The sequence below is a fragment of the Maylandia zebra genome, linkage group LG17 (genome assembly GCF_041146795.1).
Source record: "Maylandia zebra isolate NMK-2024a linkage group LG17, Mzebra_GT3a, whole genome shotgun sequence".
In the NCBI taxonomy this organism is placed as follows: Eukaryota; Metazoa; Chordata; class Actinopteri; order Cichliformes; family Cichlidae; genus Maylandia; species Maylandia zebra.
In genome coordinates this window covers 3,710,954-3,783,042 of record NC_135183.1, presented here as the reverse complement: position 1 = coordinate 3,783,042, position 72,089 = coordinate 3,710,954, and the positions used below count along the sequence as shown (strand labels likewise).

Below are 72,089 nucleotides of genomic sequence, written 5' to 3'. Positions count from 1 at the left end.
AGCTCAAACGGCTGCAAAACCTGTTTGCCCAGCACGGGGATATTGAGTTCTATAAGATAAAGCCATAAACATGTTTGTCTGAGTCTTCTATCAAAAGTTACAGCGATTTATATGAAGTTGTTCAAAAACGCTTTATTTCGCCAAGACAATGCGTTTCTCACTGTTACATGCATTTGAATGGGAAACTCGCCTGAAACAAAGTATAGGTTTTCATTATGTGAATAATTTTAAAATCTTAGCTCAAACGGCTGCAAAACCTGTTTGCCCAGCACGGGGATATTGAGTTCTATAAGATAAAGCCATAAACATGTTTGTCTGAGTCTTCTATCAAAAGTTACAGCGATTTATATGAAGTTGTTCAAAAACGCTTTATTTCGCCAAGACAATGCGTTTCTCACTGTTACATGCATTTGAATGGGAAACTCGCCTGAAACAAAGTATAGGTTTTCATTATGTGAATAATTTTAAAATCTTAGCTCAAACGGCTGCAAAACCTGTTTGCCCAGCACGGGGATATTGAGTTCTATAAGATAAAGCCATAAACATGTTTGTCTGAGTCTTCTATCAAAAGTTACAGCGATTTATATGAAGTTGTTCAAAAACGCTTTATTTCGCCAAGACAATGCGTTTCTCACTGTTACATGCATTTGAATGGGAAACTCGCCTGAAACAAAGTATAGGTTTTCATTATGTGAATAATTTTAAAATCTTAGCTCAAACGGCTGCAAAACCTGTTTGCCCAGCACGGGGATATTGAGTTCTATAAGATAAAGCCATAAACATGTTTGTCTGAGTCTTCTATCAAAAGTTACAGCGATTTATATGAAGTTGTTCAAAAACGCTTTATTTCGCCAAGACAATGCGTTTCTCACTGTTACATGCATTTGAATGGGAAACTCGCCTGAAACAAAGTATAGGTTTTCATTATGTGAATAATTTTAAAATCTTAGCTCAAACGGCTGCAAAACCTGTTTGCCCAGCACGGGGATATTGAGTTCTATAAGATAAAGCCATAAACATGTTTGTCTGAGTCTTCTATCAAAAGTTACAGCGATTTATATGAAGTTGTTCAAAAACGCTTTATTTCGCCAAGACAATGCGTTTCTCACTGTTACATGCATTTGAATGGGAAACTCGCCTGAAACAAAGTATAGGTTTTCATTATGTGAATAATTTTAAAATCTTAGCTCAAACGGCTGCAAAACCTGTTTGCCCAGCACGGGGATATTGAGTTCTATAAGATAAAGCCATAAACATGTTTGTCTGAGTCTTCTATCAAAAGTTACAGCGATTTATATGAAGTTGTTCAAAAACGCTTTATTTCGCCAAGACAATGCGTTTCTCACTGTTACATGCATTTGAATGGGAAACTCGCCTGAAACAAAGTATAGGTTTTCATTATGTGAATAATTTTAAAATCTTAGCTCAAACGGCTGCAAAACCTGTTTGCCCAGCACGGGGATATTGAGTTCTATAAGATAAAGCCATAAACATGTTTGTCTGAGTCTTCTATCAAAAGTTACAGCGATTTATATGAAGTTGTTCAAAAACGCTTTATTTCGCCAAGACAATGCGTTTCTCACTGTTACATGCATTTGAATGGGAAACTCGCCTGAAACAAAGTATAGGTTTTCATTATGTGAATAATTTTAAAATCTTAGCTCAAACGGCTGCAAAACCTGTTTGCCCAGCACGGGGATATTGAGTTCTATAAGATAAAGCCATAAACATGTTTGTCTGAGTCTTCTATCAAAAGTTACAGCGATTTATATGAAGTTGTTCAAAAACGCTTTATTTCGCCAAGACAATGCGTTTCTCACTGTTACATGCATTTGAATGGGAAACTCGCCTGAAACAAAGTATAGGTTTTCATTATGTGAATAATTTTAAAATCTTAGCTCAAACGGCTGCAAAACCTGTTTGCCCAGCACGGGGATATTGAGTTCTATAAGATAAAGCCATAAACATGTTTGTCTGAGTCTTCTATCAAAAGTTACAGCGATTTATATGAAGTTGTTCAAAAACGCTTTATTTCGCCAAGACAATGCGTTTCTCACTGTTACATGCATTTGAATGGGAAACTCGCCTGAAACAAAGTATAGGTTTTCATTATGTGAATAATTTTAAAATCTTAGCTCAAACGGCTGCAAAACCTGTTTGCCCAGCACGGGGATATTGAGTTCTATAAGATAAAGCCATAAACATGTTTGTCTGAGTCTTCTATCAAAAGTTACAGCGATTTATATGAAGTTGTTCAAAAACGCTTTATTTCGCCAAGGTTCATTATTATTTAAAATCTTAGCTCAAACGGCTGCAAAACCTGTTTGCCCAGCACGGGGATATTGCTCAAACGGCTGCAAAACCTGTTCTGTTTGCCCAGCACGGGGATATTGAGTTCTATAAGATAAAGCCATAAACATGTTTGTCTGAGTCTTCTATCAAAAGTTACAGCGATTTATATGAAGTTGTTCAAAAACGCTTTATTTCGCCAAGACAATGCGTTTCTCACTGTTACATGCATTTGAATGGGAAACTCGCCTGAAACAAAGTATAGGTTTTCATTATGTGAATAATTTTAAAATCTTAGCTCAAACGGCTGCAAAACCTGTTTGCCCAGCACGGGGATATTGAGTTCTATAAGATAAAGCCATAAACATGTTTGTCTGAGTCTTCTATCAAAAGTTACAGCGATTTATATGAAGTTGTTCAAAAACGCTTTATTTCGCCAAGACAATGCGTTTCTCACTGTTACATGCATTTGAATGGGAAACTCGCCTGAAACAAAGTATAGGTTTTCATTATGTGAATAATTTTAAAATCTTAGCTCAAACGGCTGCAAAACCTGTTTGCCCAGCACGGGGATATTGAGTTCTATAAGATAAAGCCATAAACATGTTTGTCTGAGTCTTCTATCAAAAGTTACAGCGATTTATATGAAGTTGTTCAAAAACGCTTTATTTCGCCAAGACAATGCGTTTCTCACTGTTACATGCATTTGAATGGGAAACTCGCCTGAAACAAAGTATAGGTTTTCATTATGTGAATAATTTTAAAATCTTAGCTCCAACAGCTGCAAATCCTGTTTTCTCAGCACGGGGATATTGAGTTCTATAAGATAAAGCCATAAACATGTTTGTCTGAGTCTTCTATCAAAAGTTACAGCGATTTATATGAAGTTGTTCAAAAACGCTTTATTTCGCCAAGACAATGCGTTTCTCACTGTTACATGCATTTGAATGGGAAACTCGCCTGAAACAAAGTATAGGTTTTCATTATGTGAATAATTTTAAAATCTTAGCTCAAACGGCTGCAAAACCTGTTCTGTTTGCCCAGCACGGGGATATTGAGTTCTATAAGATAAAGCCATAAACATGTTTGTCTGAGTCTTCTATCAAAAGTTACAGCGATTTATATGAAGTTGTTCAAAAACGCTTTATTTCGCCAAGACAATGCGTTTCTCACTGTTACATGCATTTGAATGGGAAACTCGCCTGAAACAAAGTATAGGTTTTCATTATGTGAATAATTTTAAAATCTTAGCTCAAACGGCTGCAAAACCTGTTCTGTTTGCCCAGCACGGGGATATTGAGTTCTATAAGATAAAGCCATAAACATGTTATATGAAGTTGTTCAAAAACGCTTTATTTCGCCAAGACAGTGTGTTTCTCACTGTTACATGCATTTGAATGGGAAACTCGCCTGAAACAAAGTATAGGTTTTCATTATGTGAATAATTTTAAAATCTTAGCTCAAACGGCTGCAAAACCTGTTTGCCCAGCACGGGGATATTGAGTTCTATAAGATAAAGCCATAAACATGTTTGTCTGAGTCTTCTATCAAAAGTTACAGCGATTTATATGAAGTTGTTCAAAAACGCTTTATTTCGCCAAGACAATGCGTTTCTCACTGTTACATGCATTTGAATGGGAAACTCGCCTGAAACAAAGTATAGGTTTTCATTATGTGAATAATTTTAAAATCTTAGCTCAAACGGCTGCAAAACCTGTTTGCCCAGCACGGGGATATTGAGTTCTATAAGATAAAGCCATATGTTTGTCTGAGTCTTCTATCAAAAGTTACAGCGATTTATATGAAGTTGTTCAAAAACACTTTATTTCGCCAAGACAATGCGTTTCTCACTGTTACATGCATTTGAATGGGAAACTCGCCTGAAACAAAGTATAGGTTTTCATTATGTGAATAATTTTAAAATCTTAGCTCAAACGGCTGCAAAACCTGTTTGCCCAGCACGGGGATATTGAGTTCTATAAGATAAAGCCATAAACATGTTTGTCTGAGTCTTCTATCAAAAGTTACAGCGATTTATATGAAGTTGTTCAAAAACGCTTTATTTCGCCAAGACAGTGTGTTTCTCACTGTTACATGCATTTGAATGGGAAACTCGCCTGAAACAAAGTATAGGTTTTCATTATGTGAATAATTTTAAAATCTTAGCTCAAACGGCTGCAAAACCTGTTTGCCCAGCACGGGGATATTGAGTTCTATAAGATAAAGCCATAAACATGTTTGTCTGAGTCTTCTATCAAAAGTTACAGCGATTTATATGAAGTTGTTCAAAAACGCTTTATTTCGCCAAGACAATGCGTTTCTCACTGTTACATGCATTTGAATGGGAAACTCGCCTGAAACAAAGTATAGGTTTTCATTATGTGAATAATTTTAAAATCTTAGCTCAAACGGCTGCAAAACCTGTTTGCCCAGCACGGGGATATTGAGTTCTATAAGATAAAGCCATATGTTTGTCTGAGTCTTCTATCAAAAGTTACAGCGATTTATATGAAGTTGTTCAAAAACGCTTTATTTCGCCAAGACAATGCGTTTCTCACTGTTACATGCATTTGAATGGGAAACTCGCCTGAAACAAAGTATAGGTTTTCATTATGTGAATAATTTTAAAATCTTAGCTCAAACGGCTGCAAAACCTGTTTGCCCAGCACGGGGATATTGAGTTCTATAAGATAAAGCCATAAACATGTTTGTCTGAGTCTTCTATCAAAAGTTACAGCGATTTATATGAAGTTGTTCAAAAACGCTTTATTTCGCCAAGACAATGCGTTTCTCACTGTTACATGCATTTGAATGGGAAACTCGCCTGAAACAAAGTATAGGTTTTCATTATGTGAATAATTTTAAAATCTTAGCTCAAACGGCTGCAAAACCTGTTTGCCCAGCACGGGGATATTGAGTTCTATAAGATAAAGCCATAAACATGTTTGTCTGAGTCTTCTATCAAAAGTTACAGCGATTTATATGAAGTTGTTCAAAAACGCTTTATTTCGCCAAGACAATGCGTTTCTCACTGTTACATGCATTTGAATGGGAAACTCGCCTGAAACAAAGTATAGGTTTTCATTATGTGAATAATTTTAAAATCTTAGCTCAAACGGCTGCAAAACCTGTTCTGTTTGCCCAGCACGGGGATATTGAGTTCTATAAGATAAAGCCATATGTTTGTCTGAGTCTTCTATCAAAAGTTACAGCGATTTATATGAAGTTGTTCAAAAACGCTTTATTTCGCCAAGACAATGCGTTTCTCACTGTTACATGCATTTGAATGGGAAACTCGCCTGAAACAAAGTATAGGTTTTCATTATGTGAATAATTTTAAAATCTTAGCTCAAACGGCTGCAAAACCTGTTTGCCCAGCACGGGGATATTGAGTTCTATAAGATAAAGCCATAAACATGTTTGTCTGAGTCTTCTATCAAAAGTTACAGCGATTTATATGAAGTTGTTCAAAAACGCTTTCTTTCGCCAAGACAGTGTGTTTCTCACTGTTACATGCATTTGAATGGGAAACTCGCCTGAAACAAAGTATAGGTTTTCATTATGTGAATAATTTTAAAATCTTAGCTCAAACGGCTGCAAAACCTGTTTTCCCAGCACGGGGACCTTGAGTTCTATAAGATAAAGCCATAAACATGTGTATCCGAGTCTTCTATCAAAAGTTACAGCTATTTATATGAAGTTGTACAAAAACGCTTTATTTCGCCAAGACAGTGCGTTTCTCACTGTTACATGCATTTGAATGGGGAACTCGACCGAAACAAAGTATAGGTTTTCATTATGTGTATAACTTGGAAATCTTAGCTCAAACAGCTGCAAAACCTGTTTTCCCAGCACGGGGACCTTGAGTTTAATAAGATAAAGCCATAAACATGTTTGTCTGAGTCTTCTATCAAAAGTTACAGCTATTTATATGAAGTTGTACAAAAACGCTTTATTTCGCCAAGACAGTGCGTTTCTCACTGTTACATGCATTTGAATGGGGAACTCGACCGAAACAAAGTATAGGTTTTCATTATGTGTATAACTTGGAAATCTTAGCTCAAACAGCTGCAAAACCTGTTTTCCCAGCACGGGGACCTTGAGTTTAATAAGATAAAGCCATAAACATGTTTGTCTGAGTCTTCTATCAAAAGTTACAGCGATTTATATGAAGTTGTACAAAAACGCTTTATTTCGCCAAGACAGTGCGTTTCTCACTGTTACATGCATTTGAATGGGGAACTCGACCGAAACAAAGTATAGGTTTTCATTATGTGTATAACTTGGAAATCTTAGCTCAAACAGCTGCAAAACCTGTTTTCCAGCACGGGATCCTTGAGTTCTATAAGATAAAGCCATAAACATGTTTGTCTGAGTCTTCTATCAAAAGTTACAGCTATTTATATGAAGTTGTACAAAAACGCTTTCTTTCGCCAAGACAGTGCGTTTCTCACTGTTACATGCATTTGAATGGGGAACTCGACCGAAACAAAGTATAGGTTTTCATTATGTGTATAACTTGGAAATCTTAGCTCAAACAGCTGCAAAACCTGTTTTCCCAGCACGGGGACCTTGAGTTTAATAAGATAAAGCCATAAACATGTTTGTCTGAGTCTTCTATCAAAAGTTACAGCGATTTATATGAAGTTGTACAAAAACGCTTTATTTCGCCAAGACAGTGCGTTTCTCACTGTTACATGCATTTGAATGGGGAACTCGACCGAAACAAAGTATAGGTTTTCATTATGTGTATAACTTGGAAATCTTAGCTCAAACAGCTGCAAAACCTGTTTTCCAGCACGGGATCCTTGAGTTCTATAAGATAAAGCCATAAACATGTTTGTCTGAGTCTTCTATCAAAAGTTACAGCTATTTATATGAAGTTGTACAAAAACGCTTTCTTTCGCCAAGACAGTGCGTTTCTCACTGTTACATGCATTTGAATGGGGAACTCGACCGAAACAAAGTATAGGTTTTCATTATGTGTATAACTTGGAAATCTTAGCTCAAACAGCTGCAAAACCTGTTTTCCCAGCACGGGGACCTTGAGTTCTATAAGATAAAGCCATAAACATGTGTATCCGAGTCTTCTATCAAAAGTTACAGCTATTTATATGAAGTTGTACAAAAACGCTTTCTTTCGCCAAGACAGTGCGTTTCTCACTGTTACATGCATTTGAATGGGGAACTCGACCGAAACAAAGTATAGGTTTTCATTATGTGTATAACTTGGAAATCTTAGCTCAAACAGCTGCAAAACCTATTTTGCCAGCACGGGGACCTTGAGTTCTATATGATAAAGCCATAAACATGTTTGTCTGAGTCTTCTATCAAAAGTTACAGCTATTTATATGAAGTTGTACAAAAACGCTTTCTTTCGCCAAGACAGTGCGTTTCTCACTGTTACATGCATTTGAATGGGGAACTCGACCGAAACAAAGTATAGGTTTTCATTATGTGAATAATTTTAAAATCTTAGCTCAAACGGCTGCAAAACCTGTTTGCCCAGCACGGGGATATTGAGTTCTATAAGATAAAGCCATAAACATGTTTGTCTGAGTCTTCTATCAAAAGTTACAGCGATTTATATGAAGTTGTTCAAAAACGCTTTATTTCGCCAAGACAATGCGTTTCTCACTGTTACATGCATTTGAATGGGAAACTCGCCTGAAACAAAGTATAGGTTTTCATTATGTGAATAATTTTAAAATCTTAGCTCAAACGGCTGCAAAACCTGTTTGCCCAGCACGGGGATATTGAGTTCTATAAGATAAAGCCATATGTTTGTCTGAGTCTTCTATCAAAAGTTACAGCGATTTATATGAAGTTGTTCAAAAACGCTTTATTTCGCCAAGACAATGCGTTTCTCACTGTTACATGCATTTGAATGGGAAACTCGCCTGAAACAAAGTATAGGTTTTCATTATGTGAATAATTTTAAAATCTTAGCTCAAACGGCTGCAAAACCTGTTTGCCCAGCACGGGGATATTGAGTTCTATAAGATAAAGCCATAAACATGTTTGTCTGAGTCTTCTATCAAAAGTTACAGCGATTTATATGAAGTTGTTCAAAAACGCTTTATTTCGCCAAGACAATGCGTTTCTCACTGTTACATGCATTTGAATGGGAAACTCGCCTGAAACAAAGTATAGGTTTTCATTATGTGAATAATTTTAAAATCTTAGCTCAAACGGCTGCAAAACCTGTTCTGTTTGCCCAGCACGGGGATATTGAGTTCTATAAGATAAAGCCATATGTTTGTCTGAGTCTTCTATCAAAAGTTACAGCGATTTATATGAAGTTGTTCAAAAACGCTTTATTTCGCCAAGACAATGCGTTTCTCACTGTTACATGCATTTGAATGGGAAACTCGCCTGAAACAAAGTATAGGTTTTCATTATGTGAATAATTTTAAAATCTTAGCTCAAACGGCTGCAAAACCTGTTTGCCCAGCACGGGGATATTGAGTTCTATAAGATAAAGCCATAAACATGTTTGTCTGAGTCTTCTATCAAAAGTTACAGCGATTTATATGAAGTTGTTCAAAAACGCTTTATTTCGCCAAGACAATGCGTTTCTCACTGTTACATGCATTTGAATGGGAAACTCGCCTGAAACAAAGTATAGGTTTTCATTATGTGAATAATTTTAAAATCTTAGCTCAAACGGCTGCAAAACCTGTTTGCCCAGCACGGGGATATTGAGTTCTATAAGATAAAGCCATATGTTTGTCTGAGTCTTCTATCAAAAGTTACAGCGATTTATATGAAGTTGTTCAAAAACACTTTATTTCGCCAAGACAATGCGTTTCTCACTGTTACATGCATTTGAATGGGAAACTCGCCTGAAACAAAGTATAGGTTTTCATTATGTGAATAATTTTAAAATCTTAGCTCAAACGGCTGCAAAACCTGTTTGCCCAGCACGGGGATATTGAGTTCTATAAGATAAAGCCATAAACATGTTTGTCTGAGTCTTCTATCAAAAGTTACAGCGATTTATATGAAGTTGTTCAAAAACGCTTTATTTCGCCAAGACAGTGTGTTTCTCACTGTTACATGCATTTGAATGGGAAACTCGCCTGAAACAAAGTATAGGTTTTCATTATGTGAATAATTTTAAAATCTTAGCTCAAACGGCTGCAAAACCTGTTTGCCCAGCACGGGGATATTGAGTTCTATAAGATAAAGCCATAAACATGTTTGTCTGAGTCTTCTATCAAAAGTTACAGCGATTTATATGAAGTTGTTCAAAAACGCTTTATTTCGCCAAGACAATGCGTTTCTCACTGTTACATGCATTTGAATGGGAAACTCGCCTGAAACAAAGTATAGGTTTTCATTATGTGAATAATTTTAAAATCTTAGCTCAAACGGCTGCAAAACCTGTTTGCCCAGCACGGGGATATTGAGTTCTATAAGATAAAGCCATATGTTTGTCTGAGTCTGCTATCAAAAGTTACAGCGATTTATATGAAGTTGTTCAAAAACGCTTTATTTCGCCAAGACAATGCGTTTCTCACTGTTACATGCATTTGAATGGGAAACTCGCCTGAAACAAAGTATAGGTTTTCATTATGTGAATAATTTTAAAATCTTAGCTCAAACGGCTGCAAAACCTGTTTGCCCAGCACGGGGATATTGAGTTCTATAAGATAAAGCCATAAACATGTTTGTCTGAGTCTTCTATCAAAAGTTACAGCGATTTATATGAAGTTGTTCAAAAACGCTTTATTTCGCCAAGACAATGCGTTTCTCACTGTTACATGCATTTGAATGGGAAACTCGCCTGAAACAAAGTATAGGTTTTCATTATGTGAATAATTTTAAAATCTTAGCTCAAACGGCTGCAAAACCTGTTTGCCCAGCACGGGGATATTGAGTTCTATAAGATAAAGCCATAAACATGTTTGTCTGAGTCTTCTATCAAAAGTTACAGCGATTTATATGAAGTTGTTCAAAAACGCTTTATTTCGCCAAGACAATGCGTTTCTCACTGTTACATGCATTTGAATGGGAAACTCGCCTGAAACAAAGTATAGGTTTTCATTATGTGAATAATTTTAAAATCTTAGCTCAAACGGCTGCAAAACCTGTTCTGTTTGCCCAGCACGGGGATATTGAGTTCTATAAGATAAAGCCATATGTTTGTCTGAGTCTTCTATCAAAAGTTACAGCGATTTATATGAAGTTGTTCAAAAACGCTTTATTTCGCCAAGACAATGCGTTTCTCACTGTTACATGCATTTGAATGGGAAACTCGCCTGAAACAAAGTATAGGTTTTCATTATGTGAATAATTTTAAAATCTTAGCTCAAACGGCTGCAAAACCTGTTTGCCCAGCACGGGGATATTGAGTTCTATAAGATAAAGCCATAAACATGTTTGTCTGAGTCTTCTATCAAAAGTTACAGCGATTTATATGAAGTTGTTCAAAAACGCTTTCTTTCGCCAAGACAGTGTGTTTCTCACTGTTACATGCATTTGAATGGGAAACTCGCCTGAAACAAAGTATAGGTTTTCATTATGTGAATAATTTTAAAATCTTAGCTCAAACGGCTGCAAAACCTGTTTTCCCAGCACGGGGACATTGAGTTCTATAAGATAAAGCCATAAACATGTGTATCCGAGTCTTCTATCAAAAGTTACAGCTATTTATATGAAGTTGTACAAAAACGCTTTATTTCGCCAAGACAGTGCGTTTCTCACTGTTACATGCATTTGAATGGGGAACTCGACCGAAACAAAGTATAGGTTTTCATTATGTGTATAACTTGGAAATCTTAGCTCAAACAGCTGCAAAACCTGTTTTCCCAGCACGGGGACCTTGAGTTTAATAAGATAAAGCCATAAACATGTTTGTCTGAGTCTTCTATCAAAAGTTACAGCTATTTATATGAAGTTGTACAAAAACGCTTTATTTCGCCAAGACAGTGCGTTTCTCACTGTTACATGCATTTGAATGGGGAACTCGACCGAAACAAAGTATAGGTTTTCATTATGTGTATAACTTGGAAATCTTAGCTCAAACAGCTGCAAAACCTGTTTTCCCAGCACGGGGACCTTGAGTTTAATAAGATAAAGCCATAAACATGTTTGTCTGAGTCTTCTATCAAAAGTTACAGCGATTTATATGAAGTTGTACAAAAACGCTTTATTTCGCCAAGACAGTGCGTTTCTCACTGTTACATGCATTTGAATGGGGAACTCGACCGAAACAAAGTATAGGTTTTCATTATGTGTATAACTTGGAAATCTTAGCTCAAACAGCTGCAAAACCTGTTTTCCAGCACGGGATCCTTGAGTTCTATAAGATAAAGCCATAAACATGTTTGTCTGAGTCTTCTATCAAAAGTTACAGCTATTTATATGAAGTTGTACAAAAACGCTTTCTTTCGCCAAGACAGTGCGTTTCTCACTGTTACATGCATTTGAATGGGGAACTCGACCGAAACAAAGTATAGGTTTTCATTATGTGTATAACTTGGAAATCTTAGCTCAAACAGCTGCAAAACCTGTTTTCCCAGCACGGGGACCTTGAGTTTAATAAGATAAAGCCATAAACATGTTTGTCTGAGTCTTCTATCAAAAGTTACAGCGATTTATATGAAGTTGTACAAAAACGCTTTATTTCGCCAAGACAGTGCGTTTCTCACTGTTACATGCATTTGAATGGGGAACTCGACCGAAACAAAGTATAGGTTTTCATTATGTGTATAACTTGGAAATCTTAGCTCAAACAGCTGCAAAACCTGTTTTCCAGCACGGGATCCTTGAGTTCTATAAGATAAAGCCATAAACATGTTTGTCTGAGTCTTCTATCAAAAGTTACAGCTATTTATATGAAGTTGTACAAAAACGCTTTCTTTCGCCAAGACAGTGCGTTTCTCACTGTTACATGCATTTGAATGGGGAACTCGACCGAAACAAAGTATAGGTTTTCATTATGTGTATAACTTGGAAATCTTAGCTCAAACAGCTGCAAAACCTGTTTTCCCAGCACGGGGACCTTGAGTTCTATAAGATAAAGCCATAAACATGTGTATCCGAGTCTTCTATCAAAAGTTACAGCTATTTATATGAAGTTGTACAAAAACGCTTTCTTTCGCCAAGACAGTGCGTTTCTCACTGTTACATGCATTTGAATGGGGAACTCGACCGAAACAAAGTATAGGTTTTCATTATGTGTATAACTTGGAAATCTTAGCTCAAACAGCTGCAAAACCTATTTTGCCAGCACGGGGACCTTGAGTTCTATATGATAAAGCCATAAACATGTTTGTCTGAGTCTTCTATCAAAAGTTACAGCTATTTATATGAAGTTGTACAAAAACGCTTTCTTTCGCCAAGACAGTGCGTTTCTCACTGTTACATGCATTTGAATGGGGAACTCGACCGAAACAAAGTATAGGTTTTCATTATGTGTATAACTTGGAAATCTTAGCTCAAACAGCTGCAAAACCTATTTTGCCAGCACGGGGACCTTGAGTTCTATAAGATAAAGCCATAAACATGTTTGTCTGAGTCTTCTATCAAAAGTTACAGCGATTTATATGAAGTTGTTCAAAAACGCTTTATTTCGCCAAGACAGTGTGTTTCTCACTGTTACATGCATTTGAATGGGAAACTCGCCTGAAACAAAGTATAGGTTTTCATTATGTGAATAATTTTAAAATCTTAGCTCAAACGGCTGCAAAACCTGTTTGCCCAGCACGGGGATATTGAGTTCTATAAGATAAAGCCATAAACATGTTTGTCTGAGTCTTCTATCAAAAGTTACAGCGATTTATATGAAGTTGTTCAAAAACGCTTTATTTCGCCAAGACAATGCGTTTCTCACTGTTACATGCATTTGAATGGGAAACTCGCCTGAAACAAAGTATAGGTTTTCATTATGTGAATAATTTTAAAATCTTAGCTCAAACGGCTGCAAAACCTGTTTGCCCAGCACGGGGATATTGAGTTCTATAAGATAAAGCCATAAACATGTTTGTCTGAGTCTTCTATCAAAAGTTACAGCGATTTATATGAAGTTGTTCAAAAACGCTTTATTTCGCCAAGACAATGCGTTTCTCACTGTTACATGCATTTGAATGGGAAACTCGCCTGAAACAAAGTATAGGTTTTCATTATGTGAATAATTTTAAAATCTTAGCTCAAACGGCTGCAAAACCTGTTTGCCCAGCACGGGGATATTGAGTTCTATAAGATAAAGCCATAAACATGTTTGTCTGAGTCTTCTATCAAAAGTTACAGCGATTTATATGAAGTTGTTCAAAAACGCTTTATTTCGCCAAGACAATGCGTTTCTCACTGTTACATGCATTTGAATGGGAAACTCGCCTGAAACAAAGTATAGGTTTTCATTATGTGAATAATTTTAAAATCTTAGCTCAAACGGCTGCAAAACCTGTTTGCCCAGCACGGGGATATTGAGTTCTATAAGATAAAGCCATAAACATGTTTGTCTGAGTCTTCTATCAAAAGTTACAGCGATTTATATGAAGTTGTTCAAAAACGCTTTATTTCGCCAAGACAATGCGTTTCTCACTGTTACATGCATTTGAATGGGAAACTCGCCTGAAACAAAGTATAGGTTTTCATTATGTGAATAATTTTAAAATCTTAGCTCAAACGGCTGCAAAACCTGTTTGCCCAGCACGGGGATATTGAGTTCTATAAGATAAAGCCATAAACATGTTTGTCTGAGTCTTCTATCAAAAGTTACAGCGATTTATATGAAGTTGTTCAAAAACGCTTTATTTCGCCAAGACAATGCGTTTCTCACTGTTACATGCATTTGAATGGGAAACTCGCCTGAAACAAAGTATAGGTTTTCATTATGTGAATAATTTTAAAATCTTAGCTCAAACGGCTGCAAAACCTGTTCTGTTTGCCCAGCACGGGGATATTGAGTTCTATAAGATAAAGCCATATGTTTGTCTGAGTCTTCTATCAAAAGTTACAGCGATTTATATGAAGTTGTTCAAAAACGCTTTATTTCGCCAAGACAATGCGTTTCTCACTGTTACATGCATTTGAATGGGAAACTCGCCTGAAACAAAGTATAGGTTTTCATTATGTGAATAATTTTAAAATCTTAGCTCAAACGGCTGCAAAACCTGTTTGCCCAGCACGGGGATATTGAGTTCTATAAGATAAAGCCATAAACATGTTTGTCTGAGTCTTCTATCAAAAGTTACAGCGATTTATATGAAGTTGTTCAAAAACGCTTTATTTCGCCAAGACAATGCGTTTCTCACTGTTACATGCATTTGAATGGGAAACTCGCCTGAAACAAAGTATAGGTTTTCATTATGTGAATAATTTTAAAATCTTAGCTCAAACGGCTGCAAAACCTGTTTGCCCAGCACGGGGATATTGAGTTCTATAAGATAAAGCCATATGTTTGTCTGAGTCTTCTATCAAAAGTTACAGCGATTTATATGAAGTTGTTCAAAAACACTTTATTTCGCCAAGACAATGCGTTTCTCACTGTTACATGCATTTGAATGGGAAACTCGCCTGAAACAAAGTATAGGTTTTCATTATGTGAATAATTTTAAAATCTTAGCTCAAACGGCTGCAAAACCTGTTTGCCCAGCACGGGGATATTGAGTTCTATAAGATAAAGCCATAAACATGTTTGTCTGAGTCTTCTATCAAAAGTTACAGCGATTTATATGAAGTTGTTCAAAAACGCTTTATTTCGCCAAGACAATGCGTTTCTCACTGTTACATGCATTTGAATGGGAAACTCGCCTGAAACAAAGTATAGGTTTTCATTATGTGAATAATTTTAAAATCTTAGCTCAAACGGCTGCAAAACCTGTTTGCCCAGCACGGGGATATTGAGTTCTATAAGATAAAGCCATATGTTTGTCTGAGTCTTCTATCAAAAGTTACAGCGATTTATATGAAGTTGTTCAAAAACGCTTTATTTCGCCAAGACAATGCGTTTCTCACTGTTACATGCATTTGAATGGGAAACTCGCCTGAAACAAAGTATAGGTTTTCATTATGTGAATAATTTTAAAATCTTAGCTCAAACGGCTGCAAAACCTGTTTGCCCAGCACGGGGATATTGAGTTCTATAAGATAAAGCCATAAACATGTTTGTCTGAGTCTTCTATCAAAAGTTACAGCGATTTATATGAAGTTGTTCAAAAACGCTTTATTTCGCCAAGACAATGCGTTTCTCACTGTTACATGCATTTGAATGGGAAACTCGCCTGAAACAAAGTATAGGTTTTCATTATGTGAATAATTTTAAAATCTTAGCTCAAACGGCTGCAAAACCTGTTTGCCCAGCACGGGGATATTGAGTTCTATAAGATAAAGCCATAAACATGTTTGTCTGAGTCTTCTATCAAAAGTTACAGCGATTTATATGAAGTTGTTCAAAAACGCTTTATTTCGCCAAGACAATGCGTTTCTCACTGTTACATGCATTTGAATGGGAAACTCGCCTGAAACAAAGTATAGGTTTTCATTATGTGAATAATTTTAAAATCTTAGCTCAAACGGCTGCAAAACCTGTTTGCCCAGCACGGGGATATTGAGTTCTATAAGATAAAGCCATAAACATGTTTGTCTGAGTCTTCTATCAAAAGTTACAGCGATTTATATGAAGTTGTTCAAAAACGCTTTATTTCGCCAAGACAATGCGTTTCTCACTGTTACATGCATTTGAATGGGAAACTCGCCTGAAACAAAGTATAGGTTTTCATTATGTGAATAATTTTAAAATCTTAGCTCAAACGGCTGCAAAACCTGTTTGCCCAGCACGGGGATATTGAGTTCTATAAGATAAAGCCATAAACATGTTTGTCTGAGTCTTCTATCAAAAGTTACAGCGATTTATATGAAGTTGTTCAAAAACGCTTTATTTCGCCAAGACAATGCGTTTCTCACTGTTACATGCATTTGAATGGGAAACTCGCCTGAAACAAAGTATAGGTTTTCATTATGTGAATAATTTTAAAATCTTAGCTCAAACGGCTGCAAAACCTGTTTGCCCAGCACGGGGATATTGAGTTCTATAAGATAAAGCCATAAACATGTTTGTCTGAGTCTTCTATCAAAAGTTACAGCGATTTATATGAAGTTGTTCAAAAACGCTTTATTTCGCCAAGACAATGCGTTTCTCACTGTTACATGCATTTGAATGGGAAACTCGCCTGAAACAAAGTATAGGTTTTCATTATGTGAATAATTTTAAAATCTTAGCTCAAACGGCTGCAAAACCTGTTCTGTTTGCCCAGCACGGGGATATTGAGTTCTATAAGATAAAGCCATATGTTTGTCTGAGTCTTCTATCAAAAGTTACAGCGATTTATATGAAGTTGTTCAAAAACGCTTTATTTCGCCAAGACAATGCGTTTCTCACTGTTACATGCATTTGAATGGGAAACTCGCCTGAAACAAAGTATAGGTTTTCATTATGTGAATAATTTTAAAATCTTAGCTCAAACGGCTGCAAAACCTGTTTGCCCAGCACGGGGATATTGAGTTCTATAAGATAAAGCCATAAACATGTTTGTCTGAGTCTTCTATCAAAAGTTACAGCGATTTATATGAAGTTGTTCAAAAACGCTTTATTTCGCCAAGACAATGCGTTTCTCACTGTTACATGCATTTGAATGGGAAACTCGCCTGAAACAAAGTATAGGTTTTCATTATGTGAATAATTTTAAAATCTTAGCTCAAACGGCTGCAAAACCTGTTTGCCCAGCACGGGGATATTGAGTTCTATAAGATAAAGCCATATGTTTGTCTGAGTCTTCTATCAAAAGTTACAGCGATTTATATGAAGTTGTTCAAAAACGCTTTATTTCGCCAAGACAATGCGTTTCTCACTGTTACATGCATTTGAATGGGAAACTCGCCTGAAACAAAGTATAGGTTTTCATTATGTGAATAATTTTAAAATCTTAGCTCAAACGGCTGCAAAACCTGTTTGCCCAGCACGGGGATATTGAGTTCTATAAGATAAAGCCATAAACATGTTTGTCTGAGTCTTCTATCAAAAGTTACAGCGATTTATATGAAGTTGTTCAAAAACGCTTTATTTCGCCAAGACAATGCGTTTCTCACTGTTACATGCATTTGAATGGGAAACTCGCCTGAAACAAAGTATAGGTTTTCATTATGTGAATAATTTTAAAATCTTAGCTCAAACGGCTGCAAAACCTGTTTGCCCAGCACGGGGATATTGAGTTCTATAAGATAAAGCCATAAACATGTTTGTCTGAGTCTTCTATCAAAAGTTACAGCGATTTATATGAAGTTGTTCAAAAACGCTTTATTTCGCCAAGACAATGCGTTTCTCACTGTTACATGCATTTGAATGGGAAACTCGCCTGAAACAAAGTATAGGTTTTCATTATGTGAATAATTTTAAAATCTTAGCTCAAACGGCTGCAAAACCTGTTTGCCCAGCACGGGGATATTGAGTTCTATAAGATAAAGCCATAAACATGTTTGTCTGAGTCTTCTATCAAAAGTTACAGCGATTTATATGAAGTTGTTCAAAAACGCTTTATTTCGCCAAGACAATGCGTTTCTCACTGTTACATGCATTTGAATGGGAAACTCGCCTGAAACAAAGTATAGGTTTTCATTATGTGAATAATTTTAAAATCTTAGCTCAAACGGCTGCAAAACCTGTTTGCCCAGCACGGGGATATTGAGTTCTATAAGATAAAGCCATAAACATGTTTGTCTGAGTCTTCTATCAAAAGTTACAGCGATTTATATGAAGTTGTTCAAAAACGCTTTATTTCGCCAAGACAATGCGTTTCTCACTGTTACATGCATTTGAATGGGAAACTCGCCTGAAACAAAGTATAGGTTTTCATTATGTGAATAATTTTAAAATCTTAGCTCAAACGGCTGCAAAACCTGTTTGCCCAGCACGGGGATATTGAGTTCTATAAGATAAAGCCATAAACATGTTTGTCTGAGTCTTCTATCAAAAGTTACAGCGATTTATATGAAGTTGTTCAAAAACGCTTTATTTCGCCAAGACAATGCGTTTCTCACTGTTACATGCATTTGAATGGGAAACTCGCCTGAAACAAAGTATAGGTTTTCATTATGTGAATAATTTTAAAATCTTAGCTCAAACGGCTGCAAAACCTGTTCTGTTTGCCCAGCACGGGGATATTGAGTTCTATAAGATAAAGCCATATGTTTGTCTGAGTCTTCTATCAAAAGTTACAGCGATTTATATGAAGTTGTTCAAAAACGCTTTATTTCGCCAAGACAATGCGTTTCTCACTGTTACATGCATTTGAATGGGAAACTCGCCTGAAACAAAGTATAGGTTTTCATTATGTGAATAATTTTAAAATCTTAGCTCAAACGGCTGCAAAACCTGTTTGCCCAGCACGGGGATATTGAGTTCTATAAGATAAAGCCATAAACATGTTTGTCTGAGTCTTCTATCAAAAGTTACAGCGATTTATATGAAGTTGTTCAAAAACGCTTTATTTCGCCAAGACAATGCGTTTCTCACTGTTACATGCATTTGAATGGGAAACTCGCCTGAAACAAAGTATAGGTTTTCATTATGTGAATAATTTTAAAATCTTAGCTCAAACGGCTGCAAAACCTGTTTGCCCAGCACGGGGATATTGAGTTCTATAAGATAAAGCCATATGTTTGTCTGAGTCTTCTATCAAAAGTTACAGCGATTTATATGAAGTTGTTCAAAAACACTTTATTTCGCCAAGACAATGCGTTTCTCACTGTTACATGCATTTGAATGGGAAACTCGCCTGAAACAAAGTATAGGTTTTCATTATGTGAATAATTTTAAAATCTTAGCTCAAACGGCTGCAAAACCTGTTTGCCCAGCACGGGGATATTGAGTTCTATAAGATAAAGCCATAAACATGTTTGTCTGAGTCTTCTATCAAAAGTTACAGCGATTTATATGAAGTTGTTCAAAAACGCTTTATTTCGCCAAGACAGTGTGTTTCTCACTGTTACATGCATTTGAATGGGAAACTCGCCTGAAACAAAGTATAGGTTTTCATTATGTGAATAATTTTAAAATCTTAGCTCAAACGGCTGCAAAACCTGTTTGCCCAGCACGGGGATATTGAGTTCTATAAGATAAAGCCATAAACATGTTTGTCTGAGTCTTCTATCAAAAGTTACAGCGATTTATATGAAGTTGTTCAAAAACGCTTTATTTCGCCAAGACAATGCGTTTCTCACTGTTACATGCATTTGAATGGGAAACTCGCCTGAAACAAAGTATAGGTTTTCATTATGTGAATAATTTTAAAATCTTAGCTCAAACGGCTGCAAAACCTGTTTGCCCAGCACGGGGATATTGAGTTCTATAAGATAAAGCCATATGTTTGTCTGAGTCTTCTATCAAAAGTTACAGCGATTTATATGAAGTTGTTCAAAAACGCTTTATTTCGCCAAGACAATGCGTTTCTCACTGTTACATGCATTTGAATGGGAAACTCGCCTGAAACAAAGTATAGGTTTTCATTATGTGAATAATTTTAAAATCTTAGCTCAAACGGCTGCAAAACCTGTTTGCCCAGCACGGGGATATTGAGTTCTATAAGATAAAGCCATAAACATGTTTGTCTGAGTCTTCTATCAAAAGTTACAGCGATTTATATGAAGTTGTTCAAAAACGCTTTATTTCGCCAAGACAATGCGTTTCTCACTGTTACATGCATTTGAATGGGAAACTCGCCTGAAACAAAGTATAGGTTTTCATTATGTGAATAATTTTAAAATCTTAGCTCAAACGGCTGCAAAACCTGTTTGCCCAGCACGGGGATATTGAGTTCTATAAGATAAAGCCATAAACATGTTTGTCTGAGTCTTCTATCAAAAGTTACAGCGATTTATATGAAGTTGTTCAAAAACGCTTTATTTCGCCAAGACAATGCGTTTCTCACTGTTACATGCATTTGAATGGGAAACTCGCCTGAAACAAAGTATAGGTTTTCATTATGTGAATAATTTTAAAATCTTAGCTCAAACGGCTGCAAAACCTGTTCTGTTTGCCCAGCACGGGGATATTGAGTTCTATAAGATAAAGCCATATGTTTGTCTGAGTCTTCTATCAAAAGTTACAGCGATTTATATGAAGTTGTTCAAAAACGCTTTATTTCGCCAAGACAATGCGTTTCTCACTGTTACATGCATTTGAATGGGAAACTCGCCTGAAACAAAGTATAGGTTTTCATTATGTGAATAATTTTAAAATCTTAGCTCAAACGGCTGCAAAACCTGTTTGCCCAGCACGGGGATATTGAGTTCTATAAGATAAAGCCATAAACATGTTTGTCTGAGTCTTCTATCAAAAGTTACAGCGATTTATATGAAGTTGTTCAAAAACGCTTTCTTTCGCCAAGACAGTGTGTTTCTCACTGTTACATGCATTTGAATGGGAAACTCGCCTGAAACAAAGTATAGGTTTTCATTATGTGAATAATTTTAAAATCTTAGCTCAAACGGCTGCAAAACCTGTTTTCCCAGCACGGGGACATTGAGTTCTATAAGATAAAGCCATAAACATGTGTATCCGAGTCTTCTATCAAAAGTTACAGCTATTTATATGAAGTTGTACAAAAACGCTTTATTTCGCCAAGACAGTGCGTTTCTCACTGTTACATGCATTTGAATGGGGAACTCGACCGAAACAAAGTATAGGTTTTCATTATGTGTATAACTTGGAAATCTTAGCTCAAACAGCTGCAAAACCTGTTTTCCCAGCACGGGGACCTTGAGTTTAATAAGATAAAGCCATAAACATGTTTGTCTGAGTCTTCTATCAAAAGTTACAGCTATTTATATGAAGTTGTACAAAAACGCTTTATTTCGCCAAGACAGTGCGTTTCTCACTGTTACATGCATTTGAATGGGGAACTCGACCGAAACAAAGTATAGGTTTTCATTATGTGTATAACTTGGAAATCTTAGCTCAAACAGCTGCAAAACCTGTTTTCCCAGCACGGGGACCTTGAGTTTAATAAGATAAAGCCATAAACATGTTTGTCTGAGTCTTCTATCAAAAGTTACAGCGATTTATATGAAGTTGTACAAAAACGCTTTATTTCGCCAAGACAGTGCGTTTCTCACTGTTACATGCATTTGAATGGGGAACTCGACCGAAACAAAGTATAGGTTTTCATTATGTGTATAACTTGGAAATCTTAGCTCAAACAGCTGCAAAACCTGTTTTCCAGCACGGGATCCTTGAGTTCTATAAGATAAAGCCATAAACATGTTTGTCTGAGTCTTCTATCAAAAGTTACAGCTATTTATATGAAGTTGTACAAAAACGCTTTCTTTCGCCAAGACAGTGCGTTTCTCACTGTTACATGCATTTGAATGGGGAACTCGACCGAAACAAAGTATAGGTTTTCATTATGTGTATAACTTGGAAATCTTAGCTCAAACAGCTGCAAAACCTGTTTTCCCAGCACGGGGACCTTGAGTTTAATAAGATAAAGCCATAAACATGTTTGTCTGAGTCTTCTATCAAAAGTTACAGCGATTTATATGAAGTTGTACAAAAACGCTTTATTTCGCCAAGACAGTGCGTTTCTCACTGTTACATGCATTTGAATGGGGAACTCGACCGAAACAAAGTATAGGTTTTCATTATGTGTATAACTTGGAAATCTTAGCTCAAACAGCTGCAAAACCTGTTTTCCAGCACGGGATCCTTGAGTTCTATAAGATAAAGCCATAAACATGTTTGTCTGAGTCTTCTATCAAAAGTTACAGCTATTTATATGAAGTTGTACAAAAACGCTTTCTTTCGCCAAGACAGTGCGTTTCTCACTGTTACATGCATTTGAATGGGGAACTCGACCGAAACAAAGTATAGGTTTTCATTATGTGTATAACTTGGAAATCTTAGCTCAAACAGCTGCAAAACCTGTTTTCCCAGCACGGGGACCTTGAGTTCTATAAGATAAAGCCATAAACATGTGTATCCGAGTCTTCTATCAAAAGTTACAGCTATTTATATGAAGTTGTACAAAAACGCTTTCTTTCGCCAAGACAGTGCGTTTCTCACTGTTACATGCATTTGAATGGGGAACTCGACCGAAACAAAGTATAGGTTTTCATTATGTGTATAACTTGGAAATCTTAGCTCAAACAGCTGCAAAACCTATTTTGCCAGCACGGGGACCTTGAGTTCTATATGATAAAGCCATAAACATGTTTGTCTGAGTCTTCTATCAAAAGTTACAGCTATTTATATGAAGTTGTACAAAAACGCTTTCTTTCGCCAAGACAGTGCGTTTCTCACTGTTACATGCATTTGAATGGGGAACTCGACCGAAACAAAGTATAGGTTTTCATTATGTGTATAACTTGGAAATCTTAGCTCAAACAGCTGCAAAACCTATTTTGCCAGCACGGGGACCTTGAGTTCTATAAGATAAAGCCATAAACATGTTTGTCTGAGTCTTCTATCAAAAGTTACAGCGATTTATATGAAGTTGTTCAAAAACGCTTTATTTCGCCAAGACAGTGTGTTTCTCACTGTTACATGCATTTGAATGGGAAACTCGCCTGAAACAAAGTATAGGTTTTCATTATGTGAATAATTTTAAAATCTTAGCTCAAACGGCTGCAAAACCTGTTTGCCCAGCACGGGGATATTGAGTTCTATAAGATAAAGCCATAAACATGTTTGTCTGAGTCTTCTATCAAAAGTTACAGCGATTTATATGAAGTTGTTCAAAAACGCTTTATTTCGCCAAGACAATGCGTTTCTCACTGTTACATGCATTTGAATGGGAAACTCGCCTGAAACAAAGTATAGGTTTTCATTATGTGAATAATTTTAAAATCTTAGCTCAAACGGCTGCAAAACCTGTTTGCCCAGCACGGGGATATTGAGTTCTATAAGATAAAGCCATAAACATGTTTGTCTGAGTCTTCTATCAAAAGTTACAGCGATTTATATGAAGTTGTTCAAAAACGCTTTATTTCGCCAAGACAATGCGTTTCTCACTGTTACATGCATTTGAATGGGAAACTCGCCTGAAACAAAGTATAGGTTTTCATTATGTGAATAATTTTAAAATCTTAGCTCAAACGGCTGCAAAACCTGTTTGCCCAGCACGGGGATATTGAGTTCTATAAGATAAAGCCATAAACATGTTTGTCTGAGTCTTCTATCAAAAGTTACAGCGATTTATATGAAGTTGTTCAAAAACGCTTTATTTCGCCAAGACAATGCGTTTCTCACTGTTACATGCATTTGAATGGGAAACTCGCCTGAAACAAAGTATAGGTTTTCATTATGTGAATAATTTTAAAATCTTAGCTCAAACGGCTGCAAAACCTGTTCTGTTTGCCCAGCACGGGGATATTGAGTTCTATAAGATAAAGCCATATGTTTGTCTGAGTCTTCTATCAAAAGTTACAGCGATTTATATGAAGTTGTTCAAAAACGCTTTATTTCGCCAAGACAATGCGTTTCTCACTGTTACATGCATTTGAATGGGAAACTCGCCTGAAACAAAGTATAGGTTTTCATTATGTGAATAATTTTAAAATCTTAGCTCAAACGGCTGCAAAACCTGTTTGCCCAGCACGGGGATATTGAGTTCTATAAGATAAAGCCATAAACATGTTTGTCTGAGTCTTCTATCAAAAGTTACAGCGATTTATATGAAGTTGTTCAAAAACGCTTTATTTCGCCAAGACAATGCGTTTCTCACTGTTACATGCATTTGAATGGGAAACTCGCCTGAAACAAAGTATAGGTTTTCATTATGTGAATAATTTTAAAATCTTAGCTCAAACGGCTGCAAAACCTGTTTGCCCAGCACGGGGATATTGAGTTCTATAAGATAAAGCCATAAACATGTTTGTCTGAGTCTTCTATCAAAAGTTACAGCGATTTATATGAAGTTGTTCAAAAACGCTTTATTTCGCCAAGACAATGCGTTTCTCACTGTTACATGCATTTGAATGGGAAACTCGCCTGAAACAAAGTATAGGTTTTCATTATGTGAATAATTTTAAAATCTTAGCTCAAACGGCTGCAAAACCTGTTTGCCCAGCACGGGGATATTGAGTTCTATAAGATAAAGCCATAAACATGTTTGTCTGAGTCTTCTATCAAAAGTTACAGCGATTTATATGAAGTTGTTCAAAAACGCTTTATTTCGCCAAGACAATGCGTTTCTCACTGTTACATGCATTTGAATGGGAAACTCGCCTGAAACAAAGTATAGGTTTTCATTATGTGAATAATTTTAAAATCTTAGCTCAAACGGCTGCAAAACCTGTTTGCCCAGCACGGGGATATTGAGTTCTATAAGATAAAGCCATAAACATGTTTGTCTGAGTCTTCTATCAAAAGTTACAGCGATTTATATGAAGTTGTTCAAAAACGCTTTATTTCGCCAAGACAATGCGTTTCTCACTGTTACATGCATTTGAATGGGAAACTCGCCTGAAACAAAGTATAGGTTTTCATTATGTGAATAATTTTAAAATCTTAGCTCAAACGGCTGCAAAACCTGTTTGCCCAAGCACGGGGATATTGAGTTCTATAAGATAAAACCATAAACATGTTTGTCTGAGTCTTCTATCAAAAGTTACAGCGATTTATATGAAGTTGTTCAAAAACGCTTTATTTCGCCAAGACAATGCGTTTCTCACTGTTACATGCATTTGAATGGGAAACTCGCCTGAAACAAAGTATAGGTTTTCATTATGTGAATAATTTTAAAATCTTAGCTCAAATGGCTGCAAAACCTGTTTGCCCAGCACGGGGATATTGAGTTCTATAAGATAAAGCCATAAACATGTTTGTCTGAGTCTTCTATCAAAAGTTACAGCGATTTATATGAAGTTGTTCAAAAACGCTTTATTTCGCCAAGACAATGCGTTTCTCACTGTTACATGCATTTGAATGGGAAACTCGCCTGAAACAAAGTATAGATTTTCATTATGTGAATAATTTTAAAATCTTAGCTCAAACGGCTGCAAAACCTGTTCTGTTTGCCCAGCACGGGGATATTGAGTTCTATAAGATAAAGCCATAAACATGTTTGTCTGAGTCTTCTATCAAAAGTTACAGCGATTTATATGAAGTTGTTCAAAAACGCTTTATTTCGCCAAGACAATGCGTTTCTCACTGTTACATGCATTTGAATGGGAAACTCGCCTGAAACAAAGTATAGGTTTTCATTATGTGAATAATTTTAAAATCTTAGCTCAAACGGCTGCAAAACCTGTTCTGTTTGCCCAGAACGGGGATATTGAGTTCTATAAGATAAAGCCATAAACATGTTTGTCTGAGTCTTCTATCAAAAGTTACAGCGATTTATATGAAGTTGTTCAAAAACGCTTTATTTCGCCAAGACAATGCGTTTCTCACTGTTACATGCATTTGAATGGGAAACTCGCCTGAAACAACGTATAGGTTTTCATTATGTGAATAATTTTAAAATCTTAGCTCAAACGGCTGCAAAACCTGTTTGCCCAGCACGGGGATATTGAGTTCTATAAGATAAAGCCATAAACATGTTTGTCTGAGTCTTCTATCAAAAGTTACAGCGATTTATATGAAGTTGTTCAAAAACGCTTTATTTCGCCAAGACAGTGGGTTTTAGAGTCTTCATCATTAAATCTCTGGTTGCTTCATTTTTCTATCCTATATCAGATATTTTAAAGGTTATCTTAGGTAAAGTTCCATTCTCATGGTGAGGCAAAGTGCTTTATGTGTGTGTGTGCCCGTGTCATGAACGGCTATAAAAGGCCTATAATTAAAGAACAAAGCGGGGTTTGAGTTCGAGTTGCGGCAGACTGTCACTACTTGTAAATGGAACGCAGCCTTCCTACGGCGGACAGCTAATAACAGGAATCGGACGCGGTCCAGCCAAGTCCACAGCAACCACCATAGCAACCGCCTAGCATGACCTTAAAAACATATTCTGTCTTCATAACTATCAAAATCGTGAAATGATTTGCAAAGTGTGAAAGTGTTACAGCTGCAGAGAGCTATGGCGGTATCTATGGAAGCTGTTTACATAGCTAATAATATACGATGTAACCATGGAGACAGTCAGTCACTTGAGCTAGCGGTGCATGTTTACTACAGTGAATAAGGTGATTGAGTGCACAGCGTCCACACTCTGCAGGGGGTAAAGACATTACTTCAATATTGTTTTATATTGATATATATTAGCCTTCTGTTGACCATCACCTCAGGTTCACCATTACAGTTTCAGATTACAGATGCACACTGTCTAAACACATTCAAAAACTCATGTCTCAGAAATAAGCACAGCTGTTCATGTTTGTCATTAGAGTTTTATTTGTAAGAAAATTATGAACTTCATATTGTGCATTAAATAAAAGAACATTTCACAACTCTGAGTCAACAGAAACAGGTAACAGAAATGTCTCTAATGTGTACAGTGTAGTGTAAGCATTAAAAGATCATAAAGGAAAAACTAACATTTATGTGAAACTAATTGTAATAAAAAATGAGCAGGTGCTTTATAGATTTAAAAGAAAGAATCTGAAAACAACACTTTTTTGGTCTAAGTGATCAAAGTAGAAAACAGAACTGATGTTCAAGAACAAACCGTAGCTGCACTAATATTACACATCTCGATCGTTGTACTGAACAGACATGTTGCTTTTAAAACCACATGCAGTGTGTGACCATGACTGTTCACTGAGACCATGAACGCCACTTCGCTGAAGCATTCTTCTTCTTCTTCTTGCCATTAAATTGGAAGCAGAAGCAGCACGAGCTGATTTGATCTACTGAAAGGAAAAAGCAGAACATCTGAGTTGAAACCAGTCAGCTGAAATCATTAAGACAGGAACAAATTCAATGCAGTGTCTCAAGTGGCTTAGCCTGTTACAACTGTTGATACAAGCTAAATACGGTTAACACACAGTGTCAGGGAGCTCCAGTGTGGGAACTAGTGGCTTTAGGTTTGTAGTCATTTAACTTTCATCCATTCATTCGTTTAATTCAGGAGGAAGAAATGCCAGGTTGGTGCAGGCTGGTTACATGCATTTGGTCCCATGCTGTCTTTAATTAAATGACTTGGTTCATTTTATGGCTGGGCTGTATGTGGGGTTATATCATGTTATTTGGGCAGGAGTACCTGTCCCCTGTTAGACTTAGAAAGTTTCTCCATAAGTAGAGTTTCTAACTCTTCTAGCACATCTGTGGCTGACAGCTTTTTGGTGGCTCTTTTTACCCCACACTGGTTGTGAGTGTGTAAATAGCCCCACTAGTTATTTTGGGTTGCAGTTAACTAGGGAGGAAGGGGTGGGTATGCCATGATTAGGTGAATAACAATTATATGTGATACATAAATTTCACAATGCATGCATATATCTCTATCAATTAAACCTGGCCTGAGGGCTGCCATTTTTTACATTCAGTTATTTCTCTTAGAAATGTTGGAACTAAATAATGAATGTGTTACAGTTAAAGTGAAACACTGGTCAGTGTAAATGGCTCATTGGGACACAGAAACCTTTAAATTAAACCTGATATCTAGTGTCAAACAATATCAAAGCTGTAAAAGATGTTTACATTCAGAATTTATAAAACTATTATTGTAAATAAATTCAAACAAGTGAGCTTTTCTCTTTGTGCTGAATATCAACACTGTGGTTTCTTAGACTGTAAGCTGTACTTTAGTGCAACCAGTTGCAGAAGCTGCCACTCCAAATGTCTTTTGATAACAAGAAAAAAATACCTTTTCAGTACACGGCCTGAAGTTCTTCTCCGAAATCTTCTGCAATCGGCTTTGTCTGCTGGTTTGAAGACAATAAACCATAAAAAAGATGATTTAGTCACTTTGTCTGTGTCATGCAGCTCGAATGTGTCGTGTAACGATGTTGAATAGCCGTCGTTATCCCTCTGCTGCGTCAGTAGGATTGTACTGTACAGCATCTCATTGATATGTGAGGAATGCTAATGTAACACGATAACAGACTTACATCATTAAAATATAAAGTGCAGGAGATATTTAGATATTTTTTATATTTATATTACATTTTATAGCTGACGGATATTACTAAATAGATAGAATTTACTAAATAGCTGGATGAACATGAAAAATATGTCTATAATAACAAATGACCATGAGAGCCAGTAGAATTAATTCAGCTGGACACTCAAAAGACGTCCTTAAATGCTCTTTAAGTGGCAGAACAGATGAACAAACAGTTAATCGCTTACTTGAGATGAAATCTGCTCAGCTACTTTGAAAACAGCTTCTAACTGGTTCCTCCTTTAACAGGATGACTGCTCAGGGGTAAGGCCATCATGCAATCCAGCAACCTTTATGGTTCTGCTTTGATTCACCAGGAACTATTAGGGAAACCTTCCAGCGCCTCCTGTGAAAGACACAGGCATAAACACACAAACATTTATTAACATGTTCCACAGTGTTCCAGTTTGATTTTCTTATCCTGTGGACAACAACGTACATGGATGCAGGTTTATTGTTAACTTTTGTAAGGTTTATTTAATGAACATATCCAGCTGCAGCTCCACTGTGATCCTGAACTGGATAAGCACTTAAGAAAATGTGTCAATAAATGGACAAACATCAACTTACTATATTTATCCAAACAGACGGGACCAATAATGCTTCGCTGAGTTAGAGACTTTAACAGACTCTTCTATGTAAGAATGTCTCGTGCTGATATACCTGCAAACTTGACAACAAAGGTTTTTCAGACTACATGTAGCTGTCCTCTATGTCAGCTAACACATTTACATTTATGTCACACTTATTTCTGCTTTCCCATTTTATAATTATTACTTACATTTTGATTAGATACCTTGAGTTTGTAAATGATCAGATTACATAATTGGAATACAATGTATTCAATTCAGGGTTGCGGGAGGATGAAGCCTATCCCAGCTGATACAGGACAAAGACAGGCTGCCAGTTTATTGCAGGGCTAATACAATATGTGTAACAGAAAATCCACTTAAATGTTTGATATTTCTTATAATAATCATAATTATGACTATTATTTAAAGGTTTCTTCATAAATACATTTTGATTTTTTATAACCCCTAAAATATAAACCTGAGCTGTTTCAGATTCTGACCTCTGACCTCAGTGACCTGGCTGTGTCCTCACTGCAGCTCCCTCTTGGAAGTACGTCTGCTTCTTGTCTTCCCCCAGTGTTGACCGCCTGATATCAAGATATCACGTACTGTAACTGAGGAACAAAAAAGGACAAACACTTGCCTTCATTTAAAAGTACATTCATACAGAGATAATCTATGGAAACACACTAGTTCACAGTTTGGGAGGAACCAGTTCCTGTGAAACATTTCTGTATATGAACATCATGTGGAGAATGAATGAAATGAGTTCTTCAGGTGACTCAGCAGTCCCACACTGACAAATGAAATCTAGTTAAACTATTAAGCATATTTGCTCTTCTGAAATCTGTGTTAAACAACAACAAACATAAATTAGTAACAAAAACTACAGCTGAGTATAGGCTTTACAAACCACCAGCAGCCATAATGCTAAATTTTAATCTTCAAATGTTTCTGAGCTGTCTTCAACCTGCTTTTAGCACATTAAAGTCTCAATAAATAAAGTCAATGCAGACTCAATCCTAAATGTTCAGCACACAGAGACACAGAGGTACTGTTTAAAGTTTAGTGTTAACTTGAGTCACTGATCATTCACAGTATTACAGAGTCTGGCAGTCTTTGCATGATGTCCACGTCACTGTAAGTTTCTAGCTGACTCTCAGGTGTGCCAGCAGGAAAGAGTAATAATAACCTGCATCCTGAGGTTTGTCATGCAGGATTAAAGGAGCCAAGCTTTGTTCACACAGCTAGGATTGTATTTTACACTGACCCTGGGTCAGTATCAACTTCAAGAAGACAGCTGTAACTGTTGATAGAAGAATCACACACACATATTTATGGCTTTGCCTTATAGAATTCAGCATCTCAGTGCTCAGGAAATAGGTTTTGCAGCTGTTTGAGCTAAGATTTTCAAGTTATTCACAAATTAAAACCTATACTTTGTGTCGGGCAAGAACTAAATTCAAATGCATGTAACAGTGAGAAACGCGTTTCTCATCAACTTCATAGAGCTTGCTGTAACTTTTGATAGAAGACTCAGACAAACATATTCATGGCTTTATCTTATAGACTTCAATATCCCCCCAATGTGTGTGTGAGTCTTCTCTCAAAATTTACAGCTGTCTTTATGAAGTTTATGGAAAAACACTTTATTTCACCACGTTAGTGCGTTTCTCGCTATTACATGCATTTGAATGGAGTTCTCGCCCGACACAAAGTATAGGTTTTCAATTTGTGAATAACTTGAAAATCTTAGCTCAAACAGCTGCAAAACCTATTTCCTCAGCACGGAGATGCTGAATTCTATAAGGCAAAGCCATAAATATGTGTGTGTGTGAGTCCTCTATCAAAAGTTACAGCTGTCTTCATGAAGTTGATACTGACCCAGGGTCAGTGTAAAATACAAGTTATTCACATAATGAAAACTTATACTTTGTTTCGTGCAAGAACTCCATTCAAATGCATGTAATAGTCAGAAACGCACTGTCTCGGCGAAATGAAGCCTTTTTGTACAACTTCATGAAGTTAGCTGTAACTTTTGATAAAAGGCTCAAAGCAGAGGGATAACGACGGCTATTCAACATCGTTACACGACACATTCGAGCTGCATGACGCAGACAAAGTGACTAAATCATCTTTTTTGTGGTTTATTGTCTTCAAACCAGCAGACAAAGCCGATTGCAGAAGATGTCGGAGAAGAACTTCAGGCCGTGTACTGAAAAGGTATTTTTTTCTTGTTATCAAAAGACATTTGGAGTGGCAGCTTCTGCAACTGGTTGCACTAAAGTACAGCTTACAGTCTAAGAAACCACAGTGTTGATATTCAGCACAAAGAGAAAAGCTCACTTGTTTGAATTTATTTACAATCATAGTTTTATAAATTCTGAATGTAAACATCTTTTACAGCTTTGATATTGTTTGACACTAGATATCAGGTTTAATTTAAAGGTTTCTGTGTCCCAATGAGCCATTTACACTGACCAGTGTTTCACTTTAACTGTAACACATTCATTATTTAGTTCCAACATTTCTAAGAGAAATAACTGAATGTAAAAAATGGCAGCCCTCAGGCCAGGTTTAATTGATAGAGATATATGCATGCATTGTGAAATTTATGTATCACATATAATTGTTATTCACCTAATCATGGCATACCCACCCCTTCCTCCCTAGTTAACTGCAACCCAAAATAACTAGTGGGGCTATTTACACACTCACAACCAGTGTGGGGTAAAAAGAGCCACCAAAAAGCTGTCAGCCACAGATGTGCTAGAAGAGTTAGAAACTCTACTTATGGAGAAACTTTCTAAGTCTAACAGGGGACAGGTACTCCTGCCCAAATAACATGATATAACCCCACATACAGCCCAGCCATAAAATGAACCAAGTCATTTAATTAAAGACAGCATGGGACCAAATGCATGTAACCAGCCTGCACCAACCTGGCATTTCTTCCTCCTGAATTAAACGAATGAATGGATGAAAGTTAAATGACTACAAACCTAAAGCCACTAGTTCCCACACTGGAGCTCCCTGACACTGTGTGTTAACCGTATTTAGCTTGTATCAACAGTTGTAACAGGCTAAGCCACTTGAGACACTGCATTGAATTTGTTCCTGTCTTAATGATTTCAGCTGACTGGTTTCAACTCAGATGTTCTGCTTTTTCCTTTCAGTAGATCAAATCAGCTCGTGCTGCTTCTGCTTCCAATTTAATGGCAAGAAGAAGAAGAAGAATGCTTCAGCGAAGTGGCGTTCATGGTCTCAGTGAACAGTCATGGTCACACACTGCATGTGGTTTTAAAAGCAACATGTCTGTTCAGTACAACGATCGAGATGTGTAATATTAGTGCAGCTACGGTTTGTTCTTGAACATCAGTTCTGTTTTCTACTTTGATCACTTAGACCAAAAAAGTGTTGTTTTCAGATTCTTTCTTTTAAATCTATAAAGCACCTGCTCATTTTTTATTACAATTAGTTTCACATAAATGTTAGTTTTTCCTTTATGATCTTTTAATGCTTACACTACACTGTACACATTAGAGACATTTCTGTTACCTGTTTCTGTTGACTCAGAGTTGTGAAATGTTCTTTTATTTAATGCACAATATGAAGTTCATAATTTTCTTACAAATAAAACTCTAATGACAAACATGAACAGCTGTGCTTATTTCTGAGACATGAGTTTTTGAATGTGTTTAGACAGTGTGCATCTGTAATCTGAAACTGTAATGGTGAACCTGAGGTGATGGTCAACAGAAGGCTAATATATATCAATATAAAACAATATTGAAGTAATGTCTTTACCCCCTGCAGAGTGTGGACGCTGTGCACTCAATCACCTTATTCACTGTAGTAAACATGCACCGCTAGCTCAAGTGACTGACTGTCTTTATGGTTACATCGTATATTATTAGCTATGTAAACAGCTTCCATAGATACCGCCATAGCTCTCTGCAGCTGTAACACTTTCACACTTTGCAAATCATTTCACGATTTTGATAGTTATGAAGACAGAATATGTTTTTAAGGTCATGCTAGGCGGTTGCTATGGTGGTTGCTGTGGACTTGGCTGGACCGCGTCCGATTCCTGTTATTAGCTGTCCGCCGTAGGAAGGCTGCGTTCCATTTACAAGTAGTGACAGTCTGCCGCAACTCGAACTCAAACCCCGCTTTGTTCTTTAATTATAGGCCTTTTATAGCCGTTCATGACACGGGCACACACACACATAAAGCACTTTGCCTCACCATGAGAATGGAACTTTACCTAAGCTAACCTTTAAAATATCTGATATAGGATAGAAAAATTGAAGCAACCAGAGATTTAATGATGAAGACTCTGGGTTCTGTAGTGACCTGAATGACTCTTTGCATACAATTTATTGAAGAGGACTTTAGAATGCACTTTACATTTAGACTGTTGCTGTTTAATTTTTTACATTGTTGCGGTGTTATGTCATGAATAAAGTTCACCTGCTGGGGGTTTGATGGATCAGATCATCATAATCAATGGGTCCTGAGGTTGGCGGGACTGTCTCTGGTGATGTCACCATGAAGGAACAGCATCTGGCACGTGTTGCTGAAACATCCCAGTACACTGGTGTAGTTTCCTCTCCAGCTGTTTGACATTTGACACTTCAACATTAAGGAGAAGAAGAAGAAACAGTGTTAGGTCAGGTGACCACATGGTTTCTAAAGTAACTGACAGGAAGTAACCAGGCCGTTAGAAATGGATGGCATGTGTTTAGAGTTACTGGAGTTGGGTAACTCTACTTACCAAAAGCAGAAGCACACAGATGAAGGATCAGATGCTGAATGTTGCAGGAACATGCTCGTGCGGTGGTCATTCAGTGCTGCTCCAGCAGGTTAGACAGTCCAAGACTGATATACTGCCCATCTGAGAGTTTGAAAACACACATGCAAAGATTTATTTTGTATTACAGTCAAAGTTGGATGTTCATTTTTGTCCTTTAAAAATGTTTGTGTATTTGAAAGCGCTAACATTTAAGGATGACTTGGATCGTCTCCTTTAAAGGGGAGACAAGTGTATCCACTGATCCACGTCACTTTACCTGGATGATGACTCCTCTCCCCCTCACTCAGAAACGCTCCTAATATAACCAAGCAAATAAATAATATTGAAGATTTACTTACATCATTACAAAAACAGGAAAAACATCTCCCTTTGATTCTATTTCTCCATTCCTGCTGAACATCAGGCAACAAATATCTCAATAAATCACAGTAAAATGTAAAGCACATGTTTTCTCTGCTTTGTCTAACCTCTGCAGAGCCTCTGTCAAGAAAAACATATCTGTAAGCATAAAACAAATATACATTTCATAACACGTCACTGGACAAACCTCGGTCAGTTGATTTCCTCTGTGCAGTGTAGACGAACATCAGTCAGCAAGTCAAGGTGGTGAGATGGACTGGTGTCCTTTGTGACTCTGCTGGTTCTTCTGAGGAAATACCACCGTCTCTCCACACCGTCACCATCTGTGAGCACAAACTGCTGCTCTGCTCTGCCAGCATGTAGGAAATCACATATCACACACACAGGGGTGAAGAAACATTAGAACTCAACTTTGGATACTTTAGATCTAAACAGATCAAAGTAGCTCTTAGCTTCAACAATCAGTGAACAGACAAACAATGATACCATACTGATTCTGTATGAATACAATATGGTATTTTCAATACAGGTGTCAAATTAATTTACTAAAACTAATACAGATATATGTATTTTTTTTTTTATAAATTCGTTTGCTAAATTATAAGAATATATATTTTTTCATTTAACAATTGCAACTGAAAGAAATTAAATATTGAACAAAAATATATTGTCACATTCTGAGCATGCTCAGCATGCTGACAGACTTGAAGTTGCTACAGATTTTAAGAAGTGATAATTATAGGGAAAAAACTTCTCTTTTTCATCCGTTTAATCAAACATTTGATGCCTTAGATGTCTCAGTCCTATAGCATTCTGCAACTACAACTAAGCTGAAGCTTGGATTTGGCTGCAGGTGCCCTGTACATCCTTCTCAACATGTGGGTACCATTTAATCACACTTCTTCCTGAGCTTTGCTTCGTCACAAGACCAAAGGTGGCATCCCGTGTCACGGTCATATCATCATCCAGAAGAAACATTTGAAGAAACATCATGGAGAAGAAACATTTACGCGCCTCCCGGTTTTGTTTTCTGATCCTGCAAAAAGACTGAGGACAACAAAGCCCAGAGAACACGAGATACACAACATCCAACATTCAGACTCAACAGCCTCCATAAATGAAGAGCACCAGGTTGGTTCAGTTATAGTAGATGTCATGGAATTTTTTAAATAAAGTCTGCAACACAGAAAGAGCTGTGATCATGCTATTTATTACTGTGCACAGGAGAGCAAACACACATCAAACATCACAGTTCAGTCATGTCAGCTCTGCCACTTCACGTGTCTCGCTATGAAACCTAACGGATCAATGGTTATGCTGTTTTGTGCCCTTGACGTTATCAGCACCTGTAAAGGGAGTTGTTTTCTCAAACTGCTGAAGTAAGTTCATCTAGTTTTAGAAACCTTCATTGAACAGTCTATAACAGTGTCACAACTAAGCATATGCATAAGCACTTAAATGCTTTAAATGAGAATAACATAAAATTTCTATTACAGGAGCTAGAGCCTGTCCCAGTAGTCATAGGTAGAGCACACCTGGACAGGTCACCAGTCTGTCAGAGGACTAACACAGATGCAGCCTGACTCAATCCTAAATGTTCAGCACACAGAGACACAGAGGTACCGTTTAAAGTTCAGTGTTAACTTGAGTCACTGATCATTTGCAGTATTACAGAGTCTGGCAGTCTTTGCATGATGTCCACGTCACTGTAAGTTTCTAGCTGACTCTCAGGTGTGACAGGTGTGCCAGCAGGAAAGAGTAATAATAGCCTGCATCCTGAGGTTTTTCATGCAGGATTAAAGGAGCCAGGCTTTGTTCACACAGCTAGGATTGTATTTTACACTGACCCTGGGTCAGTATAAGTATCATACAGTTTAAACGAAGCACTGAAACTTGCACATATTTATTACAGATGCACTGAAGCTAATCGAGATATTTGCTGTCAGTCTGTGGCTGCGATTAAACACTTTACTGGAAACTTTATTAACTAGTAACTTCGTCAGTCATGACAGAAGCTAATATTTCTGTGCTAACATCGTTTAAACAGTAACAGCTTTACTCCAATATAAGCTAACGTTTACACCGTAACTTTAAGCTAGCACCATAAAGACGGTAAAACACGTAATAACATCTACAAATGCATCTTAAAGCTGTTATATTAGCACTCGGTGTATTACTAACATAACCACATTAACATTATTGACACTCGCTGGTCTGACTTTTAATAGTCATTCTATAAATGCTGTCCGTTTAAACGGTCTTACCTGTACACACTCCTGTATCCACCGGATTGCAGCCAGAGTGGATTCTGGAGTCTTCCCACGCTCCTGTTAGTGATCCTCCATCTGGATGGATGATAACAACCTTCTGAACAATCTAGCAGGAGATGGTCCATATCTAGGGGATATGGACTGACAACAGCCGAAGCGGGTGAATAAAGTCACCCAGTCGCTAGCTGTGCGATTACCCAGCATACACCAGCACAATATTAGGCACAGCACCACCATAGACATTTTCAGTGGTTTTGAATGCAGGACATGGTTATCTTACCTTGTAAAATGCATGACAATAAAACAGCTAACCACCATAAAATGGTATTGTGTATGTATGTATGTGCATGTGTGTGTGTGTGTGTGTGTGAGAGAGAGAGAGAGAGAGAGGGGGGGGGGGGGGGGGGGAGAGATCAAAGGCGTGCGCTTATGTTTTTTCTTGATCAAGAGTGTGCCTCCTCTCTCTTATTGGATGTATGGTATAGCATGTTTATTCAGGTGCACCTTTGAAGTCTATGAGAATACTTTGCAGCCTGGTCTGAGTGGTCATTTCTGCACAGACACAATGAAGCGTGCACTCAGTTTAGAGGAGGCTGTTGCTGCAGTTTTGCACTCTCCACAAGCAGTGGAGATACTTCTGACAGCGAAGAAGAATTTTTGCCAGGCACCGAGGAGCTTTGCAGCTCATGTGCGGAGGAGGAGAAGGAGAAGGAGGAAGAAGAGCAGGAGGAAGAGACAAGACTGGAGGATGGCCAGTGGAGATCTAAAAATGGAGAAATCATGTGGCAACCCACACACGAAGAGGTCCTGCCATTTTTTCCTCCCCCCATTTTAACCCCAGGACCAACCCATTATGCAATTCGTATAGGATCAGCAGCCCTGTGAGCACTTTCCATCTTTTTTTTGCAGAGGACATTATGCAGCTAATCCTGCATTTCACCAACCTGCAGGGGCAACAGGTCAGTAAAAGACTGGAAGATGAGGAGTTGCAGGCTTACATGGGGCTTGTGATGCTGGCTGGCCTGTACAGGTCTCAACATGAAACGACAACAAGCCTGTGAAATGGGGAGACAGGGCTCTTCTGTTTCATGCTACCATGTCAAAAAAAAAATGATTTGAGCAAATTAATCGGGCAGTAAGATTCGATGATCGTCTCTCCCGTCCAGGTCGCTAGGGGGGGGGGCAAGGCTGTGGTTTCCTACATCCCCAAGCAAAGAAAAAAGGTTGTCTTATTGAGCACCAGGCACCGTGAGCTACAAGTCCAGGACTCTGGGAAGAGAAAGCCCCACATCATCCTGGATTATAACAAATGCAAAGGGACTGTGGATCATTTGGACCAGGTAAGCACAATTATAAGTAATTTATTTGCCAAATTGTTTACCGTTTCTCATTGTTATAACTGATAAAGTCAGATAATGTGATCATAATAGTTTTGATATGAGATGATAGTTTTAGACTATGATAGTTTTGATAGTTACAGTAAGGAGGGGGGGGGGGGTCCAGTTTGACGCCCACAGGCAGAAAGAATCTCTTGCTTATGGCTGTATAAATCTGTTCATGTCACCTGATCATTTCTTTTTGTTTTGCAGGTTTGTGGCAACTACTCCTGCCGTAGAAGGACACGTAGGTGGCCCATGTGTCTGTTCTACCACATGATCGAGGTAAGCTGCTATAATGCTTTCATTCAAGACAGCTGTAACTTTTGATAGAAGACGCATATAAACATATTTATGGCTTTATCTTATAAAGTTCGATATCCCCGTGTTGAGCAAACAGGTTTTGCAGCTGTTTGATCTAAGATTTTCAAGTTATTCACAAAATGAATACCTATACTTTGTTTCGTGCGACAACTCCATTCAAATGCATGTAATAGTCAGAAACGCACTGTCTTGGCGAAATAAAGCGTTTACAACTTCATGAAGACAGCTCTAACTTTTGATAGGAGACTCAGATATGCGTATTTATGGCTTTATCTGATCGAATTCAATATCCCCGTGTTGAGCAAACAGTTTTAAAGCTATGTGAGCTAAGATTTTCAAGTTATTCACAAGATGAAAACCTATACTTTGTTTCGTGCGAGAACTCCATTCAAATGCATGTAATAGTCAGAAACGCACGGTCTCGGCGAAATAAGGTGTTTTTGTACAGCTTGAAGTTACCTGTAACTTTTGATAGAAGGCTCAGACACACATCAATATGGCTTTGCCTTATACAATTCAGCATCTCCGTGCTGGGGAAACAGGTTTTGCAGCTGTTTGAGCCAAGAGCTTCCAGTTATTGAAAAAATGAAAGCCTATACTTTGTTTCGTGCGAGAACTCCATTCAAATGCATGTAAAAGTCAGAAACGCACTGTCTCGGCGAAATAAAGGGTTTACAACTTCATGAAGACAGCTGTAACTTTTGATAGGAAACTCAGATATACGTATTTATGGCTTTATCTTATAGAATTCAATATCCCCGTTGAGCAAACAGTTTTAAAGCTATGTGAGCTAAGATTTTTAAGTTATTCACAAAATAAAAAGCTATACTTTGTTTCGTGTGAGAACTCCATTTATGTTACGCCCCTAATCTAGGCGTGTAGGGACGCACATAAGGTTGGAGGAGAGAGATACAAATCCCCGCCCTGGTTCCCAAGCCAAACATCCAAACCAGTTGTGAGTAAAAAAAAGGTGATTTTATTTAAGGACAAGAAGCATAGCTCCAGGGTGAGCCCAGGCCAAAATAATAAACAAAACCAACTAAGACCCACCAGCAAAGACTAACTAAACCCTAGGAAAGAAAAAGAACAAACAAATGACAGAGCTATCCCTCGCTCCCTGACCAAGAAAACAGGAGAAAACGATTCCAAAAGAAAAGGCAGCTCACCCCTTCCGCTTCAGCCCACGAGTGCCTAAGCTCTCAGCTAATGCACTAGGAGCGGCTTTTACAATTCACCCTCACACAAATACACAAAATAAGCACAGGCTGGGAAAACCATGGTCAGGACCGCGACGGCTGTCAGGCTACTCGCTCGTTGCACACACTCTCTCCCTCTCTCCCCTCTGGAGCTGTCAGAGCGGCTTTTTGAACGTGGTCACCTGTTCCATGGTCCAATCAGCTGCTCACTACTCTTCATTAGGGGAGGGACCTGTAAAGTGTCTTAAACACAGTAAAGAGACACGTCTCGCATGTAATAGTCAGAAACGCACTATCTTTGCAAAATAAAGCCTTTTTGTACAACTTCATGAAGTTAGCTGTAACTTTTGATAGAAGATTCAGATTTACGTAGTTATGGCTTTATCTTATAATATTCAGTATCCCCGTGTTGAGCAAACAGGTTTGAGCTAAGATTTTCGAGTTATTCACATAATGAAAACCTATACTTTGTTTCGTGCGAGAACTGCATTCAAATGCATGTAATAGTCAGAAACGCACTGTCTCGGCGAAATAAAGTGTTTTTGTACAGCTTCATGAAGACAGCTGTAACTTTTGATAGAAGGCTCAGATTGATGTATTTATGGTTTTATCTTATAGAATTCAATATCCCCGTGCTGGGAAAACAGATTTTGCAGCTGTGTGAGCTAAGATTTCCAAGTTATACACATAATGAAAATCTATACTTTGTTTCGGTCGAGTTCCCCATTCAAATGCATGTAACAGTGAGAAACGCACTGTCTTGGCGAAAGAAAGCGTTTTTGTACAACTTCATATAAATAGCTGTAACTTTTGATAGAAGACTCGGATACACATGTTTATGGCTTTATCTTATAGAACTCAAGGTCCCCGTGCTGGGCAAACAAAACAGGTTTTGCAGCTGTTTGAGCTAAGATTTTCAAGTTATACACATAATGAAAACCTATACTTTGTTTCGGTGAGTTCCCCATTCAAATGCATGTAACAGTGAGAAACGCACTGTCTTGGCGAAAGAAAGCGTTTTTGTACAACTTCATATAAATAGCTGTAACTTTTGATAGAAGACTCGGATACACATGTTTATGGCTTTATCTTATAGAACTCAAGGTCCCCGTGCTGGGCAAACAGGATTTGCAGCTGTTTGAGCTAAGATTTCCAAGTTATTCACATAATGAAAACCTATACTTTGTTTCGGTCGAGTTCCCCATTCAAATGCATGTAACAGTGAGAAACGCATTGTCTTGGCGAAAGAAAGCGTTTTTGTACAACTTCATATAAATAGCTGTAACTTTTGATAGAAGACTCAGACAAACATGTTTATGGCTTTATCTTATAGAACTCAAGGTCCCCGTGCTGGGAAAACAGGATTTGCAGCTGTTGGAGCTAAGATTTTCAAGTTATACACATAATGAAAACCTATACTTTGTTTCGGTCGAGTTCCCCATTCAAATGCATGTAACAGTGAGAAACGCACTGTCTTGGCGAAAGAAAGCGTTTTTGTACAACTTCATATAAATAGCTGTAACTTTTGATAGAAGACTCAGACAAACATGTTTATGGCTTTATCTTATAGAACTCAAGGTCCCCGTGCTGGGAAAACAGGATTTGCAGCTGTTGGAGCTAAGATTTTCAAGTTATACACATAATGAAAACCTATACTTTGTTTCGGTCGAGTTCCCCATTCAAATGCATGTAACAGTGAGAAACGCACTGTCTTGGCGAAAGAAAGCGTTTTTGTACAACTTCATATAAATAGCTGTAACTTTTGATAGAAGACTCAGACAAACATGTTTATGGCTTTATCTTATAGAACTCAAGGTCCCCGTGCTGGGAAAACAGGTTTTGCAGCTGTTTGAGCTAAGATTTCCAAGTTATACACATAATGAAAACCTATACTTTGTTTCGGTCGAGTTCCCCATTCAAATGCATGTAACAGTGAGAAACGCACTGTCTTGGCGAAAGAAAGCGTTTTTGTACAACTTCATATAAATAGCTGTAACTTTTGATAGAAGACTCAGACAAACATGTTTATGGCTTTATCTTATAGAACTCAATATCCCCGTGCTGGGAAAACAGGTTTTGCAGCTGTTGGAGCTAAGATTTTCAAGTTATACACATAATGAAAACCTATACTTTGTTTCGGTCGAGTTCCCCATTCAAATGCATGTAACAGTGAGAAACGCACTGTCTTGGCGAAAGAAAGCGTTTTTGTACAACTTCATATAAATAGCTGTAACTTTTGATAGAAGACTCAGACAAACATGTTTATGGCTTTATCTTATAGAACTCAAGGTCCCCGTGCTGGGAAAACAGGTTTTGCAGCTGTTTGAGCTAAGATTTCCAAGTTATACACATAATGAAAACCTATACTTTGTTTCGGTCGAGTTCGGTCAAGTTTCGGTCCCCATGCTGGGAAAACAGGATTTGCAGCTGTTGGAGCTAAGATTTTCAAGTTATACACATAATGAAAACCTATACTTTGTTTCGGTCGAGTTCCCCATTCAAATGCATGTAACAGTGAGAAACGCACTGTCTTGGCGAAAGAAAGCGTTTTTGTACAACTTCATATAAATAGCTGTAACTTTTGATAGAAGACTCAGACAAACATGTTTATGGCTTTATCTTATAGAACTCAAGGTCCCCGTGCTGGGAAAACAGGATTTGCAGCTGTTGGAGCTAAGATTTTCAAGTTATACACATAATGAAAACCTATACTTTGTTTCGGTCGAGTTCCCCATTCAAATGCATGTAACAGTGAGAAACGCACTGTCTTGGCGAAAGAAAGCGTTTTTGTACAACTTCATATAAATAGCTGTAACTTTTGATAGAAGACTCAGACAAACATGTTTATGGCTTTATCTTATAGAACTCAAGGTCCCCGTGCTGGGAAAACAGGTTTTGCAGCTGTTTGAGCTAAGATTTCCAAGTTATACACATAATGAAAACCTATACTTTGTTTCGGTCGAGTTCGGTCAAGTTTCGGTCCCCATGCTGGGAAAACAGGATTTGCAGCTGTTGGAGCTAAGATTTTCAAGTTATACACATAATGAAAACCTATACTTTGTTTCGGTCGAGTTCCCCATTCAAATGCATGTAACAGTGAGAAACGCACTGTCTTGGCGAAAGAAAGCGTTTTTGTACAACTTCATATAAATAGCTGTAACTTTTGATAGAAGACTCAGACAAACATGTTTATGGCTTTATCTTATAGAACTCAAGGTCCCCGTGCTGGGAAAACAGGATTTGCAGCTGTTGGAGCTAAGATTTTCAAGTTATACACATAATGAAAACCTATACTTTGTTTCGGTCGAGTTCCCCATTCAAATGCATGTAACAGTGAGAAACGCACTGTCTTGGCGAAAGAAAGCGTTTTTGTACAACTTCATATAAATAGCTGTAACTTTTGATAGAAGACTCAGACAAACATGTTTATGGCTTTATCTTATAGAACTCAAGGTCCCCGTGCTGGGAAAACAGGTTTTGCAGCTGTTTGAGCTAAGATTTCCAAGTTATACACATAATGAAAACCTTTACTTTGTTTCGGTCGAGTTCCCCATTCAAATGCATGTAACAGTGAGAAACGCACTGTCTTGGCGAAAGAAAGCGTTTTTGTACAACTTCATATAAATAGCTGTAACTTTTGATAGAAGACTCAGACAAACATGTTTATGGCTTTATCTTATAGAACTCAATATCCCCGTGCTGGGAAAACAGGATTTGCAGCTGTTGGAGCTAAGATTTTCAAGTTATACACATAATGAAAACCTATACTTTGTTTCGGTCGAGTTCCCCATTCAAATGCATGTAACAGTGAGAAACGCACTGTCTTGGCGAAAGAAAGCGTTTTTGTACAACTTCATATAAATAGCTGTAACTTTTGATAGAAGACTCAGACAAACATGTTTATGGCTTTATCTTATAGAACTCAAGGTCCCCGTGCTGGGAAAACAGGTTTTGCAGCTGTTTGAGCTAAGATTTCCAAGTTATACACATAATGAAAACCTATACTTTGTTTCGGTCGAGTTCGGTCGAGTTTCGGTCCCCATGCTGGGAAAACAGGATTTGCAGCTGTTGGAGCTAAGATTTTCAAGTTATACACATAATGAAAACCTATACTTTGTTTCGGTCGAGTTCCCCATTCAAATGCATGTAACAGTGAGAAACGCACTGTCTTGGCGAAAGAAAGCGTTTTTGTACAACTTCATATAAATAGCTGTAACTTTTGATAGAAGACTCAGACAAACATGTTTATGGCTTTATCTTATAGAACTCACGGTCCCCGTGCTGGGCAAACAGGATTTGCAGCTGTTGGAGCTAAGATTTTCAAGTTATACACATAATGAAAACCTATACTTTGTTTCGGTCGAGTTCCCCATTCAAATGCATGTAACAGTGAGAAACGCACTGTCTTGGCGAAAGAAAGCGTTTTTGTACAACTTCATATAAATAGCTGTAACTTTTGATAGAAGACTCAGACAAACATGTTTATGGCTTTATCTTATAGAACTCAAGGTCCCCGTGCTGGGAAAACAGGATTTGCAGCTGTTGGAGCTAAGATTTTAAAATTATTCACATAATGAAAACCTATACTTTGTTTCGGTCGAGTTCCCCATTCAAATGCATGTAACAGTGAGAAACGCACTGTCTTGGCGAAAGAAAGCGTTTTTGTACAACTTCATATAAATAGCTGTAACTTTTGATAGAAGACTCAGACAAACATGTTTATGGCTTTATCTTATAGAACTCAAGGTCCCCGTGCTGGGAAAACAGGTTTTGCAGCTGTTTGAGCTAAGATTTCCAAGTTATACACATAATGAAAACCTATACTTTGTTTCGGTCGAGTTCGGTCGAGTTTCGGTCCCCATGCTGGGAAAACAGGATTTGCAGCTGTTGGAGCTAAGATTTTCAAGTTATACACATAATGAAAACCTATACTTTGTTTCGGTCGAGTTCCCCATTCAAATGCATGTAACAGTGAGAAACGCACTGTCTTGGCGAAAGAAAGCGTTTTTGTACAACTTCATATAAATAGCTGTAACTTTTGATAGAAGACTCAGACAGACATGTTTATGGCTTTATCTTATAGAACTCAAGGTCCCCGTGCTGGGCAAACAGGATTTGCAGCTGTTGGAGCTAAGATTTTCAAGTTATACACATAATGAAAACCTATACTTTGTTTCGGTCGAGTTCCCCATTCAAATGCATGTAACAGTGAGAAACGCACTGTCTTGGCGAAAGAAAGCGTTTTTGTACAACTTCATATAAATAGCTGTAACTTTTGATAGAAGACTCAGACAAACATGTTTATGGCTTTATCTTATAGAACTCAAGGTCCCCGTGCTGGGAAAACAGGATTTGCAGCTGTTGGAGCTAAGATTTTCAAGTTATACACATAATGAAAACCTATACTTTGTTTCGGTCGAGTTCCCCATTCAAATGCATGTAACAGTGAGAAACGCACTGTCTTGGCGAAAGAAAGCGTTTTTGTACAACTTCATATAAATAGCTGTAACTTTTGATAGAAGACTCAGACAAACATGTTTATGGCTTTATCTTATAGAACTCAAGGTCCCCGTGCTGGGAAAACAGGTTTTGCAGCTGTTTGAGCTAAGATTTCCAAGTTATACACATAATGAAAACCTATACTTTGTTTCGGTCGAGTTCCCCATTCAAATGCATGTAACAGTGAGAAACGCACTGTCTTGGCGAAAGAAAGCGTTTTTGTACAACTTCATATAAATAGCTGTAACTTTTGATAGAAGACTCAGACAAACATGTTTATGGCTTTATCTTATAGAACTCAAGGTCCCCGTGCTGGGAAAACAGGATTTGCAGCTGTTGGAGCTAAGATTTCCAAGTTATACACATAATGAAAACCTATACTTTGTTTCGGTCGAGTTCCCCATTCAAATGCATGTAACAGTGAGAAACGCACTGTCTTGGCGAAAGAAAGCGTTTTTGTACAACTTCATATAAATAGCTGTAACTTTTGATAGAAGACTCAGACAAACATGTTTATGGCTTTATCTTATAGAACTCAAGGTCCCCGTGCTGGGAAAACAGGATTTGCAGCTGTTGGAGCTAAGATTTTCAAGTTATACACATAATGAAAACCTATACTTTGTTTCGGTCGAGTTCCCCATTCAAATGCATGTAACAGTGAGAAACGCACTGTCTTGGCGAAAGAAAGCGTTTTTGTACAACTTCATATAAATAGCTGTAACTTTTGATAGAAGACTCAGACAAACATGTTTATGGCTTTATCTTATAGAACTCAATATCCCCGTGCTGGGAAAACAGGTTTTGCAGCTGTTTGAGCTAAGATTTCCAAGTTATACACATAATGAAAACCTATACTTTGTTTCGGTCGAGTTCCCCATTCAAATGCATGTAACAGTGAGAAACGCACTGTCTTGGCGAAAGAAAGCGTTTTTGTACAACTTCATATAAATAGCTGTAACTTTTGATAGAAGACTCAGACAAACATGTTTATGGCTTTATCTTATAGAACTCAAGGTCCCCGTGCTGGGAAAACAGGTTTTGCAGCTGTTTGAGCTAAGATTTCCAAGTTATACACATAATGAAAACCTATACTTTGTTTCGGTCGAGTTCGGTCGAGTTTCGGTCCCCATGCTGGGAAAACAGGATTTGCAGCTGTTGGAGCTAAGATTTTCAAGTTATACACATAATGAAAACCTATACTTTGTTTCGGTCGAGTTCCCCATTCAAATGCATGTAACAGTGAGAAACGCACTGTCTTGGCGAAAGAAAGCGTTTTTGTACAACTTCATATAAATAGCTGTAACTTTTGATAGAAGACTCAGACAAACATGTTTATGGCTTTATCTTATAGAACTCACGGTCCCCGTGCTGGGCAAACAGGATTTGCAGCTGTTGGAGCTAAGATTTTCAAGTTATACACATAATGAAAACCTATACTTTGTTTCGGTCGAGTTCCCCATTCAAATGCATGTAACAGTGAGAAACGCACTGTCTTGGCGAAAGAAAGCGTTTTTGTACAACTTCATATAAATAGCTGTAACTTTTGATAGAAGACTCAGACAAACATGTTTATGGCTTTATCTTATAGAACTCAAGGTCCCCGTGCTGGGAAAACAGGATTTGCAGCTGTTGGAGCTAAGATTTTAAAATTATTCACATAATGAAAACCTATACTTTGTTTCGGTCGAGTTCCCCATTCAAATGCATGTAACAGTGAGAAACGCACTGTCTTGGCGAAAGAAAGCGTTTTTGTACAACTTCATATAAATAGCTGTAACTTTTGATAGAAGACTCAGACAAACATGTTTATGGCTTTATCTTATAGAACTCAAGGTCCCCGTGCTGGGAAAACAGGTTTTGCAGCTGTTTGAGCTAAGATTTCCAAGTTATACACATAATGAAAACCTATACTTTGTTTCGGTCGAGTTCGGTCGAGTTTCGGTCCCCATGCTGGGAAAACAGGATTTGCAGCTGTTGGAGCTAAGATTTTCAAGTTATACACATAATGAAAACCTATACTTTGTTTCGGTCGAGTTCCCCATTCAAATGCATGTAACAGTGAGAAACGCACTGTCTTGGCGAAAGAAAGCGTTTTTGTACAACTTCATATAAATAGCTGTAACTTTTGATAGAAGACTCAGACAGACATGTTTATGGCTTTATCTTATAGAACTCAAGGTCCCCGTGCTGGGCAAACAGGATTTGCAGCTGTTGGAGCTAAGATTTTCAAGTTATACACATAATGAAAACCTATACTTTGTTTCGGTCGAGTTCCCCATTCAAATGCATGTAACAGTGAGAAACGCACTGTCTTGGCGAAAGAAAGCGTTTTTGTACAACTTCATATAAATAGCTGTAACTTTTGATAGAAGACTCAGACAAACATGTTTATGGCTTTATCTTATAGAACTCAAGGTCCCCGTGCTGGGAAAACAGGATTTGCAGCTGTTGGAGCTAAGATTTTCAAGTTATACACATAATGAAAACCTATACTTTGTTTCGGTCGAGTTCCCCATTCAAATGCATGTAACAGTGAGAAACGCACTGTCTTGGCGAAAGAAAGCGTTTTTGTACAACTTCATATAAATAGCTGTAACTTTTGATAGAAGACTCAGACAAACATGTTTATGGCTTTATCTTATAGAACTCAAGGTCCCCGTGCTGGGAAAACAGGTTTTGCAGCTGTTTGAGCTAAGATTTCCAAGTTATACACATAATGAAAACCTATACTTTGTTTCGGTCGAGTTCCCCATTCAAATGCATGTAACAGTGAGAAACGCACTGTCTTGGCGAAAGAAAGCGTTTTTGTACAACTTCATATAAATAGCTGTAACTTTTGATAGAAGACTCAGACAAACATGTTTATGGCTTTATCTTATAGAACTCAAGGTCCCCGTGCTGGGAAAACAGGATTTGCAGCTGTTGGAGCTAAGATTTCCAAGTTATACACATAATGAAAACCTATACTTTGTTTCGGTCGAGTTCCCCATTCAAATGCATGTAACAGTGAGAAACGCACTGTCTTGGCGAAAGAAAGCGTTTTTGTACAACTTCATATAAATAGCTGTAACTTTTGATAGAAGACTCAGACAAACATGTTTATGGCTTTATCTTATAGAACTCAAGGTCCCCGTGCTGGGAAAACAGGATTTGCAGCTGTTGGAGCTAAGATTTTCAAGTTATACACATAATGAAAACCTATACTTTGTTTCGGTCGAGTTCCCCATTCAAATGCATGTAACAGTGAGAAACGCACTGTCTTGGCGAAAGAAAGCGTTTTTGTACAACTTCATATAAATAGCTGTAACTTTTGATAGAAGACTCAGACAAACATGTTTATGGCTTTATCTTATAGAACTCAATATCCCCGTGCTGGGAAAACAGGTTTTGCAGCTGTTTGAGCTAAGATTTCCAAGTTATACACATAATGAAAACCTATACTTTGTTTCGGTCGAGTTCCCCATTCAAATGCATGTAACAGTGAGAAACGCACTGTCTTGGCGAAAGAAAGCGTTTTTGTACAACTTCATATAAATAGCTGTAACTTTTGATAGAAGACTCAGACAAACATGTTTATGGCTTTATCTTATAGAACTCAAGGTCCCCGTGCTGGGAAAACAGGTTTTGCAGCTGTTTGAGCTAAGATTTCCAAGGTATACACATAATGAAAACCTATACTTTGTTTCGGTCGAGTTCGGTCGAGTTTCGGTCCCCATGCTGGGAAAACAGGATTTGCAGCTGTTGGAGCTAAGATTTTCAAGTTATACACATAATGAAAACCTATACTTTGTTTCGGTCGAGTTCCCCATTCAAATGCATGTAACAGTGAGAAACGCACTGTCTTGGCGAAAGAAAGCGTTTTTGTACAACTTCATATAAATAGCTGTAACTTTTGATAGAAGACTCAGACAAACATGTTTATGGCTTTATCTTATAGAACTCACGGTCCCCGTGCTGGGCAAACAGGATTTGCAGCTGTTGGAGCTAAGATTTTCAAGTTATACACATAATGAAAACCTATACTTTGTTTCGGTCGAGTTCCCCATTCAAATGCATGTAACAGTGAGAAACGCACTGTCTTGGCGAAAGAAAGCGTTTTTGTACAACTTCATATAAATAGCTGTAACTTTTGATAGAAGACTCAGACAAACATGTTTATGGCTTTATCTTATAGAACTCAAGGTCCCCGTGCTGGGAAAACAGGATTTGCAGCTGTTGGAGCTAAGATTTTAAAATTATTCACATAATGAAAACCTATACTTTGTTTCGGTCGAGTTCCCCATTCAAATGCATGTAACAGTGAGAAACGCACTGTCTTGGCGAAAGAAAGCGTTTTTGTACAACTTCATATAAATAGCTGTAACTTTTGATAGAAGACTCAGACAAACATGTTTATGGCTTTATCTTATAGAACTCAAGGTCCCCGTGCTGGGAAAACAGGTTTTGCAGCTGTTTGAGCTAAGATTTCCAAGTTATACACATAATGAAAACCTATACTTTGTTTCGGTCGAGTTCGGTCGAGTTTCGGTCCCCATGCTGGGAAAACAGGATTTGCAGCTGTTGGAGCTAAGATTTTCAAGTTATACACATAATGAAAACCTATACTTTGTTTCGGTCGAGTTCCCCATTCAAATGCATGTAACAGTGAGAAACGCACTGTCTTGGCGAAAGAAAGCGTTTTTGTACAACTTCATATAAATAGCTGTAACTTTTGATAGAAGACTCAGACAGACATGTTTATGGCTTTATCTTATAGAACTCAAGGTCCCCGTGCTGGGCAAACAGGATTTGCAGCTGTTGGAGCTAAGATTTTCAAGTTATACACATAATGAAAACCTATACTTTGTTTCGGTCGAGTTCCCCATTCAAATGCATGTAACAGTGAGAAACGCACTGTCTTGGCGAAAGAAAGCGTTTTTGTACAACTTCATATAAATAGCTGTAACTTTTGATAGAAGACTCAGACAAACATGTTTATGGCTTTATCTTATAGAACTCAAGGTCCCCGTGCTGGGAAAACAGGATTTGCAGCTGTTGGAGCTAAGATTTTCAAGTTATACACATAATGAAAACCTATACTTTGTTTCGGTCGAGTTCCCCATTCAAATGCATGTAACAGTGAGAAACGCACTGTCTTGGCGAAAGAAAGCGTTTTTGTACAACTTCATATAAATAGCTGTAACTTTTGATAGAAGACTCAGACAAACATGTTTATGGCTTTATCTTATAGAACTCAATATCCCCGTGCTGGGAAAACAGGTTTTGCAGCTGTTTGAGCTAAGATTTCCAAGTTATACACATAATGAAAACCTATACTTTGTTTCGGTCGAGTTCCCCATTCAAATGCATGTAACAGTGAGAAACGCACTGTCTTGGCGAAAGAAAGCGTTTTTGTACAACTTCATATAAATAGCTGTAACTTTTGATAGAAGACTCAGACAAACATGTTTATGGCTTTATCTTATAGAACTCAAGGTCCCCGTGCTGGGAAAACAGGATTTGCAGCTGTTGGAGCTAAGATTTCCAAGTTATACACATAATGAAAACCTATACTTTGTTTCGGTCGAGTTCCCCATTCAAATGCATGTAACAGTGAGAAACGCACTGTCTTGGCGAAAGAAAGCGTTTTTGTACAACTTCATATAAATAGCTGTAACTTTTGATAGAAGACTCAGACAAACATGTTTATGGCTTTATCTTATAGAACTCAAGGTCCCCGTGCTGGGAAAACAGGATTTGCAGCTGTTGGAGCTAAGATTTTCAAGTTATACACATAATGAAAACCTATACTTTGTTTCGGTCGAGTTCCCCATTCAAATGCATGTAACAGTGAGAAACGCACTGTCTTGGCGAAATAAAGCGTTTTTGTACAACTTCATATAAATAGCTGTAACTTTTGATAGAAGACTCAGACAAACATGTTTATGGCTTTATCTTATAGAACTCAATATCCCCGTGCTGGGAAAACAGGTTTTGCAGCTGTTTGAGCTAAGATTTCCAAGTTATACACATAATGAAAACCTATACTTTGTTTCGGTCGAGTTCCCCATTCAAATGCATGTAACAGTGAGAAACGCACTGTCTTGGCGAAAGAAAGCGTTTTTGTACAACTTCATATAAATAGCTGTAACTTTTGATAGAAGACTCAGACAAACATGTTTATGGCTTTATCTTATAGAACTCAATATCCCCGTGCTGGGAAAACAGGATTTGCAGCTGTTGGAGCTAAGATTTTCAAGTTATACACATAATGAAAACCTATACTTTGTTTCGGTCGAGTTCCCCATTCAAATGCATGTAACAGTGAGAAACGCACTGTCTTGGCGAAAGAAAGCGTTTTTGTACAACTTCATATAAATAGCTGTAACTTTTGATAGAAGACTCAGACAAACATGTTTATGGCTTTATCTTATAGAACTCAAGGTCCCCGTGCTGGGAAAACAGGTTTTGCAGCTGTTTGAGCTAAGATTTCCAAGTTATACACATAATGAAAACCTATACTTTGTTTCGGTCGAGTTCCCCATTCAAATGCATGTAACAGTGAGAAACGCACTGTCTTGGCGAAATAAAGCGTTTTTGTACAACTTCATATAAATAGCTGTAACTTTTGATAGAAGACTCAGACAAACATGTTTATGGCTTTATCTTATAGAACTCAAGGTCCCCGTGCTGGGAAAACAGGATTTGCAGCTGTTGGAGCTAAGATTTTCAAGTTATACACATAATGAAAACCTATAATTTGTTTCGGTCGAGTTCCCCATTCAAATGCATGTAACAGTGAGAAACGCACTGTCTTGGCGAAATAAAGCGTTTTTGTACAACTTCATATAAATAGCTGTAACTTTTGATAGAAGACTCAGACAAACATGTTTATGGCTTTATCTTATAGAACTCAAGGTCCCCGTGCTGGGAAAACAGGTTTTGCAGCCGTTTGAGCTAAGATTTTAAAATTATTCACATAATGAAAACCTATACTTTGTTTCGGTCGAGTTCCCCATTCAAATGCATGTAACAGTGAGAAACGCACTGTCTTGGCGAAAGAAAGCGTTTTTGTACAACTTCATATAAATAGCTGTAACTTTTGATAGAAGACTCAGACAAACATGTTTATGGCTTTATCTTATAGAACTCAAGGTCCCCGTGCTGGGAAAACAGGTTTTGCAGCCGTTTGAGCTAAGATTTTAAAATTATTCACATAATGAAAACCTATACTTTGTTTCGGTCGAGTTCCCCATTCAAATGCATGTAACAGTGAGAAACGCACTGTCTTGGCGAAAGAAAGCGTTTTTGTACAACTTCATATAAATAGCTGTAACTTTTGATAGAAGACTCAGACAAACATGTTTATGGCTTTATCTTATAGAACTCAAGGTCCCCGTGCTGGGAAAACAGGATTTGCAGCTGTTGGAGCTAAGATTTTCAAGTTATACACATAATGAAAACCTATAATTTGTTTCGGTCGAGTTCCCCATTCAAATGCATGTAACAGTGAGAAACGCACTGTCTTGGCGAAATAAAGCGTTTTTGTACAACTTCATATAAATAGCTGTAACTTTTGATAGAAGACTCAGACAAACATGTTTATGGCTTTATCTTATAGAACTCAAGGTCCCCGTGCTGGGAAAACAGGTTTTGCAGCTGTTTGAGCTAAGATTTCCAAGTTATACACATAATGAAAACCTATACTTTGTTTCGGTCGAGTTCCCCATTCAAATGCATGTAACAGTGAGAAACGCACTGTCTTGGCGAAAGAAAGCGTTTTTGTACAACTTCATATAAATAGCTGTAACTTTTGATAGAAGACTCAGACAAACATGTTTATGGCTTTATCTTATAGAACTCAATATCCCCGTGCTGGGAAAACAGGATTTGCAGCTGTTGGAGCTAAGATTTTCAAGTTATACACATAATGAAAACCTATACTTTGTTTCGGTCGAGTTCCCCATTCAAATGCATGTAACAGTGAGAAACGCACTGTCTTGGCGAAAGAAAGCGTTTTTGTACAACTTCATATAAATAGCTGTAACTTTTGATAGAAGACTCAGACAAACATGTTTATGGCTTTATCTTATAGAACTCAAGGTCCCCGTGCTGGGAAAACAGGATTTGCAGCTGTTGGAGCTAAGATTTTCAAGTTATACACATAATGAAAACCTATACTTTGTTTCGGTCGAGTTCCCCATTCAAATGCATGTAACAGTGAGAAACGCACTGTCTTGGCGAAAGAAAGCGTTTTTGTACAACTTCATATAAATAGCTGTAACTTTTGATAGAAGACTCAGACAAACATGTTTATGGCTTTATCTTATAGAACTCAAGGTCCCCGTGCTGGGAAAACAGGTTTTGCAGCTGTTTGAGCTAAGATTTCCAAGTTATACACATAATGAAAACCTTTACTTTGTTTCGGTCGAGTTCCCCATTCAAATGCATGTAACAGTGAGAAACGCACTGTCTTGGCGAAAGAAAGCGTTTTTGTACAACTTCATATAAATAGCTGTAACTTTTGATAGAAGACTCAGACAAACATGTTTATGGCTTTATCTTATAGAACTCAATATCCCCGTGCTGGGAAAACAGGATTTGCAGCTGTTGGAGCTAAGATTTTCAAGTTATACACATAATGAAAACCTATACTTTGTTTCGGTCGAGTTCCCCATTCAAATGCATGTAACAGTGAGAAACGCACTGTCTTGGCGAAAGAAAGCGTTTTTGTACAACTTCATATAAATAGCTGTAACTTTTGATAGAAGACTCAGACAAACATGTTTATGGCTTTATCTTATAGAACTCAAGGTCCCCGTGCTGGGAAAACAGGATTTGCAGCTGTTGGAGCTAAGATTTTAAAATTATTCACATAATGAAAACCTATACTTTGTTTCGGTCGAGTTCCCCATTCAAATGCATGTAACAGTGAGAAACGCACTGTCTTGGCGAAAGAAAGCGTTTTTGTACAACTTCATATAAATAGCTGTAACTTTTGATAGAAGACTCAGACAAACATGTTTATGGCTTTATCTTATAGAACTCAAGGTCCCCGTGCTGGGAAAACAGGTTTTGCAGCTGTTTGAGCTAAGATTTCCAAGTTATACACATAATGAAAACCTATACTTTGTTTCGGTCGAGTTCGGTCGAGTTTCGGTCCCCATGCTGGGAAAACAGGATTTGCAGCTGTTGGAGCTAAGATTTTCAAGTTATACACATAATGAAAACCTATACTTTGTTTCGGTCGAGTTCCCCATTCAAATGCATGTAACAGTGAGAAACGCACTGTCTTGGCGAAAGAAAGCGTTTTTGTACAACTTCATATAAATAGCTGTAACTTTTGATAGAAGACTCAGACAGACATGTTTATGGCTTTATCTTATAGAACTCAAGGTCCCCGTGCTGGGAAAACAGGTTTTGCAGCTGTTTGAGCTAAGATTTCCAAGGTATACACATAATGAAAACCTATACTTTGTTTCGGTCGAGTTCGGTCGAGTTTCGGTCCCCATGCTGGGAAAACAGGATTTGCAGCTGTTGGAGCTAAGATTTTCAAGTTATACACATAATGAAAACCTATACTTTGTTTCGGTCGAGTTCCCCATTCAAATGCATGTAACAGTGAGAAACGCACTGTCTTGGCGAAAGAAAGCGTTTTTGTACAACTTCATATAAATAGCTGTAACTTTTGATAGAAGACTCAGACAAACATGTTTATGGCTTTATCTTATAGAACTCACGGTCCCCGTGCTGGGCAAACAGGATTTGCAGCTGTTGGAGCTAAGATTTTCAAGTTATACACATAATGAAAACCTATACTTTGTTTCGGTCGAGTTCCCCATTCAAATGCATGTAACAGTGAGAAACGCACTGTCTTGGCGAAAGAAAGCGTTTTTGTACAACTTCATATAAATAGCTGTAACTTTTGATAGAAGACTCAGACAAACATGTTTATGGCTTTATCTTATAGAACTCAAGGTCCCCGTGCTGGGAAAACAGGATTTGCAGCTGTTGGAGCTAAGATTTTAAAATTATTCACATAATGAAAACCTATACTTTGTTTCGGTCGAGTTCCCCATTCAAATGCATGTAACAGTGAGAAACGCACTGTCTTGGCGAAAGAAAGCGTTTTTGTACAACTTCATATAAATAGCTGTAACTTTTGATAGAAGACTCAGACAAACATGTTTATGGCTTTATCTTATAGAACTCAAGGTCCCCGTGCTGGGAAAACAGGTTTTGCAGCTGTTTGAGCTAAGATTTCCAAGTTATACACATAATGAAAACCTATACTTTGTTTCGGTCGAGTTCCCCATTCAAATGCATGTAACAGTGAGAAACGCACTGTCTTGGCGAAAGAAAGCGTTTTTGTACAACTTCATATAAATAGCTGTAACTTTTGATAGAAGACTCAGACAAACATGTTTATGGCTTTATCTTATAGAACTCAAGGTCCCCGTGCTGGGAAAACAGGATTTGCAGCTGTTGGAGCTAAGATTTCCAAGTTATACACATAATGAAAACCTATACTTTGTTTCGGTCGAGTTCCCCATTCAAATGCATGTAACAGTGAGAAACGCACTGTCTTGGCGAAAGAAAGCGTTTTTGTACAACTTCATATAAATAGCTGTAACTTTTGATAGAAGACTCAGACAAACATGTTTATGGCTTTATCTTATAGAACTCAAGGTTCCCGTGCTGGGAAAACAGGATTTGCAGCTGTTGGAGCTAAGATTTCCAAGTTATACACATAATGAAAACCTATACTTTGTTTCGGTCGAGTTCCCCATTCAAATGCATGTAACAGTGAGAAACGCACTGTCTTGGCGAAAGAAAGCGTTTTTGTACAACTTCATATAAATAGCTGTAACTTTTGATAGAAGACTCAGACAAACATGTTTATGGCTTTATCTTATAGAACTCAAGGTCCCCGTGCTGGGAAAACAGGATTTGCAGCTGTTTGAGCTAAGATTTCCAAGTTATACACATAATGAAAACCTATACTTTGTTTCGGTCGAGTTCCCCATTCAAATGCATGTAACAGTGAGAAACGCACTGTCTTGGCGAAAGAAAGCGTTTTTGTACAACTTCATATAAATAGCTGTAACTTTTGATAGAAGACTCAGACAAACATGTTTATGGCTTTATCTTATAGAACTCAAGGTCCCCGTGCTGGGAAAACAGGATTTGCAGCTGTTGGAGCTAAGATTTTAAAATTATTCACATAATGAAAACCTATACTTTGTTTCGGTCGAGTTCCCCATTCAAATGCATGTAACAGTGAGAAACGCACTGTCTTGGCGAAAGAAAGCGTTTTTGTACAACTTCATATAAATAGCTGTAACTTTTGATAGAAGACTCAGACAAACATGTTTATGGCTTTATCTTATAGAACTCAAGGTCCCCGTGCTGGCAAAATAGGTTTTGCAGCTGTTTGAGCTAAGATTTCCAAGTTATTCACATAATGAAAACCTATACTTTGTTTCGGTCGAGTTCCCCATTCAAATGCATGTAACAGTGAGAAACGCACTGTCTTGGCGAAAGAAAGCGTTTTTGTACAACTTCATAGAAATAGCTGTAACTTTTGATAGAAGACTCAGACAAACATGTTTATGGCCTTATATTATAGAACTCAAGGTCTCCGTGCTGGGAAAACAGGTTTTGCAGCTGTTTGAGCTAAGATTTCCAAGTTATTCACATAATGAAAACCTATACTTTGTTTCGGTCGAGTTCCCCATTCAAATGCATGTAACAGTGAGAAACGCACTGTCTTGGCGAAAGAAAGCGTTTTTGTACAACTTCATATAAATAGCTGTAACTTTTGATAGAAGACTCAGACAAACATGTTTATGGCTTTATCTTATAGAACTCAAGGTCCCCGTGCTGGGAAAACAGGATTTGCAGCTGTTTGAGCTAGGATTTCCAAGTTATACACATAATGAAAACCTATACTTTGTTTCGGTCGAGTTCCCCATTCAAATGCATGTAACAGTGAGAAACGCACTGTCTTGGCGAAAGAAAGCGTTTTTGTACAACTTCATATAAATAGCTGTAACTTTTGATAGAAGACTCAGACAAACATGTTTATGGCTTTATCTTATAGAACTCAAGGTCCCCGTGCTGGGAAAACAGGATTTGCAGCTGTTGGAGCTAAGATTTCCAAGTTATACACATAATGAAAACCTATACTTTGTTTCGGTCGAGTTCCCCATTCAAATGCATGTAACAGTGAGAAACGCACTGTCTTGGCGAAAGAAAGCGTTTTTGTACAACTTCATATAAATAGCTGTAACTTTTGATAGAAGACTCAGACAAACATGTTTATGGCTTTATCTTATAGAACTCAAGGTCCCCGTGCTGGGCAAACAGGTTTTGCAGCTGTTTGAGCTAAGATTTCCAAGTTATACACATAATGAAAACCTATACTTTGTTTCGGTCGAGTTCCCCATTCAAATGCATGTAACAGTGAGAAACGCACTGTCTTGGCGAAAGAAAGCGTTTTTGTACAACTTCATATAAATAGCTGTAACTTTTGATAGAAGACTCAGACAAACATGTTTATGGCTTTATCTTATAGAACTCAAGGTCCCCGTGCTGGGAAAAAAGGATTTGCAGCTGTTGGAGCTAAGATTTCCAAGTTATACACATAATGAAAACCTATACTTTGTTTCGGTCGAGTTCCCCATTCAAATGCATGTAACAGTGAGAAACGCACTGTCTTGGCGAAAGAAAGCGTTTTTGTACAACTTCATATAAATCGCTGTAACTTTTGATAGAAGACTCGGATACACATGTTTATGGCTTTATCTTATAGAACTCAAGGTCCCCGTGCTGGGAAAACAGGATTTGCAGCTGTTGGAGCTAAGATTTTCAAGTAATACACATAATGAAAACCTATACTTTGTTTCGGTCGAGTTCCCCATTCAAATGCATGTAACAGTGAGAAACGCACTGTCTTGGCGAAAGAAAGCGTTTTTGTACAACTTCATAGAAATAGCTGTAACTTTTGATAGAAGACTCAGACAAACATGTTTATGGCTTTATCTTATAGAACTCAAGGTCTCCGTGCTGGGAAAACAGGTTTTGCAGCTGTTTGAGCTAAGATTTTCAAGTTATACACATAATGAAAACCTATACTTTGTTTCGGTCGAGTTCCCCATTCAAATGCATGTAACAGTGAGAAACGCACTGTCTTGGCGAAAGAAAGCGTTTTTGTACAACTTCATATAAATAGCTGTAACTTTTGATAGAAGACTCAGACAAACATGTTTATGGCTTTATCATATAGAACTCAAGGTCCCCGTGCTGGGAAAACAGGATTTGCAGCTGTTGGAGCTAAGATTTCCAAGTTATACACATAATGAAAACCTATATTTTGTTTCGGTCGAGTTCCCCATTCAAATGCATGTAACAGTGAGAAACGCACTGTCTTGGCGAAAGAAAGCGTTTTTGTACAACTTCATATAAATAGCTGTAACTTTTGATAGAAGACTCAGACAAACATGTTTATGGCTTTATCTTATAGAACTCAAGGTCCCCGTGCTGCGAAAACAGGTTTTGCAGCTGTTTGAGCTAAGATTTCCAAGTTATACACATAATGAAAACCTATACTTTGTTTCGGTCGAGTTCCCCATTCAAATGCATGTAACAGTGAGAAACGCACTGTCTTGGCGAAAGAAAGCGTTTTTGTACAACTTCATATAAATAGCTGTAACTTTTGATAGAAGACTCAGACAAACATGTTTATGGCTTTATCTTATAGAACTCAAGGTCCTCGTGCTGGGAAAACAGGATTTGCAGCTGTTGGAGCTAAGATTTCCAAGTTATACACATAATGAAAACCTATACTTTGTTTCGGTCGAGTTCCCCATTCAAATGCATGTAACAGTGAGAAACGCACTGTCTTGGCGAAAGAAAGCGTTTTTGTACAACTTCATATAAATCGCTGTAACTTTTGATAGAAGACTCGGATACACATGTTTATGGCTTTATCTTATAGAACTCAAGGTCCCCGTGCTGGGAAAACAGGATTTGCAGCTGTTGGAGCTAAGATTTTCAAGTAATACACATAATGAAAACCTATACTTTGTTTCGGTCGAGTTCCCCATTCAAATGCATGTAACAGTGAGAAACGCACTGTCTTGGCGAAAGAAAGCGTTTTTGTACAACTTCATAGAAATAGCTGTAACTTTTGATAGAAGACTCAGACAAACATGTTTATGGCCTTATATTATAGAACTCAAGGTCTCCGTGCTGGGAAAACAGGTTTTGCAGCTGTTTGAGCTAAGATTTCCAAGTTATTCACATAATGAAAACCTATACTTTGTTTCGGTCGAGTTCCCCATTCAAATGCATGTAACAGTGAGAAACGCACTGTCTTGGCGAAAGAAAGCGTTTTTGTACAACTTCATATAAATAGCTGTAACTTTTGATAGAAGACTCAGACAAACATGTTTATGGCTTTATCTTATAGAACTCAAGGTCCCCGTGCTGGCAAAATAGGTTTTGCAGCTGTTTGAGCTAAGATTTCCAAGTTATACACATAATGAAAACCTATACTTTGTTTCGGTCGAGTTCCCCATTCAAATGCATGTAACAGTGAGAAACGCACTGTCTTGGCGAAATAAAGCGTTTTTGTACAACTTCATATAAATCGCTGTAACTTTTGATAGAAGACTCAGACAAACATGTTTATGGCTTTATCTTATAGAACTCAATATCCCCGTGCTGGGCAAACAGGTTTTGCAGCTGTTGGAGCTAAGATTTTCAAGTTATACACATAATGAAAACCTATACTTTGTTTCGGTCGAGTTCCCCATTCAAATGCATGTAACAGTGAGAAACGCACTGTCTTGGCGAAAGAAAGCGTTTTTGTACAACTTCATATAAATAGCTGTAACTTTTGATAGAAGACTCAGACAAACATGTTTATGGCTTTATCTTATAGAACTCAAGGTCCCCGTGCTGGCAAAATAGGTTTTGCAGCTGTTTGAGCTAAGATTTCCAAGTTATACACATAATGAAAACCTATACTTTGTTTCGGTCGAGTTCCCCATTCAAATGCATGTAACAGTGAGAAACGCACTGTCTTGGCGAAATAAAGCGTTTTTGTACAACTTCATATAAATCGCTGTAACTTTTGATAGAAGACTCAGACAAACATGTTTATGGCTTTATCTTATAGAACTCAATATCCCCGTGCTGGGCAAACAGGATTTGCAGCTGTTGGAGCTAAGATTTTCAAGTTATACACATAATGAAAACCTATACTTTGTTTCGGTCGAGTTCCCCATTCAAATGCATGTAACAGTGAGAAACGCACTGTCTTGGCGAAAGAAAGCGTTTTTGTACAACTTCATATAAATAGCTGTAACTTTTGATAGAAGACTCGGATACACATGTTTATGGCTTGATCTTATAGAACTCAAGGTCCCCGTGCTGGGAAAACAGGATTTGCAGCTGTTGGAGCTAAGATTTTCAAGTAATACACATAATGAAAACCTATACTTTGTTTCGGTCGAGTTCCCCATTCAAATGCATGTAACAGTGAGAAACGCACTGTCTTGGCGAAAGAAAGCGTTTTTGTACAACTTCATAGAAATAGCTGTAACTTTTGATAGAAGACTCAGACAAACATGTTTATGGCCTTATATTATAGAACTCAAGGTCTCCGTGCTGGGAAAACAGGTTTTGCAGCTGTTTGAGCTAAGATTTCCAAGTTATTCACATAATGAAAACCTATACTTTGTTTCGGTCGAGTTTCCCATTCAAATGCATGTAACAGTGAGAAACGCACTGTCTTGGCGAAAGAAAGCGTTTTTGTACAACTTCATATAAATAGCTGTAACTTTTGATAGAAGACTCAGACAAACATGTTTATGGCTTTATCTTATAGAACTCAAGGTCCCCGTGCTGGGAAAACAGGTTTTGCAGCTGTTTGAGCTAAGATTTCCAAGTTATACACATAATGAAAACCTATACTTTGTTTCGGTCGAGTTCCCCATTCAAATGCATGTAACAGTGAGAAACGCACTGTCTTGGCGAAAGAAAGCGTTTTTGTACAACTTCATATAAATAGCTGTAACTTTTGATAGAAGACTCAGACAAACATGTTTATGGCTTTATCTTATAGAACTCAAGGTCCCCGTGCTGGGAAAACAGGATTTGCAGCTGTTGGAGCTAAGATTTCCAAGTTATACACATAATGAAAACCTATACTTTGTTTCGGTCGAGTTCCCCATTCAAATGCATGTAACAGTGAGAAACGCACTGTCTTGGCGAAAGAAAGCGTTTTTGTACAACTTCATATAAATAGCTGTAACTTTTGATAGAAGACTCAGACAAACATGTTTATGGCTTTATCTTATAGAACTCAAGGTCCCCGTGCTGGGAAAACAGGTTTTGCAGCTGTTTGAGCTAAGATTTCCAAGTTATACACATAATGAAAACCTATACTTTGTTTCGGTCGAGTTCCCCATTCAAATGCATGTAACAGTGAGAAACGCACTGTCTTGGCGAAAGAAAGCGTTTTTGTACAACTTCATATAAATAGCTGTAACTTTTGATAGAAGACTCAGACAAACATGTTTATGGCTTTATCTTATAGAACTCAAGGTCCCCGTGCTGGGAAAACAGGATTTGCAGCTGTTGGAGCTAAGATTTCCAAGTTATACACATAATGAAAACCTATACTTTGTTTCGGTCGAGTTCCCCATTCAAATGCATGTAACAGTGAGAAACGCACTGTCTTGGCGAAAGAAAGCGTTTTTGTACAACTTCATATAAATAGCTGTAACTTTTGATAGAAGACTCGGATACACATGTTTATGGCTTGATCTTATAGAACTCAAGGTCCCCGTGCTGGGAAAACAGGATTTGCAGCTGTTGGAGCTAAGATTTTCAAGTAATACACATAATGAAAACCTATACTTTGTTTCGGTCGAGTTCCCCATTCAAATGCATGTAACAGTGAGAAACGCACTGTCTTGGCGAAAGAAAGCGTTTTTGTACAACTTCATAGAAATAGCTGTAACTTTTGATAGAAGACTCAGACAAACATGTTTATGGCCTTATATTATAGAACTCAAGGTCTCCGTGCTGGGAAAACAGGTTTTGCAGCTGTTTGAGCTAAGATTTCCAAGTTATTCACATAATGAAAACCTATACTTTGTTTCGGTCGAGTTCCCCATTCAAATGCATGTAACAGTGAGAAACGCACTGTCTTGGCGAAAGAAAGCGTTTTTGTACAACTTCATATAAATAGCTGTAACTTTTGATAGAAGACTCAGACAAACATGTTTATGGCTTTATCTTATAGAACTCAAGGTCCCCGTGCTGGGAAAACAGGTTTTGCAGCTGTTTGAGCTAAGATTTCCAAGTTATACACATAATGAAAACCTATACTTTGTTTCGGTCGAGTTCCCCATTCAAATGCATGTAACAGTGAGAAACGCACTGTCTTGGCGAAAGAAAGCGTTTTTGTACAACTTCATATAAATAGCTGTAACTTTTGATAGAAGACTCAGACAAACATGTTTATGGCTTTATCTTATAGAACTCAAGGTCCCCGTGCTGGGAAAACAGGATTTGCAGCTGTTTGAGCTAGGATTTCCAAGTTATACACATAATGAAAACCTATACTTTGTTTCGGTCGAGTTCCCCATTCAAATGCATGTAACAGTGAGAAACGCACTGTCTTGGCGAAATAAAGCGTTTTTGTACAACTTCATATAAATAGCTGTAACTTTTGATAGAAGACTCGGATACACATGTTTATGGCTTGATCTTATAGAACTCAAGGTCCCCGTGCTGGGAAAACAGGATTTGCAGCTGTTGGAGCTAAGATTTTCAAGTAATACACATAATGAAAACCTATACTTTGTTTCGGTCGAGTTCCCCATTCAAATGCATGTAACAGTGAGAAACGCACTGTCTTGGCGAAAGAAAGCGTTTTTGTACAACTTCATAGAAATAGCTGTAACTTTTGATAGAAGACTCAGACAAACATGTTTATGGCCTTATATTATAGAACTCAAGGTCTCCGTGCTGGGAAAACAGGTTTTGCAGCTGTTTGAGCTAAGATTTCCAAGTTATTCACATAATGAAAACCTATACTTTGTTTCGGTCGAGTTCCCCATTCAAATGCATGTAACAGTGAGAAACGCACTGTCTTGGCGAAAGAAAGCGTTTTTGTACAACTTCATATAAATAGCTGTAACTTTTGATAGAAGACTCAGACAAACATGTTTATGGCTTTATCTTATAGAACTCAAGGTCCCCGTGCTGGGAAAACAGGATTTGCAGCTGTTGGAGCTAAGATTTCCAAGTTATACACATAATGAAAACCTATATTTTGTTTCGGTCGAGTTCCCCATTCAAATGCATGTAACAGTGAGAAACGCACTGTCTTTGCGAAAGAAAGCGTTTTTGTACAACTTCATATAAATAGCTGTAACTTTTGATAGAAGACTCAGACAAACATGTTTATGGCTTTATCTTATAGAACTCAAGGTCCCCGTGCTGGGAAAACAGGTTTTGCAGCTGTTTGAGCTAAGATTTCCAAGTTATACACATAATGAAAACCTATACTTTGTTTCGGTCGAGTTCCCCATTCAAATGCATGTAACAGTGAGAAACGCACTGTCTTGGCGAAAGAAAGCGTTTTTGTACAACTTCATATAAATAGCTGTAACTTTTGATAGAAGACTCAGACAAACATGTTTATGGCTTTATCTTATAGAACTCAAGGTCCCCGTGCTGGGAAAACAGGTTTTGCAGCTGTTTGAGCTAAGATTTTCAAGTTATACACATAATGAAAACCTATACTTTGTTTCGGTCGAGTTCCCCATTCAAATGCATGTAACAGTGAGAAACGCACTGTCTTGGCGAAAGAAAGCGTTTTTGTACAACTTCATATAAATAGCTGTAACTTTTGATAGAAGACTCAGACAAACATGTTTATGGCTTTATCTTATAGAACTCAAGGTCCCCGTGCTGGCAAAATAGGTTTTGCAGCTGTTTGAGCTAAGATTTCCAAGTTATTCACATAATGAAAACCTATACTTTGTTTCGGTCGAGTTCCCCATTCAAATGCATGTAACAGTGAGAAACGCACTGTCTTGGCGAAAGAAAGCGTTTTTGTACAACTTCATATAAATAGCTGTAACTTTTGATAGAAGACTCAGACAAACATGTTTATGGCTTTATCTTATAGAACTCAAGGTCCCCGTGCTGGGAAAACAGGATTTGCAGCTGTTGGAGCTAAGATTTCCAAGTTATACACATAATGAAAACCTATATTTTGTTTCGGTCGAGTTCCCCATTCAAATGCATGTAACAGTGAGAAACGCACTGTCTTTGCGAAAGAAAGCGTTTTTGTACAACTTCATATAAATAGCTGTAACTTTTGATAGAAGACTCAGACAAACATGTTTATGGCTTTATCTTATAGAACTCAAGGTCCCCGTGCTGGGAAAACAGGTTTTGCAGCTGTTTGAGCTAAGATTTCCAAGTTATACACATAATGAAAACCTATACTTTGTTTCGGTCGAGTTCCCCATTCAAATGCATGTAACAGTGAGAAACGCACTGTCTTGGCGAAAGAAAGCGTTTTTGTACAACTTCATATAAATAGCTGTAACTTTTGATAGAAGACTCAGACAAACATGTTTATGGCTTTATCTTATAGAACTCAAGGTCCCCGTGCTGGGAAAACAGGTTTTGCAGCTGTTTGAGCTAAGATTTTCAAGTTATACACATAATGAAAACCTATACTTTGTTTCGGTCGAGTTCCCCATTCAAATGCATGTAACAGTGAGAAACGCACTGTCTTGGCGAAAGAAAGCGTTTTTGTACAACTTCATATAAATAGCTGTAACTTTTGATAGAAGACTCAGACAAACATGTTTATGGCCTTATATTATAGAACTCAAGGTCTCCGTGCTGGGAAAACAGGTTTTGCAGCTGTTTGAGCTAAGATTTCCAAGTTATTCACATAATGAAAACCTATACTTTGTTTCGGTCGAGTTCCCCATTCAAATGCATGTAACAGTGAGAAACGCACTGTCTTGGCGAAAGAAAGCGTTTTTGTACAACTTCATATAAATAGCTGTAACTTTTGATAGAAGACTCAGACAAACATGTTTATGGCTTTATCTTATAGAACTCAAGGTCCTCGTGCTGGGAAAACAGGATTTGCAGCTGTTGGAGCTAAGATTTCCAAGTTATACACATAATGAAAACCTATATTTTGTTTCGGTCGAGTTCCCCATTCAAATGCATGTAACAGTGAGAAACGCACTGTCTTGGCGAAAGAAAGCGTTTTTGTACAACTTCATATAAATAGCTGTAACTTTTGATAGAAGACTCAGACAAACATGTTTATGGCTTTATCTTATAGAACTCAAGGTCCCCGTGCTGGCAAAATAGGTTTTGCAGCTGTTTGAGCTAAGATTTCCAAGTTATTCACATAATGAAAACCTATACTTTGTTTCGGTCGAGTTCCCCATTCAAATGCATGTAACAGTGAGAAACGCACTGTCTTGGCGAAAGAAAGCGTTTTTGTACAACTTCATAGAAATAGCTGTAACTTTTGATAGAAGACTCAGACAAACATGTTTATGGCCTTATATTATAGAACTCAAGGTCTCCGTGCTGGGAAAACAGGTTTTGCAGCTGTTTGAGCTAAGATTTCCAAGTTATTCACATAATGAAAACCTATACTTTGTTTCGGTCGAGTTCCCCATTCAAATGCATGTAACAGTGAGAAACGCACTGTCTTGGCGAAAGAAAGCGTTTTTGTACAACTTCATATAAATAGCTGTAACTTTTGATAGAAGACTCAGACAAACATGTTTATGGCTTTATCTTATAGAACTCAAGGTCCCCGTGCTGGGAAAACAGGTTTTGCAGCTGTTTGAGCTAAGATTTCCAAGTTATACACATAATGAAAACCTATACTTTGTTTCGGTCGAGTTCCCCATTCAAATGCATGTAACAGTGAGAAACGCACTGTCTTGGCGAAAGAAAGCGTTTTTGTACAACTTCATATAAATAGCTGTAACTTTTGATAGAAGACTCAGACAAACATGTTTATGGCTTTATCTTATAGAACTCAAGGTCCCCGTGCTGGGAAAACAGGATTTGCAGCTGTTGGAGCTAAGATTTCCAAGTTATACACATAATGAAAACCTATACTTTGTTTCGGTCGAGTTCCCCATTCAAATGCATGTAACAGTGAGAAACGCACTGTCTTGGCGAAAGAAAGCGTTTTTGTACAACTTCATATAAATAGCTGTAACTTTTGATAGAAGACTCAGACAAACATGTTTATGGCTTTATCTTATAGAACTCAAGGTCCCCGTGCTGGGAAAACAGGATTTGCAGCTGTTGGAGCTAAGATTTTCAAGTTATACACATAATGAAAACCTATACTTTGTTTCGGTCGAGTTCCCCATTCAAATGCATGTAACAGTGAGAAACGCACTGTCTTGGCGAAAGAAAGCGTTTTTGTACAACTTCATATAAATAGCTGTAACTTTTGATAGAAGACTCAGACAAACATGTTTATGGCTTTATCTTATAGAACTCAAGGTCCCCGTGCTGGGAAAACAGGTTTTGCAGCTGTTTGAGCTAAGATTTCCAAGTTATACACATAATGAAAACCTATACTTTGTTTCGGTCGAGTTCCCCATTCAAATGCATGTAACAGTGAGAAACGCACTGTCTTGGCGAAAGAAAGCGTTTTTGTACAACTTCATATAAATAGCTGTAACTTTTGATAGAAGACTCAGACAAACATGTTTATGGCTTTATCTTATAGAACTCAAGGTCCCCGTGCTGGGAAAACAGGATTTGCAGCTGTTGGAGCTAAGATTTCCAAGTTATACACATAATGAAAACCTATATTTTGTTTCGGTCGAGTTCCCCATTCAAATGCATGTAACAGTGAGAAACGCACTGTCTTTGCGAAAGAAAGCGTTTTTGTACAACTTCATATAAATAGCTGTAACTTTTGATAGAAGACTCAGACAAACATGTTTATGGCTTTATCTTATAGAACTCAAGGTCCCCGTGCTGGGAAAACAGGTTTTGCAGCTGTTTGAGCTAAGATTTCCAAGTTATACACATAATGAAAACCTATACTTTGTTTCGGTCGAGTTCCCCATTCAAATGCATGTAACAGTGAGAAACGCACTGTCTTGGCGAAAGAAAGCGTTTTTGTACAACTTCATAGAAATAGCTGTAACTTTTGATAGAAGACTCAGACAAACATGTTTATGGCCTTATATTATAGAACTCAAGGTCTCCGTGCTGGGAAAACAGGTTTTGCAGCTGTTTGAGCTAAGATTTCCAAGTTATTCACATAATGAAAACCTATACTTTGTTTCGGTCGAGTTCCCCATTCAAATGCATGTAACAGTGAGAAACGCACTGTCTTGGCGAAAGAAAGCGTTTTTGTACAACTTCATATAAATAGCTGTAACTTTTGATAGAAGACTCAGACAAACATGTTTATGGCTTTATCTTATAGAACTCAAGGTCCTCGTGCTGGGAAAACAGGATTTGCAGCTGTTGGAGCTAAGATTTCCAAGTTATACACATAATGAAAACCTATATTTTGTTTCGGTCGAGTTCCCCATTCAAATGCATGTAACAGTGAGAAACGCACTGTCTTGGCGAAAGAAAGCGTTTTTGTACAACTTCATATAAATAGCTGTAACTTTTGATAGAAGACTCAGACAAACATGTTTATGGCTTTATCTTATAGAACTCAAGGTCCCCGTGCTGGCAAAATAGGTTTTGCAGCTGTTTGAGCTAAGATTTCCAAGTTATTCACATAATGAAAACCTATACTTTGTTTCGGTCGAGTTCCCCATTCAAATGCATGTAACAGTGAGAAACGCACTGTCTTGGCGAAAGAAAGCGTTTTTGTACAACTTCATAGAAATAGCTGTAACTTTTGATAGAAGACTCAGACAAACATGTTTATGGCCTTATATTATAGAACTCAAGGTCTCCGTGCTGGGAAAACAGGTTTTGCAGCTGTTTGAGCTAAGATTTCCAAGTTATTCACATAATGAAAACCTATACTTTGTTTCGGTCGAGTTCCCCATTCAAATGCATGTAACAGTGAGAAACGCACTGTCTTGGCGAAAGAAAGCGTTTTTGTACAACTTCATATAAATAGCTGTAACTTTTGATAGAAGACTCAGACAAACATGTTTATGGCTTTATCTTATAGAACTCAAGGTCCCCGTGCTGGGAAAACAGGTTTTGCAGCTGTTTGAGCTAAGATTTCCAAGTTATACACATAATGAAAACCTATACTTTGTTTCGGTCGAGTTCCCCATTCAAATGCATGTAACAGTGAGAAACGCACTGTCTTGGCGAAAGAAAGCGTTTTTGTACAACTTCATATAAATAGCTGTAACTTTTGATAGAAGACTCAGACAAACATGTTTATGGCTTTATCTTATAGAACTCAAGGTCCCCGTGCTGGGAAAACAGGATTTGCAGCTGTTGGAGCTAAGATTTCCAAGTTATACACATAATGAAAACCTATACTTTGTTTCGGTCGAGTTCCCCATTCAAATGCATGTAACAGTGAGAAACGCACTGTCTTGGCGAAATAAAGCGTTTTTGTACAACTTCATAGAAATAGCTGTAACTTTTGATAGAAGACTCAGACAAACATGTTTATGGCCTTATATTATAGAACTCAAGGTCTCCGTGCTGGGAAAACAGGTTTTGCAGCTGTTTGAGCTAAGATTTCCAAGTTATTCACATAATGAAAACCTATACTTTGTTTCGGTCGAGTTCCCCATTCAAATGCATGTAACAGTGAGAAACGCACTGTCTTGGCGAAAGAAAGCGTTTTTGTACAACTTCATATAAATAGCTGTAACTTTTGATAGAAGACTCAGACAAACATGTTTATGGCTTTATCTTATAGAACTCAAGGTCCCCGTGCTGGGAAAACAGGTTTTGCAGCTGTTTGAGCTAAGATTTCCAAGTTATACACATAATGAAAACCTATACTTTGTTTCGGTCGAGTTCCCCATTCAAATGCATGTAACAGTGAGAAACGCACTGTCTTGGCGAAAGAAAGCGTTTTTGTACAACTTCATATAAATAGCTGTAACTTTTGATAGAAGACTCAGACAAACATGTTTATGGCTTTATCTTATAGAACTCAAGGTCCCCGTGCTGGGAAAACAGGATTTGCAGCTGTTGGAGCTAAGATTTCCAAGTTATACACATAATGAAAACCTATACTTTGTTTCGGTCGAGTTCCCCATTCAAATGCATGTAACAGTGAGAAACGCACTGTCTTGGCGAAAGAAAGCGTTTTTGTACAACTTCATATAAATAGCTGTAACTTTTGATAGAAGACTCAGACAAACATGTTTATGGCTTTATCTTATAGAACTCAAGGTCCCCGTGCTGGGAAAACAGGTTTTGCAGCTGTTTGAGCTAAGATTTCCAAGTTATACACATAATGAAAACCTATACTTTGTTTCGGTCGAGTTCCCCATTCAAATGCATGTAACAGTGAGAAACGCACTGTCTTGGCGAAAGAAAGCGTTTTTGTACAACTTCATATAAATAGCTGTAACTTTTGATAGAAGACTCAGACAAACATGTTTATGGCTTTATCTTATAGAACTCAAGGTCCCCGTGCTGGGAAAACAGGATTTGCAGCTGTTGGAGCTAAGATTTCCAAGTTATACACATAATGAAAACCTATACTTTGTTTCGGTCGAGTTCCCCATTCAAATGCATGTAACAGTGAGAAACGCACTGTCTTGGCGAAAGAAAGCGTTTTTGTACAACTTCATATAAATAGCTGTAACTTTTGATAGAAGACTCAGACAAACATGTTTATGGCTTTATCTTATAGAACTCAAGGTCCCCGTGCTGGGAAAACAGGATTTGCAGCTGTTGGAGCTAAGATTTTCAAGTTATACACATAATGAAAACCTATACTTTGTTTCGGTCGAGTTCCCCATTCAAATGCATGTAACAGTGAGAAACGCACTGTCTTGGCGAAAGAAAGCGTTTTTGTACAACTTCATATAAATAGCTGTAACTTTTGATAGAAGACTCAGACAAACATGTTTATGGCTTTATCTTATAGAACTCAAGGTCCCCGTGCTGGGAAAACAGGTTTTGCAGCTGTTTGAGCTAAGATTTCCAAGTTATACACATAATGAAAACCTATACTTTGTTTCGGTCGAGTTCCCCATTCAAATGCATGTAACAGTGAGAAACGCACTGTCTTTGCGAAAGAAAGCGTTTTTGTACAACTTCATATAAATAGCTGTAACTTTTGATAGAAGACTCAGACAAACATGTTTATGGCTTTATCTTATAGAACTCAAGGTCCCCGTGCTGGGAAAACAGGTTTTGCAGCTGTTTGAGCTAAGATTTCCAAGTTATACACATAATGAAAACCTATACTTTGTTTCGGTCGAGTTCCCCATTCAAATGCATGTAACAGTGAGAAACGCACTGTCTTGGCGAAAGAAAGCGTTTTTGTACAACTTCATAGAAATAGCTGTAACTTTTGATAGAAGACTCAGACAAACATGTTTATGGCTTTATCTTATAGAACTCAAGGTCCCCGTGCTGGGAAAACAGGTTTTGCAGCTGTTTGAGCTAAGATTTTCAAGTTATACACATAATGAAAACCTATACTTTGTTTCGGTCGAGTTCCCCATTCAAATGCATGTAACAGTGAGAAACGCACTGTCTTGGCGAAAGAAAGCGTTTTTGTACAACTTCATATAAATAGCTGTAACTTTTGATAGAAGACTCAGACAAACATGTTTATGGCTTTATCTTATAGAACTCAAGGTCCCCGTGCTGGCAAAATAGGTTTTGCAGCTGTTTGAGCTAAGATTTCCAAGTTATTCACATAATGAAAACCTATACTTTGTTTCGGTCGAGTTCCCCATTCAAATGCATGTAACAGTGAGAAACGCACTGTCTTGGCGAAAGAAAGCGTTTTTGTACAACTTCATATAAATAGCTGTAACTTTTGATAGAAGACTCAGACAAACATGTTTATGGCTTTATCTTATAGAACTCAAGGTCCCCGTGCTGGGAAAACAGGTTTTGCAGCTGTTTGAGCTAAGATTTTCAAGTTATACACATAATGAAAACCTATACTTTGTTTCGGTCGAGTTCCCCATTCAAATGCATGTAACAGTGAGAAACGCACTGTCTTGGCGAAAGAAAGCGTTTTTGTACAACTTCATATAAATAGCTGTAACTTTTGATAGAAGACTCAGACAAACATGTTTATGGCTTTATCTTATAGAACTCAAGGTCCCCGTGCTGGCAAAATAGGTTTTGCAGCTGTTTGAGCTAAGATTTCCAAGTTATTCACATAATGAAAACCTATACTTTGTTTCGGTCGAGTTCCCCATTCAAATGCATGTAACAGTGAGAAACGCACTGTCTTGGCGAAAGAAAGCGTTTTTGTACAACTTCATAGAAATAGCTGTAACTTTTGATAGAAGACTCAGACAAACATGTTTATGGCCTTATATTATAGAACTCAAGGTCTCCGTGCTGGGAAAACAGGTTTTGCAGCTGTTTGAGCTAAGATTTCCAAGTTATTCACATAATGAAAACCTATACTTTGTTTCGGTCGAGTTCCCCATTCAAATGCATGTAACAGTGAGAAACGCACTGTCTTGGCGAAAGAAAGCGTTTTTGTACAACTTCATATAAATAGCTGTAACTTTTGATAGAAGACTCAGACAAACATGTTTATGGCTTTATCTTATAGAACTCAAGGTCCCCGTGCTGGGAAAACAGGTTTTGCAGCTGTTTGAGCTAAGATTTCCAAGTTATACACATAATGAAAACCTATACTTTGTTTCGGTCGAGTTCCCCATTCAAATGCATGTAACAGTGAGAAACGCACTGTCTTGGCGAAAGAAAGCGTTTTTGTACAACTTCATATAAATAGCTGTAACTTTTGATAGAAGACTCAGACAAACATGTTTATGGCTTTATCTTATAGAACTCAAGGTCCCCGTGCTGGGAAAACAGGATTTGCAGCTGTTTGAGCTAGGATTTCCAAGTTATACACATAATGAAAACCTATACTTTGTTTCGGTCGAGTTCCCCATTCAAATGCATGTAACAGTGAGAAACGCACTGTCTTGGCGAAAGAAAGCGTTTTTGTACAACTTCATATAAATAGCTGTAACTTTTGATAGAAGACTCAGACAAACATGTTTATGGCTTTATCTTATAGAACTCAAGGTCCCCGTGCTGGGAAAACAGGATTTGCAGCTGTTGGAGCTAAGATTTCCAAGTTATACACATAATGAAAACCTATACTTTGTTTCG

General features: G+C 37.7%; 1 long non-coding RNA gene across 7 annotated transcripts; it reads right to left on the bottom strand.

Annotated features, from left to right (window-relative positions):
* Nucleotides 1-26,586: 26,586 nt before the first annotated feature.
* On the bottom strand, nt 26,587-36,730 carry LOC143413259 (uncharacterized). 7 transcript variants are annotated; one of them, XR_013093894.1, is made up of 9 exons: nt 36,630-36,730; nt 34,267-36,424; nt 33,976-34,014; nt 33,681-33,800; nt 33,377-33,538; nt 29,404-29,517; nt 28,520-28,677; nt 28,035-28,092; nt 26,587-27,081 (listed from the first exon to the last, which is right to left on the bottom strand). It is a non-coding gene; the product is annotated as an uncharacterized LOC143413259 (long non-coding RNA). The 7 variants fall into 7 exon arrangements; XR_013093897.1 differs by lacking the exon at nt 36,630-36,730 and having other exon boundaries at nt 34,267-34,423; nt 34,966-36,593; XR_013093895.1 differs by lacking the exon at nt 36,630-36,730 and having other exon boundaries at nt 34,267-34,428; nt 34,966-36,590.
* Nucleotides 36,731-72,089: the final 35,359 nt, after the last annotated feature.